At 34.5% G+C, this 72,089-nt stretch overlaps 1 protein-coding gene and 1 pseudogene across 2 annotated transcripts; both read right to left on the bottom strand.

Moving 5' to 3' along the window:
* Window positions 1-7,132: 7,132 nt before the first annotated feature.
* Window positions 7,133-10,251, bottom strand: LOC105178984 (uncharacterized). 2 transcript variants are annotated; one of them, XM_011102569.3, is made up of 3 exons: window positions 9,971-10,249; window positions 9,440-9,749; window positions 7,133-7,550 (listed from the first exon to the last, which is right to left on the bottom strand). In XM_011102569.3, the coding sequence occupies exon 2, from the start codon at window positions 9,692-9,694 to the stop codon at window positions 9,443-9,445; it is 252 nt and encodes an 83-aa protein (XP_011100871.2). In that variant the 5' UTR covers window positions 9,695-9,749; window positions 9,971-10,249; the 3' UTR covers window positions 7,133-7,550; window positions 9,440-9,442. The 2 variants fall into 2 exon arrangements, with proteins under 2 accessions (XP_011100871.2, XP_011100872.2); XM_011102570.3 differs by lacking the exon at window positions 7,133-7,550 and adding an exon at window positions 7,803-9,024 and having other exon boundaries at window positions 9,971-10,251.
* Window positions 10,252-13,875: 3,624 nt separating this feature from the next.
* On the bottom strand, window positions 13,876-66,865 carry LOC105178991 (ubiquitin C-terminal hydrolase 12-like; annotated as a pseudogene).
* Window positions 66,866-72,089: the final 5,224 nt, after the last annotated feature.

The following is a 72,089-nucleotide window of genomic DNA, read 5'->3' as shown; positions in this document are numbered from 1 at the left end:
TAGAAGAAGAGGGTACCCTTGCAGAAATAGCAGGTATCGCAGCATGACATATGGGTTTAGACCTTGCTAAGACGAGGCTTGCTGCTGATAGTGAGCATCCAGTCGAAAACGGCGTGAAGTTATAAAAATGTTCATTGAAACAAGCAAATTAGAAATCAGTGAACAGAACGAAATAAGGTGATCAACCTTAGAAAAAACAAAGAAGCATATACCAAGGTATGAGTCATCCAAGTCAAAGGAAGCTGGTGACAAGCCAACTATGGAAAAGATTTGTTCAGTCATAATAACCCTATAATCATACACATACTCCTTTACCCTCTCCCTTAGAAAGCTACCATCCTATTAGACAGGTCCCACGGGTTATAGAGAAGGATTAGACAAGCGCCATCTATTAAGACTAACCTATGGCTTATCCGATGGAGGGTGAACATAAAAGAAACGACTGATAACTACATAATTTGTCATGATTTTTTGGTAATTTTGCCTTCCTTTTTGAACCAAGTAGATTTATTGTATATTCAGCTCAAAAGGTTTGATATGGGTTAAAGATGGCAAAATCAAGCTAAAAACGAAAATTGAAGACACCAAAAAGAAAAAAAATGATTTCTGACAGTTTTGTTGAACCGAGTAAACGTGCCCATGCTTAGTGCTCCAGTCAACACTAAAGAAAGAAAAGGAAAGATGCAATTTGCATGAAAGAAAAAAGGAAAGATTTACTACGATTTTTGAAAAAGATCTCTTGAATATTTGACTGATGTAATAGATTGATCTGTTGACTTTTTAATGACCAATTATGTACTTAAACACCCTCATGTCTAGATTCTCAATTTGTGGACATATATTGAATTCTATTTACAACTTCACTTTCAAATTCTTCTTTAGTTTTAATTCATTGACTAGATTTAATGGAATTCCACTTACTAGTGTGTTCTTCCATTAACATGTCCGGCTAATTTCATCATTTTCTAGTTTAGGTTAAGGTGATTGCTTGATTCCTAAATTATTGTAAGATCTAATCCGTGCTTCCTACACTTGTTAAATAAGTATTTATGTTATTTTGTGTGCTCTTACTACAAACATCTAATTTATGAATAATCTGGCCAGTTGTTCATTATCAAGAAGGTTTTCTTTGCAAATTGGACTTTACAAATCCGTGTAATTATTTGTTTAGTTCAATGTACTCAGTAGCAACATAGCATGATCAATTATGTCAAAGTCATTAGTTATGTTATGTGGAATGCATGATCTAACTTAAATAAATTATCCTCATAGGAATTTGTTAGTTAGAATCAGGTCTTTTTAATTCTTAATGTTGTTAATGGATTAAATCCTGTGGACGTTCCTAGAGTTGTCCACTGATTAGGGATCTAGCCAACGGTCGTACTTTGACTGAGGAAAAAGTAATAAAAGGTAAGGTCATTAGGTCGTACCGATGACCATAACTAGTTTATTTATTTGAACAAGTGTTATATTTGCATGAATGATCAACCCATGAAATCAAGCATGAACACGACCTTAACCGGAAAAGTCTTCTTTCCAATATCTACTTCTCTTATTTCTAGTTTAATTTGATTTTTAATTATCCTCTTTTATAATCAAAACCCCCCAATCATTTTTCTACTTTTGAGAAATCAACTTAACACCAATTTTTGTGGAATCGACCCTAGGAATTATTTTTTGTAGTCTGGACACCCATCAAATTTTGGCGCCACCGCCGTCTCTATCAGTGCACGGTTCTCTTCTCCCTTTTCCCCCTCTCTTTCTTCTTCTATTTCTTTTTAGTTCTTCTTGCTTTATTTTATCTTGAGATATTCTGAGATGAGTAGCCACAAAAGGAATCGAGAGGAGGGATCTTCTTCCAGATCGGGGCCTCATTCCCATAGTACCCGTTGCCCGAGCATTCTTCCACCGTCCTCCAAAGCACTTGGCGGGAACCTTAAATTCACAACACGTGCTGTCAAAGATCGATATAACCTACTCTTCACACGTAATATTTTACCTTACAAAATACTGCACATTGACACTTTTAGAAGTTTGCATGCTTTTGAGAGTAGTAGTTTATTGATCGAAAATATTGGTTGGCGTTGTTTTTTCAATTGTACTGAGCACATTTACATTAAACTCACGCGATACAACCAATATTTTCGATCAATAAACTACTACTTTTGAAAGCATGCAAACTTCTTAAAGTGTCAATGTGCAGTGTTTTGTAAGGCAAAATATTACGTGTGGAAAGTAGGTTATACCGATCTTTGGCGGCACGTATTGTGAATTTAAGGTTCCCGCCAAGTGCTTCGGAGGACGGTAAAAGAATGCTCGGCCAACGGGTACTTTGGGAACGAGGACCCGATCTTAAATTAGATCCCTCTTCTCGATTCCTTTTGTGGCTACTTATCTTAGATTATCTCAAGATAAAATAAAGAAAGAAGAACTAAAAAGAAATAGAAGAAGAAAGAGAGAGGAAAAAAGGGAGAAGAGAACCGTGCACCGGTGGATACAGCGGCGATGCCAGGCTAGAGGTAGTGTGGAGCAGCGCCACGACGGCAGGGGTCGCAACGGTGGCTGAGCGAGGCGACGGCAACTTGCTGGCGGGGCATCGCGATGTAAACTGGTGGCTGAGTCGAGCGAGGTGAGGCGGCGACGTGGTGGTACGCTGGTGGCTGGAGTTGCGACAGCGCAACAGTAGCTTCGGGTGGGTGGGCGCGACTAGAGGCAGCTTCTAGACAGGAGTGTGGTGGAGTTGCTACGTTTCGCGTGAGGGAGTAGATTTGGGTGACGGCGGCAGCGTGACGACGGGGCTAGGCGATTTCTGGCGAATAGGCGGCGAAGCTTTGAGAGAGGGGCTAAGAGAGAGAGAGCTTTAGTAAAATATTTTGAAAAAGATGAAGTGGTCAAAGGTTTTGACCTACTTTCCTCCTTTTTATTTTGAATTTTTTGGTTTTTCATTTTTTATTTATTTAATTAATTAAAATAAAATAAAAAATAAATAAGACTGGGCGTTGTGCTTCTAACAGCCCATGAAGTTTTACTAAGTGTGGACATGTTTAAAGGGAACAACAATTATCTGTTTTGGCGAAGTGAGCTTAAACAGATTATGATGACCCTTTAGACGTGGGCACCTCAATCAAATTAGCAAATCTGTTCGGGTTGATGTTCCAAACAGATTTAGATGCTTCATTAAACGTGGGCACGCTATGTAGAACTCAATAAAAACACTAATACTAAAATCAAACGAATAAAAAAAAAAAGAAATGATAGAAAATTCATGGGTTGCCTCCCATGTAGTGCCTTTCTTTAACGTCTTTGGCTAGACTGAAAGTGATGTACTCAGGTGACAATGGGCTCCATGAGTTGAATTTTCTCAATGGTTGATGCTTGAAAATCTTCGTAGAAAGGCTTAAGCTAATGTCCGTTCACCTTGAACACCTTATGTGTCGTAGATCTCTTGATTTCAACTACACAATGAGGAAAAATATTTGTGACAATAAAAGGTCCAACCCATCGAGAAAGCAACTTACCTAGAAACAACTTCAGTTTAGAGTGGAAGAATAGAACTTTTTGCCCAACAATGAATTCTTTTTGAAAGATGGCGCGATCTGGAATGCTTTGGGCCTTTGCTTGTAAATTTCTGAGTTCTCATAGGTAGCATTCCGTATCTCCTGAAGTTCTTATATTACAACTTTTTTGTTCCTCCCACTCTATCCATTGCCAAGTTGAATTGTTTGATCGCCCAATATGCACTATGCTTAAGTTCGACAGAAAGGTGACAAGATTTACCATAAACCAAACTATATGGAGACATATCTATGGGGGTCTATACCCCGTACGATAAGCCCGAAGTGCGTCATCCAAGCGTGTACTCCAATCGTTTTGGTTAGGATTCACCGTTTTCTCGAGTATGAATTTTATCTCTCGATTGAAAACTTCCGCTTGGCCATTCGTTTGGGGATGCTAAGCCGTCGAAATTCGATGAGTGATATTGTATTTCTTGAAAAGTGCCTCGACCACCTTGTTGCAAAAATGGATTCCTCGGTCGCTTATTTTTGCTCTTGGCATACGAATTCCACAACAGTTTTAGCAGTGTCAGCTCGAGTAGCCTTTGCCCCTACCCATTTGGACACGTAAAATCCTCTTAAAAATGATGTAAGATTTGGTAAAAGATGGGAAGGGACCCATGAAGTTGATTCCCCACACATCAAATACCTCATACACAAGTATTGGGGTAAGGGGCACTTGGTTGCGAGGGCCAAGGTTTCCCACTTTTTGACAATTTTCATATGATTTGTAGAATAAATATGCATCTTTGAACATATTTGGCCAAAACAAACCACATTCTAGCACTTTTCGTGCCGTCCTTTTTGGTCTGAAATGAAATCCACATGCGTATGAATGACAAAACTCAAAAATGGAGGGGATTTCAATTTCAGGTGCGCACCTTCGTATGATTTGATCCGAGCAAAATTTACACTAGTAAGGCTCATCCCACACGTAGCATTTGGCATCGCTCTTAATTTTGCCTTTTCTTGCCTAGTCAAATCTCGTGGCAAAATGTCAGTAACTAATAAAATTGACTATGTCAGCGTACCAATGGATGACTCCTTGGACGGTGTGAAGGTATTCGTCCGGGAACTCGTCATTTAAAGGTGGTGGGTTTTCATCGATGAACAATCGACTAAGATGGTCAGCTACGAGGTTCTCCGCTCCGTCCTTGTCTTTGATGGTTAGATCAAATTCTTGCAGCAACAGTATCCATCTTATGAGTCGGGGCTTTACTTCTTTCTTTGACAACAAGTATTTAAACGTTGCATGGTCAGAATACACAATAACTTTAGTTCCAAGTCTGCAAAGCCTGCAAAGAAAAGAGTCGGACACTAGAAAGGGGGAAGATGTATACAATCATCGGGCAAAGGTTGAATAATCGAATACTAGCTGGAATATGGAACTTGGAGAGCAGAAGAGCGACGTCTGCATCATTAGAGAAGATGACAAGGAAAGAAGTGGATAATTAGAGCCCTCGGGCTAGCCGTGAAATGAATCCCCATTTTCATAGTTTACGGCGGGAAATACGTACATAGCATCCCTATGCGAATCAGGACCAAATAAACCTACGGAAGCATTATTGACCGTTCCTTCACTTGAAGAGCTAGATTCCGACATAGCAAATGGACAATCTAAGAACTCTAAAGAGGAAGGGTAAAGGGACGCTAACCTAATCAGAATAAAGAGAAAGTTGGCTTTAGAGATTGGCAAACCCGAGAATTTTTCACGAACAAGAGAATCTGAAGAGGGAATGTTCTTTAGGAAAGAAGAGTTATCATTTAAAGGAATGAAGAGGCACGAACTCCAAAAAACCCTCAAGGATTCCTATTGGGAGCAACCTTGCAAAAAAGCAGTCTGTCGCAACAACACGTGTTGATGCATGACTGGCCAACAAATACAGGTATGTAGTGGATGGAGAGGTTTGAAAGAAAATTTTTGAAATATCACCACCAAAAATCTCAAAACAGCAAGTTACATAGAAAGACACAACTGTAAGAACAACGGAGTTTGATGGTCACACGATTCCACTTACCCAACTGTAGTATGAACACACTTGGTATGTGGGGGGACTTCTGATGTGGGGATATTCCCTATATCACTCCTTGAGACCTTTACCACTCGAGGAGAGACTTCCCAAGGTCAGAATAAGCAGCAACACTAAAGGTGCATATAACACAAAGAGGGACCTCAAAAGGACCTATAGTGTGAAAATATCTGAAGGTCATCTAGGACCTTTAATGACCAAGGAGAGAGTGTCAGGAGAGCACTGCTAGAGCCACCTGCACTACCCTGTCCGCACAGTGCTTGTCCCATGGACCACTTCCTATCATTATCAGTTGTTCTGGTACGATCCATAGCTATCCACTGGATTAAAATATGATCCAACGGATCATAACACATGGTACAATATAAATATGGCTCCACCTCCATGACTAGGTTTGAACACTCTATCCAACTCTGATATTTACTTCACTTTCTTGGGGATTCTAACTGACTTGATCGTCGGAGAGCCATCACCAGAGTCCCATCCGACTTGGCTCTAACTATGTGTCTTGTAGATTCTCTGTAGACATGCCCCACATTGCTGAGATCTTGTCGTAGAGACCTTCAGAGTTCTCTCTCACCCGTGCATACCTTCATATTTCTAGGATATAACACGATCTAATATTCATCACTATTAAAGATATCACAGCTCTAATGGTCAAAGACAGTCTCCTCCATCTTGGACCTGGTGCATAGTATTGGTTAGTGCAATATTGGTACAGAGGCCAGTTCTGTCACTATTTCTAAATAAAAATTCAAGTTCATTACATGATAGTATAAATATCCATTTAAATTTTTTAACAATTTTTATACTCATTTAAGTTCATTTTATTATTTTATAAAGACCTATTTAAACTTTCATCATTTTTAAGTGGAAAAATAATAAGTGGTAACAGAAATTTAACAATACGCATTTAAGTTCATTTCCATTTTTTATAAAGACTCATTTAGAAACTTCATCATTTTTAAGTGGATTCTAGAAAAGGATGGGAAAAAAAAAACAATTAAAAGTAGAATATAGTAAGCGAAATTTAAATGGATTAGTAGAAATGATAAATTTTTAAATCGATCATTAAATATATGAAATGAATTTAAATAGATATTTAAAATTATCAAAAAAGTTTAAACTAATCTTTACTGATTCATGTAATGAACTTGAATTAGTAATTAAAAATAGTATAAAGTTCATTTTTGTACCACTAGTACTAAGCCTAGGATGGAGGAGACCATCAAGGAGTTGGTCGGATCACTTTAAACATACGGAAAAAAGACAAAGTAGGTGAGAATAAAACTTTCATTGAAAATGCTTTTCAATTAAACTTAAATATAAGGTTTCCGAATTCTAATCCTAGTGAAAAACAAGAAAAGAAAATCCTAAAAGTACGAAATGATACAAGAATTAGAGGAAGGGAAAACACGTCACATTGTATGTGCAAGATAACAAACAATGTTGAGAATGTTACTTTCACCGGAAACCCCAAGGCCAAAACTAAACGAGGTCTCGACATGTCCAAAAGAATTGCAAGCTTAAAAGAAATCGTCAAGCTCATTGAACTGAAAACTAATCAAATAAATAACTAATTATTCTACATATACAACTCAGCAGTAGAGACAGGAGAAGCTACTTTGTATGCTGATAGTCCGCTAGCCATTATATACATACAAAATCAAGGAAATTTTTAGGGCGTGGCCAAGTCCTTCAAGACATGCGTCAAACTAAGTGATAGCCACACGGAGTTGAAGGAAAAGTATTAGTTGCTATCAACACTAAAATAGAACGCATGTCAATAATAACGTCATGCACATTCCTAACCTTAGCACAAATCTTTTCAGTGGTGGCCAAATGGAGAAGGGATACACTCCACACTTTAGAGGAGAATTTGGAGGAGGATATACATCTGTTCATACCATGACGAAAAAAATCATTTCACCTTGTCGGACTTGAACAACCATCCCCATGTTCTCACCTGCTTGTTCGAAAAGGATCATTATTGAAAATGTTCATATCATCTTCATTAGCCAGATTGCATCGAAAAGTTGGTATCTCTAATCAGTTCAATTGACTCATTTTGAATACATGGGGTCCATGCATAGTAGCAATGAGATGCACAATCGCATAATTTTTTAATTTTAAAATTTCAATTTGGCTGATTTTAGCATCTCGGGACCTTAGCGAAACTTACATGTGAAGCATATGATGAACATGACTAAAAAAAATGTTTCTTAAATTGACATTATATTGACAAAGAACTGTGTACAACATATTACAACGAGAAAACAATTAGTCTGCAATAACCTATACTAACACGTTACCGGCAACAATTACTTTATCTACCATAGAAGCTGAGTATATATGCAATCAAGGAGATGGTAAGGGAAGCAATATAGCTTCAACTATGAACTTATCAAAAGCACAATCAAATACCTTGTGACAGCCGGAGTGCTATTCAGTATTTCAGTTGGCAAAGAATTAAAGCAAGTATCAAATACACGACTCCGACCGTCATAGTGCTATCTAGTTGGCAAAGTATTATGTTGGATATCATTTTTCTGCAAGTGATTGTAAGAAGGTAGACTAAAAATTAGTAGTTAATATTTTGATGCAAAAATTACAATTTCTTTCCTCTTTCCCCAACTTCATTTCTTTCTTCTTTCTCTTTCTGCCAATTGGAATAGCAAAAAAATTAAATTACAAATAAAAAGATCATCTCAACTAAGTGATTTAGTTGTTAGGCTTAATTTATCTAATAATTAGTGACTAATTATTTAAATTCTATTTTTCCTATTTGCAACTTAAAGCATTTGAAGGATGGAAAGATGCTAAATGTAATAGAAAGGACGGAAATCTCTGTTGGGAGAATTTTCTGTCACCAGTAACCATGCAAATGATGGGAGATACGAGAAATCAGTTTCTAGGTTTACTGTCAGGCATTGGTTTAGTAGATAAATCACAAGGTCCCAAGGCATATGTATAACCAATACAGTGATGGTTTGGAGATGGTATGTTCCATAGTGCTGGACTTTACCCAAATGTTGTGCAGTGCAAAAGACAAGGGAAGTGAACAGCATTCTACACTAAAGAAGTTGGGAAAGTTGACATTCATCCAGCTTCAGTCAATGCCGGCGTTCATATTTTCCCTGTTCCATACATGGTCTACAGTGAAAAGGTCAAAACCAGTAGCATATACATAAGAGATTCCACCAATATATCAGACTATATATGCTCTGGTGATGTTTGGTGGTAATCTTATTCCAAGCAAAGGCCGAGACCGCATTGAAATGCTTGGTGGATACCTTCACTTTTCTACATAAAAGACTGTATTGGACTCGATACAGAAATTGCGTGGAGAGCTGGATAAGCTTCTATCAGGGAAGATTGAGAAGCCAGGACTGGATATTATAGTGGAGGGAAAGGGTGTTGTTGCTGCTGCAGTCGAGTTGCTGCACGGTCAAGATGTGAATTAGACTTCACATCCTTACATGACTGCCGGTTAATGGGTATGACCATTACAACTTTTATACTATTATATTGGACACTGTGATGCAAATTTTGAGCTATATGTGTTTCTTCAAAAAATTACTCGGTGCACAACAGGAAACTAGAGGCCTTTAGCTACTCCAGGCATATTTGCGTAACAGGAAAATGGAAGTTCTATTTCCTCTTGCTTAAGAGTCGCAAGTACATTGGTGTATTCATTAACATTGTGATATTGATTAATTCCATCCAATGAAGAGAAGGATGCAAAAATGGGGAGAAAAAAGCAAAAAAAAAAAAAAGGAAATACAAGAAACAAAACAACTGCTACGAGACTCGTACTCCAATTGTGAGAATTTAGGGAAACAAGAGGGCGCTTACGTTTTAAACTGTCGAATCCCTCTCCTCTGAATCTTTTACATCGCCAGCATCGATAATCTTGGCATCGGCGGGCACAAGGAGAGGAATCCCATCGTCGATGGGATAAGAAACGCCGATGGAATCGCTGATGAGAGCATTGGTCTTCCGGCAGAGCCTTAAGGGCTGTTTGGAGAGTGGGCAGACAAGAATCTCAACAAGAGTGGTTCTTATTCCCACGCCGGCGCATCTCAGCAGCGATCCGCTCCCTCTCACCATCTTCTGTTCCTGGGTTTGAGTTTGGGTGCCGACTATAATTAGGGATCTGCACTACCTGGGTTTGAGTTTTAGTTCAATTTTAGTTCAATTTTCAACTTTTTAACTAGAAGCGAGTCGAGCTCGAGCTCGACACTGCATTCTCGAGCTCGAGCTCGAACTAAACAGCAACAGGAACAGAACTCATTTGACAGAATTCATTCCATTTATTTGACACAAAGCAAGGAAAATCTATGAATTAGCAAGCACCAATTCAAGAACATTACATGGAAGAATTACCTGGAAGCCGCACTCGTCGCTGTCCTCGTTGCCGACTTGCCCTTCTTGTTGCCGTGAATTTGGGGGCTAGGGTTCTAAGAGATGGGTTTGGGAAGAAATAAGAGGGGGGAAAGAATGGAGGTAGAAAGAGAAAGAGAGAGAGAAAGAAAAACGAAGAAGAAACGATGGGGAAGGAAGAGAAAGAAAGAAAAAGGAAGAAGAAACGATAGGGAAGAAATAAGAGGGGAAAGAATGGAGGTAGAAAGAGAGAGAGAGAGAGAGAGGAAGAAGAAACGATGAAAAGAAAGAGAAAGAGGGGTTTTTGATTTTTGGTATTATTATTATTATTATTATTATTATTATTATTTTAAATCATGATATCGAATTATAAAATTTTTACGTAGATATAGTTGAAATTAATATATGTTCACAATCTGCAAAATTTATATATTTATAAATGTTAGTATAACATTTATATAACTATCATCTTATATTATTGAATAACATGGGATAATCGGGCCATCAAAATTCAGAGCAGACCGTTAGATATGATAAAATTTATAAACAAATACATTTGATAAAGTTTTAGACTTATTGGATATACGGATGTCGAGATATCGTACTCGAATTACAAGAGTAATCATTCAAGACGGTGTATCGTTGAATGAGGCCATGTGATTTTAAATCATACCGTCTGATATGATCTAATGGATACAGTCTTGTACATATTTAAATTTCGTATGAATCAGGTGCCCGGATTTTAAGATATCTTAATTATTGATTAAACTTTTTAATCTCATTATATATATAATAAAATAATAATTAGAATTGTTCAACCATCATCATCATCATTATTATTATTATTTTAAATCATGAGATTGAATCATAAAATTTTTACATAGACATAGTTGAAATTAATATATGTTCACAACCTGCAAATTTTATATATTTATAAATGTTAGTATAACATTGATGTAACTATCATCTTACATTGTTGAACTATGGGGTAATCGGGCCATCAAAATTCAGATCAGACCGTTAGATATGATAAAACTTACAAAAAAATACATTTGATAAAGTTTTAGATTTATTGGTATACGGATGTCGAGATACCGTACTCAAAAGATAAAAGTAATCATTCAAAATGGTATATCGTTGAATAAGGCCATGTGACTTTAAATTATATCGTCTGATATGATCTAATAGACACAGTCTTGTATATATTTAAATTTCGTATGAATCAGGTGCCTGGATTTTAAAATATCGTAATTATTGATTAAACTTTTTCATCTCATTATATAACAATAAAATAATAATTAGAATTGTTCGACCATCATATTATTATTGTTGTTGTTGTTGTCGTTGTTATTATTATTATTGTTATTATAATTTTTAGATTAATTCATAGAAATTACTAAATTTTAAATTTATAAATAATTAAAATTTATAAATGCATTACTTGTCAATTTAAAAAATATTAACGCAATACAACTATATATTATAATATAACATAAAGTTCTATATATCATATTAAATAATAATTTTAATTATAAAAAATATTATAATTTATTAAGTTAATTAAATTTATTTTTGTATAAAGATTAAATGTATAAATAAAAGTACCATAATTTATTATTATCCAAAATAAAATATATGATATTGATTAATAATTATAATATATGGTCAATTTAGATTATAAAATTGATCAAATATTAAATATAAAAATAAATATATAAAGAATTCAAAATATATATATATATATATAAAAATTCACCAGCTCGCGAGCCTCCAGTGAGCTCGAGCTCGAGCTCGATAGGAGCTCGAGTTGCTCAAAGTCGAGCCGGCTCGCCGAGCTCGCGAGCCAGCTCGACTCATCTGCCACCCCAACTAGAACCCAAAATATCCACAAAAATTTCTATCTATTAAATTTTTTTTGAAGCAATATATTGCCTATTTCCAAATAGACTGATACTTAATGTTTGTGCGATGGTGTTTTCCATTTCAGGGTCTTTTTGTAAAATTAAATTTGGGTACTATTTATTACCATACTTTTTAATAAATTAAAAAATTTCTCAATTTTAATTCTATATGTCATTTAATTTAATAATTAATAGAAAAGTTAGGGACTGTTAGTCAACAAAAATATTTAAGCAAAAGATCTCTTGATTTCTCCATTAATTATTCTACGAAAAAATCACGTGAAAAACCAAAATGAAAAAGTTTCTAACATATAAGGTATAATATGAAAATATCAATATAAATAGAATTAAATTAAAAATGAATCTAATTTATTGGACTTAAAATAGGACTATTGAGTCAATGGACAACATCTAGTAGGGATATACTCTCATTAAAAATAACTAAACGTTGAAGGTTAGAAGGAAGTACACACGTGCATGCTCATCTGCACCTAGGTCCGGATGGAGGAACGTATAAAGTGAGTTTTGACATAAATGCGCATCCGCATCTACGTTGGGACAGAGGAAGACATGAAGTGAGCTTGACGTAAATGCTTATCCGCATGTAGGCCTGGAGGGAAGAAACTGAGCTTGTCGTAAATGCTCATCCGCATCTAGGTTTGGAGGGAGGAAGACATGGAGTAAGTGTGACGTGCGTGCTCATCCGCATCTAAGTTGAGGGGGCGGAAGGTGAGAAAAAAGTGAGCTTGTCTTGCATGAAAATCCGCATCTAGGTCTAGATGGTGTAAATCGAAAAACAAGTAAGTGTGACGTACATGCTCATTCGCGTCTAATTCCGGAGGGAGGAAACTGAAAAAGTAATGAGCATGATGTGCATGCTCTCCCATGTTTAGGTTTGGAGGGAGGAAGGTTGAGAAAGAAGTCAGCTTGACTTGCATGCTCATCCATGTCTAGGTACGGAGGGAGGAAAGTACGAGAGGTTTCATATTTCTCTAAATTCGAATAACCAAAAAATTGCAAGAAAGTTGAAATTTGTACATGGTTTTCAGTCTCATCAAATGAAACCTCCTTCAAAAGATTTTTGGTTTAAGGTTAGAGAATAACTAGGAAACACCCAACATATTAAAAGGATTAAAGGTAATTTTAGGCCTCTAACTTTAGGCAATTCTCATTTTAGTCCCCTAACTTACTAGGGTTCCATTTTAGTCCTCTATAACTTAAAAAAACTCAATTTTGGTTGAAAATTTGCCTAAGTCACTGAAAAAGGTCACATAGCCTTCACGTGACTTTTTAAATTGGGGTTTCATTTTTATTGGATTAAAAAGTCACATGGCCTAACGGATTAAAGGCAATTTTAGTCCCCTAACATAAGCCAATTCTCATTTTAGTCCCGTAACTCACTAGGGTTCCAATTTAGTCCTCTATAACCTAAAAAAGTTCAATTTTGGTACACGTTTTTATTTCCACATCATCGCCACATCGTCGCCACGTGAGCTTTTTAAGCCAATAAAAATAAAACTCCCAATTTAAAAATATCACGTGAAGGCCATGTGACATTTTCCGGTGACCGAAGCAAATTTTCAATCAAATGTGTACCAAAATTGAGCTTTTTTAAGTTATAGAGGACTAAAATGGAACCTAGTAAGTTACGGGACTAAAATGAGAATCGCCTGATGTTAGATGACTAAAATTGCCTTTAATCCTATTTAAAATATACCTACAAAACAAGCAACCAGGGGGAACAGAAGAAGAGGATTGGACATCTTCTGAGTGATATGCTTACATTAAAGAAAAGCTCAAATATGAAGAACTGCTAGTTGTGAAAGAGGTAATTTCGAAAAACATTAATGAGCTATCGAAATGAACTATATGCCGGAAAGGTCCAAGTTAGACCAATATGGATTATGTTTGATACTTTAGAAAAAGATATTCCCACAATCCAGCAACACCATCATCATAAGAATGAAATATGACATGTGAAACATATATCTTGTAACTACAATATTATTAATTAATATGAACACAATATTTATGAAAATGTACTTGAAGGATATGCTGGTATTTAAGGAAAGATGGAATATCCAGGCAATGAAATAGCTTCCTTGTTTGAGCAGGCAGTGACTTTTGATACCAGACAATGTCCCCATCCTCTAGCTGCAATAACAGAAATCGAAAAGTTATCAAAATACAATCTTTGTCCTGACAAGATACTTGTGCTTGTGATTTTCATATACCTGGTTAGAGGTAAATGGAAGTCCTGTGTCAATGTATGCACACATGACTCTGGGATCAAACTTTATCTCCTCATAAGCAAAAAACACAAGATATCTTCACCATTTAAAATGTATTTGGGCATTTTGTGAAAGATATCTTAATATTTAAACTGTATATGTTCATTTTATGAAAGATATCTTCACCATTTAAAATGAATAAGTGCATCATATTTCATATGCATAGCAATCTTTAAGTCCTTGTAAAGAAATTGCATGTAACATGAGTTATGTTCATCTCCATGACATTTGACAGATGCAATAATAGCTCCATTTAATGAAAACATTTGCATGTGGGTTTCATTTTAAGTGTCAGCTAACAACAATCTATTAGTATAAGCAAATACTATCTCTTCCATTCATATATTGGAACAAACCTCGAAAAGTTTTATCTCTTCATTAGGAGCAGAGCCTGCAAGTTGATTTAACTTCTCTAGAATATCTGATAGCTTGTCATAGCTCTTGACAAAAAATCTTTTAGCATATCTGGTATGAAATGAGAATAGATTAAAGGCCAATAACATTCTTTTATCTTTACTCTTCAGAGAATTACTTGTGTCTATCCTTTCTATAGATATTTACTCCACATAGAACCTGATGGGAAAAAGGGGAACAAGAAAAGTACCTTAATTCTCCTTTCTTAGGCTCATAAAGCTTAAAGAGTAGTAAACTGTCATCACTTTTTTTATCAGGGAGAGCGCCGTCGCGCAAATCCTTAATCACAGTACAGAAATTTAATAAGACCAATGATGTAAAGAAAGGCCTTCAAAGCTCATTTACTGCATTCATTTGGAATTATCACGAATTACCTGTGCACGCTCTACTTCTAAAAACTACTGCAGCTCATCATTGGGATTCTTACTTGATAACCTCTTTAAATGGCTGACCTACAATCATATAACAATCTGAAATGAGGGAGACCACCAACCTTACAATCATATAGCCGACATTCAAAATGTTAAGTGTCTTCAATTTAGTACCCATGTAAGTAACTCCAAAGTGGAAGCGGTGTCGATTAAGATCAAAAGCAGAGCCAATCAATAAACTCTAATCACGCCTTCCACATATGTTTCTATATATCTGCAAGTTTTCTCTTTTTTTAAAATTTATATATTTTTAGTTTTACATTCATTTTATATAAATGGGATGATTATACAACCCTTCATTGAAATTTGATGTAATTATACATAAATTGTCTGTAGTTTGAAAAATTACACTTAGTAACAATACCTTTTATTTTCATCCAATAATTTAATCCCTCTACTAGTCAAAATGCATAGAATTTTGTTATATATTAGTAAAAGATATTTGAATGGAAAACTATATTTATCTGCAAATGACTTACTACATATTGCAGGTCAAACAAATTTTTTCTAGCAAAACAACCTTAATAAGGGTGAAGATATGCCTCCTCACATGCATTAGCGTGCATGAAGATATATAAGAGCAGTTTTGATGAAACCCATGATCAAGCTGCTTCAGACATCCCACAGGAACAGACATCACAAGTAGACGAAGAAGAAGAACAGTAGTTTCAGGACATAGCTTTATTTCCCTCTGTTCACAAAGTCGTGTTTTATAAAGTAGCAACTTTATGTATTCGTTAAGTGAATTAACAACTCAGTGGTTGTTATTGTTAGTTAGGCTTCTCTTGTATACAAGGACCCTTCATCCGTCCTCATTGGAGAAGATACACATAAATTTTCCTTCTGTAAATTGCTGCACAACCACTTCCCTATTATTAGTTTTTCTTCAAACTAAGATAATTAAGCAAGATCATCAGCTGAAGCCGAGTACCAAAGTATGGCCACTACCACCTGCGATGTAACATGGCTGGTGTACCTTCTGAAGAATTTAGGCATTGAAGTTAAGACTCCTATTCCCTTCTACTGTGACAACAAAGTCGCATTTCACATAATTGCAAATCCAGTGTTCCATGAGAGGACGAAGCACCTGGAAATAGACTGCCATGTGGTGCCTAACAAATTCAAGGAAGGATTAATTCAACCAACTTATGTGGTGTCAAAACAACAAATTGCAGGCGCCTTCACAAAGTCATTGTCTTGCAACTCTTTCCTCCATTTAAGATCCAAGCTATCCTTGGTCACCCTCAACCCAAGTCTATCTTGCAGGGGGGGGGGTGATGAAACCCATGATTAAGCTGCTTCAGACATCCCACAAGAACATATGTCACAAGCAAAGGAAGAAGAAGAACAGTAGTTTCAGGACTTAGCTTTATTTCCCTCTGTTCACAAAGTCATGTTTTATAAAGTAGCAAATTTATGTATTCGTTAAGTGAATTAACAACTCAGTGGTCGTTATTGTTAGTTAGGCTTCTCTTGTATATAAGGACCCTTCATCTGTCCTCATTGGAGAAGATACACAGAAATTTTCCTTCTGTAAATAGCTGCACAACCACTTCTCTGTTACTAGTTTTTCTTCAAACTGAGATCAATTCTTGATTCTTATTCAACAAGTTTAAATAGAAAAAAAATTATGTGACCCACAATAAATCAGTAATAACTCAATCAAAGGTAAATATGAATTTTCATTCAATTTTGTTTTGCTAATATCAGCACGTTTGGTGAATTATGACTAACGGGGAGAACTGTTTGTTAGATCAAAATAAAATCAGAAGTAATAGATGTAATTTTTCAAATCATATAGTTTATGTATAATTATACCAAACTTAAAGAAAAGGCGGTCTAATTATCCCTAAATAAATACATATTTAATACTATAATGTAAAATATATTAGAATTATGTTCAATGAATATCTTATTTTTTGAATTCTATAAAATAATCTGATAATTTAACTTATACATTTACTAAAGTTATGATTAATAAATGGTTTAGTATTTTTTATGTTGTTGTATACATTGAGATATAATACTACTTGTTCTTCTATTTTATTTTTCATAATTAACAAAATAATAATTTAAATTGCTATAGCAGTATCTTAATTATTTCATAATCAGTTTGGTTTTATATTTAGAAAATTATCTTTTCAATTACATATATATATATATATATTATTAAACAATTTTGTTATATAATTAATTCAGAACAAAAAACATTTGTAAGATAATCTTCTCTATAGTATTTAAAAATTCCAAGAGAATACTGAATATTTTTATATGTTTTATGCTTTATTAATAAAATATGTAAATGAGCAAATTATGTATAAATATTTACATAATTTAATTTGTATCTTTACACATCTTTGCTAACTAAACTAATCTATTTTGTATAATTAGCATAAGTAAGAAATTTTTAAAATTTTATAATTTGTAATAATTGATTAGTAAAAATATTTAAATATTATTATACATTCAATTTCATATTAATTGCCATTATACTTTCATAATTTATTAACTAGTTTTGATTAAAAAAATGTATATTTAAAAATATTTTTACGATTAAACATAAGGTAAACCTTTCTTTTGTTTGTGTAATATGTTTAATAAATATTCTTAAATACATTAATATTTTAAAGTTATCTTCCCAATCAAATTTTAAATTTTCTTAATAAATAACCTTCAGTTCGAACTTAGTTTTTCCTTTTCAAGTTATGTCGAGCCCGAACTTGAGCTTGAATCTTAAAATTTTGTCGAACTCATACCCTTAGAATTACCCAAAAGAAAATAGAAAACAAGAAGCCAATGCTGTATATTACCCAACACGACTCGAACAACATTATTTTATTATAATTCTTGTTGCATCTTCTATTTTGTTTCACATATACATATCACGTGTATAAAGATTATGTTATTAATTTTATCTAAGGAAAAGATTTTATACATGTCAAAATATATATTTGAGACTAAATAGAAGATGCAACAGGAGTAGAAAATCCAATGTGAACACAACCAGGAAACACCGCATAATGATGTGGCAAAAGTGATAAAAAATATAATTAAGAAGCATAAGATGTTTACGGTGTAAGGACTCCTCTAGGAGTGTCAATGGCCGATTAGGACGATGATTTTTATTTTGGTGCTTTCCCCATAGCCAGAAAAGCTGGAAGTACACTGGTGCAAGAAATTCTATGGTGATCTCTTCCTGTCAATCATCTTCAATTTTAGCTAATACGAACACAGTACAAGTATGGGAAAATAAAATTTTTCTTCCCATAAAATAAAGCCGTCCACTTTTGGTCCCATTGGTCATAGGACTATCACTTTTGGTCGCTAGCTTTCAAAACTTCGCACTTTTAGTCTCATGACACCTTTTCATTAGATAATTACCGAAAAAAACTACGTGATAGTTAAGTGCATGGGAACAAAAGTGCTGTATTTTTAACTTCAGAGTAAAGTGAGAGTCATGTAACCAAGGGACCAAAAGTATAAAGGCCCAACGACCACGTGTTTTCATTAAAATATCTAACAGAAAGGTGTAATAAGACCAAAAGTATTATTTTCCTATGTTACAGGGACAAAGGTGAGAATTCCATAATCAATGTGACAAAAAGTAGAAAGACCCTAAATTACGAAACGAGAAATATTATTTTCCCAGCATAGTACAAGTGACAAAAGAGTCAAAAGAACTACAACTTTAATTACATTATGGATATTTAAGGAATAGTAGAATGCTAAATGATTAATATTACCAACTTACGGGACGAAACATGCTATTTTCCCGACATAGTACAAGTAACAACAAGAATAAATACAACAACAACTAAAACGTTAAATGGTTAAAATTACTAAAAAAGAACATGCTTCACAAGAAGAACAAAAGTGTACTCCCATAAGAGTAAATGATATTGGACACAGGCTAATCATGTGCAGAGGGAAAAAATTCAATTACATACATAAACAAACAGATTTTACAATAAAAAAAGTTCCAATTGATAGCTTAGTGAACTAATAAGGTTGATTTTTGTTATTGGTTCTTCTCTGCCATAGAGGGAGATTAAATTTCCTAGTGCAGTTGTTAGTTACAAATTCTATTAGATTCAAGTATACACGACATGTGTATAAAATCCTTCCTTAAATGAAATTAATCACGTAATCTTATATTAAGGTGTGTATGTATGTTATGGAATAAAAACTACAACCTGAATTGTAATAGAAAATTAAATCATTATAAAAGGACACAACAACTGTTAAGATTATGAGAACATAACTTCAATAAATTGAAAATACTTATACACCTTAAAAGTGTGAAATGGTTTAAGCTTCTGAACAAAAAAACTTCTAACTTTGGCATGATCCACTAAATCAAAACATATATCCTTTCCAATCTGCCTTGCAAACTCTTCATCAATCACAACCTAAAGACATCACCATCGTTATCTAATTAAAAATCTGTTTAAAATGGAGATAATGAAATAGTAAAACTGTTAGTATGTAGAATAACTATCAATATAATTTACCTTGACAATCATGTACATATTAGCTTCTGCTCTTTTTTTCTTCTTTAGTTCTTTCTCTTTTTGCTCCCTCTTCAACCTCTCCTACACGAACAAATAATTTTACTAATGTGAAACATATAGAAAAAAGACTAACAGGGTGTTTGGTTAAGCTTATAAGCATATGATCGATAAGCTCTTGAGAACCATTTAGTAATTTTTTTTTTGAAGAGCTCATGAGATCCTACGTAAAATGTTTTGGATCTTATAAGCTCTTTAACAAAAGGTTAACTTCACCTATCTTGTTTTTAAAATATCTTATAAGTTCTTCAAATAATGTCCAAAAAATAAAAACACACTCATAATTTTGTTAGTATTTCAGTTTTAACCTTCATATAATTTACATCCCCCCAAAACAAAATTATCTATTTGTATAATTTTAAATTCTAAGAGTTTGATGAATTTTTTGGTTATTATTACAGTATAAAAAGCTTAGGGTAAATTATATTTTGTTAAACGAACTACGCCCATTTTTACACTAAACTATAGAAATTTTTTTTTGTGTCAACTTACCATATCAACTTTGCGAAATTAGTACTTTGCCATATATGATCGTTCTTTTATTGATTTTATGCCGGAAGAACATTGCATGTTGTGCATATGTGAAAAATATCACATCACATAACCCCTTAAACATCACATACACACTGCATGTGAAGTTTTTTCGATAAAAAACTTGGTTGGGAAATAGTTATAAATGGCAAACTGTAAAATTGTATAAAGTTAAGATGGTAAGTTGATACAAAAAAGTTTGGATGCCAATGTGTAAAAACAGTCATATTACGGATGATAAATTGTAATTAATCCAAAAGCTTATTATGTCTCACACTCTAATGTCATACAATCTCAAGCATCATATTTATCCAAATAATTTAAGAACTTATTTTTAAAATAAGAATAAATATCTATAAAATCTTAAAATATCTTATAAGATCTAGAAGTATAAGATGTTTGAACTAAACATAGCCAAACACCGTCTAAGTTTCTTTTATTAAAGCAAAAATGACTTCAGCTGATTTTTGATCAAACCTTAAGACGCTGAGAAATATCTCTGTCATCAATGTTGCACAACATTTTATCCTTGTCACTTTCACGTATGTACACCAGCAAATAGGCATTAGACTGCCTCGTAAACTTGAGGGGGCCATTATCTGGATTTGTCATCATTACATGCTGTCAAGACATAAATGAAAAGTTAATAAAGTATCAACAAGTTTTAACAAAAGCAGAAAAAATGAAAGGAAAACTTACTTCTTCTACACCTCCATAAATCTCATCTAAAGCCTTTATTATATCTTCTTTTGTCACTCGTTTATCATCGAATTTATATCTGAAACCATTCAGAATGATATTCTTTATGTAGTTTGCAATGAGAGATCTACATGTAATCTATTGCTAAAAGCAGAAAATTTGCATTTTTACGTCTCAAGAAAATAGCATTTTTGGTCCCATATGTTTGGGCTTTTTCCAAATAGTCCCATTCATTGTGATTCTCTCACATTGCATCCCATAAGTTCAAGATTTTCTCATTTTTAGTCCTCATCATACTTTTTCGTCCAATAATTAATGGAGCTGTTAGAAGGTTTTCAAGGGGGTTTATGAGGGTTCCATTAATTATTGGACAAAAATGTACTTAAGGATTAAAATTGAGAAAATTTTCAACTTATAGGATACAATGTGAGAAAATCGTAATCAATGGGACTAAGTGAAAAAGGACCTAATATATTGCATGACAAGCCTTATTTCTATTAAATTTATTTCATAAAAAAATTTTAATAGTGTACCAAAATCGCAAAGAGGCTAACTTGTAGGACCTGAAATCAATTTTTTCCTAAAAAGCATTAGTTATTGGCCTAATAAAAACATAGTGTGTCAAATGAAACTAGTTAAGTTTAAGCTTCTCAGACAATACAAAGCTAAAGAACATTTACAAATATAGATATGCAATTTTTTATGGATTAAATTCCATAACTAACTCAATACCACTGGTTGGATAGAGTTGGCCATATGAAAGCATAACAGTGTCCGTCGTGCACACCACCACTATGGACGAAAACACTACAAAGAATGAAAATAGTCAGAATGAAAATGTAACCTAAAGTTTTGCAAGTGTGAAGAATAAGAGAATCTAGAGATGTTGCAATTTGAATAAGAAAATAATCCCAATGGTCATTTTTTGCTGGAACAAAATTTTTGTCCTATATTTTTTGAATTTTTGCATTTTAGTTCTTTATCTTACTAGACTTGCAAATAGGTCCTATCGCTTTCAATTTTTTTACAATTTTGGTCCATACCAATGGGAGTCAAAGTCCAAATTAAAGAAGAAGCATGCATGAGGAATATGTTTTTCTCCGGCAACATTTACAAACTCCGGTGATTGCAGAACCATAATTAAAAAAATTTATAAGTTTACATGACATATTTGCTACACTGGAAGACTAAATGACTAAACCGTTATAATGCAAAAGATACAGGATGAAAAAGGCTTTTAAGCTGAATAAAGTATAAAGAAAGGATTTTCCATACAAATATTGCAGGTGTTAAAACTTCTACTTGCCCGAACAAATTAAAATGGGGTGGTAGAAACATCTATTTACTAACCTGTGAAGTGTATAGAGGTTGCGCACTCTTCTATTAGCCTCAGGTGACAAGTATCTTCCATTATCTCTATCCAGATCAAGTTCAAGAGGAAACTCATAGCAGTCATTTATGTACATGTCATCAACATCAAATAAAAAATCATTCATATTACAAGAAACCCAACTTGGATATGACTATTAATGCACCAATTAGTCAAAGCTTCAATAGGTAGCCAGAACTCCTTTTGTGGCACATAATTTATTTTATTTTATTTTATTTATTTTGTTTAGTCAGACATTTGAAAATCCAAAAAGACATCCCCTTAGCATATTCCGACCAAATTTGGGGACTCTGATTGCTAGAGCCCTGAAATTGCACAAATAATAATAGTTAATTTCACTAAATTACCACCTCCATATATGGGTGTCGTAAAAGTGCCATCCTCTAACATGAAGACCAAAATTTCAATTTAGGCTATTGGATGTTTGTCATTAGTCTTGATAGGACATACCCAAGCGATAAATTTGACTATCATAAGAAGGCTACTTTTTATTGTATTTGCTTCTAGTAAGAGAAAACTTGTCTAACGTGCACTCTTGATAGTAATATATGTTATAGAACAAGAACAAAGCTATTATCTAACCAATCTTCTTAAGCTGCACACTGAAAGAGGTAAGACTTAGCCAATTTGTACACTTTTTGCTCTAATCTTTACATTGTATTCACCAGTACAGTATGATAACAAAAACTTGCCAATCATGCATCTCATAAGTTGGAAGAGAAGATTAACTTCTAACCTTTACCATACCATCCCGAACAAACTCGTATTCAAATCGTTTTATGTGAAGCTGCAGCATTGGTGGGAAGTCAGTAAACAAGACCCCTTGCTTAGCATCCTGAAATAAGAAAATCATCAATCTTAAGGTGGTCCTTTGACAAGACACAAATAATATGCTAAGGAATAAAATTTTAAAGAAAAACAAGCATGTCCTCCTGACAAAAGAATCATGCAACTGACACTCAAACATCAATACGCTAGTGAGGAAAAAGGTTAAAATGATCATTATATTTATGAAAAATTGCAATGATAAATACCATTGTTGTTTAAAAACTTACTAGTAATCCCTGATATTTGATGAATTTATGTAATCCTTGGATGGAGACGGAAAAAATATCTACTTTTTTCTGGATTTTTTTTCTTTTTGAGAAATAATAAAATAAGTTGACAAGGTTAAATGTTCTTCTTGCCCTTCAAGCTTATTAAATATGTTTCAATATTTTTAAAAATAAATAAAAGATTTCATAGACCATAAGGTATTTTGATCTAAGCACCATCAAAAGATTGATTGAAATCTAATGAGGTCTAATGAAATATGTTAATTATTTGTTGGATGTTAAAATCAGGTAGTATTCATAAATTTTCAAATAACAAGGGGTTAATTTTAATTTTGTAAAACTTCAGGAGAGCTCTTTATAATACCTTTATATATTTAACTAAACTAACAAGTAAATTAAGTTAGCCTACTCACCTGCAAACCATATTGCCCACCATGATATCTGTTATCACCATCGAGATGTTCAACTACAACATACTTATCACATGAAGCATAGACATCATGACATCCCTTGACATCAAGCTGAAGATCTACCGCATAGAGGACACAAAAATTTATAAAATGAATTTAAAGCCTAAGGGCTAAATAGATTAACTACAAGTACCACAGAATGACTCCTTCCATAACAGTTCTCTAATAATGGTAAGAGGATAACAATTAGTTAAGAAGAATTCAAAAGTTTTTAATCAAATTGACAGTAGTAGTATTCTATTTCTAGTGGACCTTCATTTTTTCTTCAAGCTTCTCACATAGGACTATATTTAGTTCGTGTACATCATGTTGCAGGAAAGCATCATGTGTATCCCACCCAAAGGATCTTGTCAAATCTTTTATTGCAACACTGCTTTCACTGTGTTGAAACTTGTAAAATAAGCTTTGAAGGGCCATAGGTATACTTGTCAATGACTCATCATTAACACTAGTTGTGATGTGCTATACAACCTGAATAAGAATCAAAGATATCATCAACTCCCTAAGAAACTTCCATACATGATGATCGAGTTGGAAATTTTGTAGGAGGATCAGCGATCACGATCCCACCACGTCGTCCTTGATCTCGCTCAATTCCTGTGGATCAAATAACACGTCAAGCTAGTCGGGAAGGTCCCCGACAAAGATGCTCCGACGCTCAAGGTTGAATATAGATCGAAAGATATAATCAAGGATATTTAGGTTGCATAAATGTATCAACATTACCTTCTTGTGGTCTGAATTCTATATATTTATACAGCTAGAACCTACTATAATGAGCTGCCATGTGTCATGATTATGGGTATTGAGTCTTTAATCAGACGACCCATCGCTAGTTAAGAGCTAGGATCGCGCTCGGAGCCAAAATCCATGATCTTGGCCGTGAATCATGCTCACGAATTTCTCTCTTCTTGCCATAACTAAAGATAAGTTGACTTAGTGGTGCGAAATCCTGTTTTTACCCTTAATGAAGGTTATATTGGTCATTCAGTATTTTCCCCATCATCACATGAAAACAAATCATGATATACAACCAGATAGTCCTTCGAATGAGATCCTTAACCTTTCTGAAATAGGCAATATGGAACAATATCTGGAGAAGTGAGTTCATATAACAGGTGGCTCCTTGGTTCCTAAGTCCAACATAACTAGTATCCCTTTTTGAATTATATAAATATTGGTCCGTAGCTTTGTAGACAGCAATCTTAGCATCAATCACACAGATGTCATTGACTATAAAACCTCGACTTGTATCATAAAGGTCGTTAAGTGGCATAAAGGATGTGAAAACCCAATCACTTTCCCTAGTATTAAGTTGGTGTTTTGTTTCTACATGGTATAAAAGTAAGTGCAGATGAGCAGATAAAACGAACTGAGCATCCAAAGAAAAAACATGAAGAAAGAAGAACAAATGCATGTTAGAGAATTATACATATACTATGAGATCCATAAAAATGAAACAAAATCTTAGTATGTATAAAGGGTACTTGCTCAACATATAAGCTTAATTTCATCTATATATATAAAAGGAAAATTCTCATGATTAGACATTCAGCATTGCATCAATAAGGGTAAAGATGAGATTAAAGCCCATATAATGAATAGCAAAATCACTATGTTGTAGAGGATGATAATTACTTCTCGTCTGACCAAATTAATGGAAGCATTTAGATATTACAATTCTACTTGAGTACCTTTTCTAGGGTAAATTATATTTTCGGTCCTATAAATGGACATGTTTTTAATTTTAGTCCCACACTCAGTTCAATTCGCACATTTAGTCCCATATGTGTATTTTGTTTTCAATTTCTGGACCAAAGGGGGGATTTCGTTACAAAATCGGGGTTGGCGCTAAGTTTTTAATGGAATCCCCCCTTTGGTCCTGAAATCGAAAAAAAATCCACCTATGGGACTAAATGTGCGAATTAACTTGAGTATGGGACTAAAATTGAAAATAGGTCCACTTATGGGACCAAAAATATAATTTACCCCCTTTTCTAATTCAATTGCTGCTATGAAATTTATTAACAACAGTCAAACTGAAGTGTGCATATCTGCTCCAACCATATGGTAAATTAGCTGAGTCAATAAATCCCATATACATGGATAGACCCTGTCCGTCGTGCTTCCAAACCAATAAAGAAATCACACTTGTTTTCTAATGGAGAAGGAGGTCTATATGCACCTCGTTGTGGCTCGGTGAAGAAGGCGTCAGAGGCATTGAGAAGAATGCAGGTGTAGTTCTGTATGGAATTAACTAAAATGAAGTGAATTTAATGGAGCTTGTTGCCAGTGCGCAGGAAAAATAGAGAGAGAATTTGGATAGAGAATGATGGTGCATACGCTGGGGAGTTTGGCCAACTTGGATTTTCAAGGTTTTTTGAAAATTTCATGTGAAACGGAAAGGAGGCATCAAAAGACAAAATCTTAACTCGGATTAGGAGGAATTTATCACAGTAAAAATATTGTACAAATTCACCAAACTTTCACATGGCACCCCATATCATTCTACCCAAATTATTATGCCTCCCCTAGGTTTTGTATTGTTTATAAAATTAGTTATTTTATTTTTAAAATGAGAAAAAGAAAATTCTTGAATCTTGATGGGTGAAAATATTTTTTGTATGTTTAATTGACGTGCATTAAATAATTGATTATTGTTTTATAGATATAGTGATTTTGTTTTTATTTGTTTAAAATCAATTACATAGGCTCTTTTTTCTCAAGCGGCAAAATGATTTCATTAAATACTTATTTTTGTAATATAATTAATTATTCATTAAATACTTCTTTCTAAATATAATTAGAATTTTACATTTGTAATATTGTGAGAATGCCACAGTCTCGACTTTAGCAGAATTCGTCAACGCCACCCAACTTATAAAGTCCTAACTATAGCCATAAAAAGATGCATAAAAAAGTAGGTGGAGAAAGATATATCTAAGGCAATATACTCTCCAACTTTACTGTTACATTCTTAGTTATTGTGTGTGTTCTTAGTTATGAACAATGAATGTTTCTTTTTATTCATGAACATGATTCACAAAAATAATCAAAGTAAGTTAGATCATTTCAATTAAAAATCTTATCACTCTCGAGAAGATAGATATGAATAATAATAACAACCAATTATAGGTATTTGAAGATGTTCTTTTTCTTTTTGTGGATAGAACAAAATTGTGTGTTTTAATAATCTAAAAGAAGGAAAAACTATAGTCATTAACTTAGTCAATTCAAAATGATTATATTTAATTTTATTTTATTATTGCCATTCTTCTTTCAATTTTCCATTTTCGATATTTGCATACAAAATTAGAAATGGAAAGTCATTAATTAGAATTATCAAACGCAATCTTATTATGAATTTATATTGGCAATTCAAGAAATGTAAATACTTAATACATCTGTATTTTTGGCCAATTTTTTTTAATCATTATCACTGAATTTTAGTAGGCACATTGGATAGGAACAATCAAAAGATTCTCATACACCGATAACACTTAATTAAATGATTCTTTCTGCCCATCTACCCTTTTTCATTGAAAACAACAATTCAACATAAACCTATAAATCAACTGGGAAGAAGAAAGGAAGAAAGAAATTAACACCCACCAGATAATGAAATTACAGCATAATCCCTAGTAATAAATGTGAAGATTTTTTAACGAACATGCTACGTACATTAAGCTTCGTTCACATTCTAGTTAATGGTTATTTCGATTTTCCTATTTTCTTGGTAGGCTTGCATGTCTTCAAACATTTTAGGGTAATAATGTATCATCCATTTGTTCACCCTCTCCATTTTCTAAAATTTATCCCCCGTACCCACAAGAAAGGGAAAATAGTTGTCATCATTATAAAATAAAATTAATACGATCCTACCTTAATAACAAATATAATCAAATCTGTACTCTTGTCGCTGAGTTTATATTGGTCATCGGCGTTCATCCTGTCAAAGAAAGTTACAAACGAAATTGAGAAGAGACTGCGAACTTTCTTGTGGAAGGGGACATCAAATAGTGGTTATGCGAAGGTAGCATGGAAAGATCTTTGCCGATCGAAAGATGAGGGAGGACTAGGATTCAAAGATATTGCTATCTTGAATCGCGCATTAATGACAAAAAAACTATGTGATATCATCAGGTGCGACAGGACCTCAATTTGGGTTGAATGGCTTTACCAAGGTCGATTACGAGACACCTCCATTTGGACGATTAGGGAAAATAGAGGCTCATGGGGTTGGCGGAAAATTCTACGTCTATGGGGTTTCCTCCGTCCTATGGTGGACTATCAGATTGGCGATGGACGAACTTTTTACCTTTGGCAGGACCCATGGCATTATATTGGACCGCTTAGTGCCACATTTCCACGGGGACCCAGGCTACTCAGAATAGAGGAATCAGCCAGACTGAGCACGGTGATTAGTGAAGAAGAGTGGCAGTGGCCTCCTATCACAGATTTTGAGTGCCTGGAAATCACATATGGTTTACCCACAATCCATGGAGGGGAGGACCGAATTATTTGGAGATTTGATCAGGGAAAACCCACAACTCAGGCTCTATATAGGCTTTTTGATCCCCCAGGATCGAAAGTAGGCTGGTCTTCACTACTTTCGGGGTCACTGAAGATTCCACATCATTTGTTCATCCTGTGGCTTGCTATTCTAGGCAAATTGGCTACGACGGATAAACCATGGTTAGCACACCTTGGCCCATGTATTCTATGTAATGAGGAAGCGACAAAGACACATGGCCACTTATTCTTTCAGTGCAGATTTAGTCGACAATGTCTTACAGCAATCCGGAGAACGGTACGATATTTTTGGCCCAATAGAGACTGGATAACGGATATTAAATGGGTTTCCCAAAGATGGAGAGGTAAACACATTATTAACATATCCTATTGAGCACTATTAGCATCATGTGTTTACCACATTTGGAGAGAGAGAAACTTGAGACGATTCGAGCACACCGAGAGGACACCTAGCACCATGGCTTTATTGATTGTTGAGGATGTTAGGCAGCGGATACTTAGTATCTCTTTACCTAGATCAGTCAGTACACGAGCTTTATATAGACTGTGGCGTATCCCTTGGCCTGTCGAGGGGGAAACCAGCTGATAACCACACTGTTGTACTGTACTACTACTTTGTTTTACTTAATGAAACTTACATTTACCAAAAAAAAAATATAAATAGTTTTTTGAATAAGATGCCACACTGTCATTACTCACCTCCTACTTTAATTGCTCTTTCCCCAAGAAAAGAAAAGAAATAAACTGCCACCAATTATAAAATAAAATTAATACAATCTCTTTTAATAAAATGTAGTATTGTGACAATATGCCACCCCATCATCACTCACCTCCTACTTAAATTGTTATTTCACATAGCGCACTTTTTGTTTTATGAAAAATAAGCATCCACTCGAATATTTATGACAATAATGTATAATATATTTTTTTCCCCATCTTTTTCTAAGATACTTGAGAAAACCTCTCTCCTAAAAAAATAAAAAAGAATTGTTCATAATAAATGTGAGGACTTTTCAAGCAAGACAACACATCAATCATGACTCACCTCCTATTTAAATTGCTCTTCACATTTTTCTATTCTATTGACAAGTATGCGTCAACTTAACAAATATTTTAAGGAAATAGATACATTTTTTCTCTCCTTTTCTAAACTTCCTTCTCAGCCTCCCCCCCCCCAACACCACGATCACACACAAAAGAAAAAAAAAATAATTGTCACCAACTAGAGAATGAAATTATAATATTATCCATCATCATAGATGTGAAAATTTTCCAAACAAGATACAATGTTAATCAGAACTGGCATTGTCACTCCCCGGATCAAGGGTCATGACATGGCCATGCCATTAGCCCATAGCCTTTGTACCATGAAGCGCCCACTACAAACCATAGATCCAAACTCAACAGTAATAACACCTAAACAATAAAATCTCAATGCACATTTGCAGTGGAAAAACACAAATATGAAAATCTAAAATCTAGCACTAAGTCCTAACAACTAAACAGAAGTAGAAGTAATTTCAATGAATAAAATTGTCTACATAACTTATTAATAGATGCCACTTGCATCCCTTGATTAGCTACCAACCCAAGTATAGCTCCTCCTCTCAAGCCTCATACACCTCATCTGCAAGATATGGTAAGTGGAATGAGCACTAATCATCCAGTAGCGATCTCTATCTCTTACCAGATGGAAGCATAGCATGTTGATAATGGATAACTATCATTTGCCAAAATGTTCAAAACCAAATGAAATAACTGAGGAAAATGTAACGCTTCAAAATATTTGACAACAGAATAAGAATTTTAAACTTTCCAATCTAAAATAAAGGTGTACAAAACAGCCTTGTGTGACAATCAAAATCTTGTTTGATTTGCGCAAGTGTTCCCACAAATCAACCATTTCAGCTATATTTATGCAAATAGAGCATTCATATTCTAATCATTCTTATGCTTGACTATCGCTCTACCTTACACTTATCTTAGTCAATTTTAATTTTCTATAGCTGCTTATTAAGTTGGGTATCAGTGTGTTAATGCATTTTTTTGCAGGCCCGCATCTTAAGACTTGTGAAAAATCAAAGCCAAATAGCTCAAATTGAACATATATACCCAAACGAGCAATTTTTGCTCGCATCAATCTAGATAAATATATGTATTTAAAATTTATTTTCCAAAAAATAATGGTCAAATTCAAAATGATATTGATATGTGCCAAATAAAATGTAAGAGTCAGATCTTCGATGGACTTGAGCTCCTTAGTCGGCTGAATTTTCTGCAAGCTTAAGGATTAGGATTTGCAAAAACAAGAAGTGAAAAGAGATAATATGAGCAAGAAATTATGAATTATGATGAGAAGTCATGAATAAGAATGAAATTGTATGATAAAAATCACTTCTGAATACATGGAAAGCCATCTCTTGCATGAGTGCGTTGAACCTAATTTTATAGGCAAAGTGCCCAGTTGGCGAGGGAGTCTGGTCTCTGAGAGGTCGAGGACGCAGTTGCCAATGGATAAGCATCCTTGGTATCCTTATCTTGTTGGTAGGAGAAATCTACCGGAGTGTATCCTAGTCAAGAATTTTCAACTGGAAGATAGTCCTAGTTCTTCAGAGGTCTGTCCTCCTGAGCCTTCTTGTTATATCCCTTTGCCGATGGCGTTCAACCTGGACAATGTGATGTCCATAATATTTTATACATAATTGAGTAACTAATTGTATTATGAAGAAAATTTTAATTTAATTACAAGTAAATTATAGGTTGAAATTGAAATATATTGGGGGCAAATTGTTATAACAAAGAAAATTAAGTAGGATACAATGAAAAATTTTGAAAACGTTTGAATAAAAAAAAAATTAAAAAAGAATGAGAATTGCAGGGTGGGCCATCACCTGCCGCCTCATCCGATTTATAAAACATGCACACACAAGTCACAAACACCATTTTGTGTTATTGTAACTACTAGAGTGTCATCTTCAATTAATTTAGAAAATGCTTTAAAATTTATTTCTATTTCATTTGAATTGATTTTGAAAGGCTGTTGAGTGGGAAAAATATTATTCTCCTAGCTTTTTTATTTCTGCATCTATTTGCAAGATGGTCTGTTTCTCCACAAATATAGCATCTCCTTATTTTCTTTGTGATATTATTTTTAGCTTTCCATTCAGTTTTTTAGCTAAGTCTTTCTCTTTATTTTTTTTTCATAATTTTTTCTTTTTATACCTCTTTTCTTTATTTTCTAATGTTCTATTCTTAGGAATTTTGGTCTATTGGATGGTTTCATTTCCATCCCAAACTAAACATAAAATTGTCCTAATTAGTAAAATCGACAATAATGGTAAAGCCTCAACATTTGAGTCCAGCCCAGCTTATGATAAAACTATTAATCAACCTTTTGAACCATATACAAATACTGAAGTCAAGAAGTTGCTCAATGAAAAGCATACTATCAAAAATTAATCCCTCTACTCTAAAAGATCTAAAGATAGTAGTGGAAAAATTAAAAGAATAAATAAAAAATATTAAATAATATAATTAGTCTCTTACTACTAGAGTTGAAATGTTATAAATTAGCAAGAATACTAAATTAGGTAAAGAAAAATATGAGGATGGCAATCTATCCATTTGGAAACAGTTGCCAGTAAAAAATGAAATGTCAAAATCGATTTATTAGTAAATAACAATTTTCGAAAAAATATTTACTGCTCTTATAGACAGTGGAGTAGATATTAATGTATTAAAGAAGGTCTTCTACTGCCCAGATATTTTGAAAAGACGACCCACTCTTTATCCTCTGCTAATAGACAAAAATTGAATATAAGCTTTAAAATTCCAAAAGTTTACATATGTAATAATAAAAAATGTATTCCAACAAGCTTTCTATTAATAAAAAATTTAACTAATGAAATTATTCTTGGAACACCTTTCTTAAGAAAATCTTTCCAATAAGAAATATTACTAAGGAAGGTACAATAAGAACCTTTGAAGATGAAATAATAAAATTTGAATTCATCACCCAATCAATAGACAAAGTTATTAATAAAATAACGAATTTAATAGTATCTAAGACTAACCAAATCTTCTTTATAAAGGAAGAAATTAATTCATTACGAATAAATGAACTACATGAGATCCTAAATTACACGAAAAAATTAAAATGGTTCAGAATAAATTTGAACTTGAAATATGTGATGAACATCCCAATGCATTTTTGGCATAGAAAAAAATATGTTGCGAACCTTCCTTACGAAAGTGAATTTTTAGAAGCAAATATCCACACTGAGGCAAGACCTTGCCAAATGAATACTTTGTATTTTGTATTTTCTGCTTCTTACGAGATAAGTTTCAGTCCAATAGTCATGTATAAGTACATTGACAAGAGATTTATGTTAAGATCTAATCTGGTATATGAAAATCACAAGCTGAAGTATCTTGTGAGGACAAAGTTGTATTTTGATGAGTTTCCTTTTCTTTCTATTAGAGCTAGAGGATGGGGACATTGTTTGCTATCAAAAGTCCCTCCCTTCTCAAACTTGGCATCAACTTCGTTGCCCTGATGTTCCATCATTTCTAGAATACCAGCATAGCCTCCAAGTACTTTTCTTTAAATATTAGGCGCATATTACTTAGTAATGTTTATTTATATGCATCTTAGTTCACATGTCAAATTTCATTCATATTTTGATTGTGTTGCATTGTGTGAATATCTTTTCCTAAAGTATAAAACATGATACACGATGAGACTGAAAATCATCTATAAATTTAAGCATGTTTTCAAGTTACACCAATATGCATCACGTTCGATACTTTAGCAAAAGGTATTCACAGAATTCAACAACACGATCAACATAAGAATGAAACTTGACCTGTGGCTACAGAAACTTATATCTTGTAATTAAAAGATAACGAAACCACATAAGATGCATATAGATAAAGATTATCGAGTAATATGAACCAAATATTTAAAGAAATTACTTAGATGCTATGCTCGTATTCTAGAAACGATGAAACATCAGGGCAACAAAGTTGCTGCCTAGTTTGAGCAAAGAGGGACTTTTGATAGCAACAATGCTCGCATCCTCTAGCTGCAATACAAGGAAAATGAAAGTCATCAAAGTACAATATTTATCCTCACAAGATATTTGTGTGTGTGATTTCTATATATCTGGTTAGATCTAAATGTAAGTCTCTTGTCAATGTACCCATACATGACCATTGGCTCAAACTTTAGAAACACAATATATCTTCACCATTTAAAATGTATATGTGCATTTTATTTCATAATCAAAGCATTATATTCCATATGCCGAACCATTTTTAAGTACCATTATAAAGAAATTGCATGTAACATGAGTTCTGTTTATCTCTATGGCATTTGACAGATGCTAAAATAGCTCCATCTAATGAAACAAGTTCTATATGAGTTTTTAATTTTAAGTTGTAGCTAACATCAATCTATTAGGATTGTTACCAAGTGTAAGGAAACAACAAGGAAATCTATATCTTCCGCTCATATATAGAAACAAACTCGAAGACCAATTCTATCTCTTCATCAGGAGCACAGCCTGCATGTTCATTTAGTTTCTCCAGAAGATCAGCTGGCTTGCCATAGCCCTTGATGAAATTTTTTTCAGCATATGTGGTATGAAATGTAAATAGATTAGAGGTCAATGCCATTCTTTTATCTTAACTTTTTGGGGAATCACTTGTCTATCCTTTCTGAAGAAATACTCCACATAAAACCTCAAGCGAAGAAAAATAAAGAATAAGAAAAACACTTTAACTCCCCTTCCCCAGGCTCATAAAGGTTGAAGAACAATAAATCATAGCAAAGAAATTTAATATAACCAATGATCTAATGAAAAGTCTGAGAAACTTCTTTACTGCTTATATTTGAAATTATCCAATTACCTGTCAACACTCAACTTCTAGAAACAGCTGCAGCTCATCATTGGGAATCTTACTTGCTAACCTCCCTTCAAATGGCCGACCTACAATTATATAACGATCTAAAATGAGGGTGGTGACCAATCATATAATCATACCACTAACATTGAAAATGCTAAGTTTCTTCAATTTGGTACGTATAAAAGTAACTCCACAATGGGAATGACATCAATCAAGATCAAGAGCAAGAGAAGTGCTGATCAACAAACCCTAATTAAGTCTTTCCACAAATATTTTTGTCTGCAAAGTTTTCTCTATTTTTTTAATATTTACATAGTTTAGTTTTGTAGGCATTTAATATACTTAAATATACATATTTAATACTGTAGTATAATATAAGGAAAAATATTAATTTTAGTATGTACAGAGTGCAATTTTAGTGCTAATGAAATCATTTGTAATTTGGTTCTATCATTAAAAAAAAGTGCAATTTTAAGAAACTCATGTCAATTTCACCGAAAAACCACATGTGGTCAGCACGTGGCCCAAATTCCGGCGAAATTGTCATGAAGAACTATTCTAAATTTGCAAAACATTTTCAATTAAAGAACCAATTATAAAATATTATTTCAACATGACCGAAATTGCCACCCTATAACAGGATTGCAATTTGCATTTTTTTCTATAAAATATATTTTGAACTGTATTAAATGAATATCTCATTTTTTAATTTTATATGATGATACGATAATTTGACTTATATATTTACCAAAAGTACGATTAGTAAATGATTTAGTAAATTTTTTATGTTCTTTTGTACACTAAGATCAAATACTACTTGTTCTTCTATTGTATCTTATATAATTGATGAAATAATAATTGCTCTAATTATATCTTAATTATTTGACAACCAGTCTTGTTTTATTGAAACTAATTTTTATTATCATTTAATTCAGAATTAAAAAAAACTTGTTTAGATAATCTTCTTTATAATAACAACAAACTCCAAAAATTACTAAATTTGTTTTATATGTGTTTACACTCTATTAATTAAATATGAACATTACCAAGTTATGTATAAATGTTTACATAATTTAATGTGTGTCTCACACATCTTTGCTAATTAAGTTATAAGTAATTTATCATATATATATATATTACTAGCATAACTCAGAAGTTTTAACACTTTACCTTTTGTAAATCAGTTAGCAAAAATACTTAAATTATTATTATCCATTTAATTTGTATTAATTTTCATTATACTTTTCGAATTTATCTTACTAGTTTTGATGTAAAAAAAAGTTACATATAAATATTTTATAATTAAATATAAAGTAAATTATCCATTTGTTTATCAATATGTTCAACAAATATAATCAAAGATAGCATGTTTTTTCATTATTTCATGCTACCAATAAAAAATTTAGATTTTCTTATCAATAAGTTGAACTCGAACTTAGTTTTTTCTTTTTAAGTTATGCCAAGCCGAGCTTCAGTACGGGCCTAAAATTATGCTAAACTCATACCCCTACAATTACCTAACTCGAATTAGATTTTCTCTTGCAATTCTTTGGGATGGCAATGAATATGGATTGGACCTGGATCTACAACCTCCTAGTTGGGGCGGGTTTTGAAACGTCAAATGGGATTCGGAGCCGGTTTGCGTCTTAGTGTTTGGACCTGGACCCACCTCAATCTCGTTTTAATTTTTCTTTATTTATATTTTATGTATTCTTATATAAAATATATTTGTACATATACAAAATATATGCATAACTTCATTTATTCTTACATGTACGACATATATGTAATATTTTTATAAATTAAAATAATAATATCAATAGTTTATAAGTATTTAGATTTAATGTTTATACAAGTACCACATATCTAAAATTTTTAATATTTTAATGCCTATGACATGCACATACAAACTAACAAAAAAGTATACACCTTTTAATAATATTATAGTCACATATTTATAATGTTATGATTGCATTATTGTTCAAAAAGGTATCCATTTTAATATTTTAAAAATATTAACCAGGTCCAGGGGAACAACATGGCGGGTTCGAGTCTGGACGGATTCAGGTTCAAGTCCGCGTCCAAGATTTTCTTATAGGAGCGAGTCCTGAGTTTTATCATTCCCGCCCCAGACACACCCCATTGTAATCCCTAGCAATTCTTTTTGCATCTACTATTTTGTTTTTCAAATACACTCCGCGTGGAATGTATTTCTAAAATGGAATAGAAGATGAACGAATAGAAAATTCGACCAATTACTTGCAGTGTATGACTTCTCTAAGAGTGTCAACGGCCAGTTGGATGATGATTTTGGTTTTGGCGCTTTACCCCTATCAAAAAATGCTGGAAGTACTCTAGTGCATTAAATTCTCTTGCTCTCTTTTCCTATCAATTATCTTTAATTTTGGGAGATAAGAACATAGTACAAGTAAGGGGAATTAGTATTTTTCGTTCAATATCATAGGCCCTTTCACTTTTGGTCTATTTTTTAAAAAGTAGCATTTTTGGTGAAATGACACATTTGCAATAGATAATTAATGAAAAACCATGTGGCCATTAAGTGCATGGGATCAAGAGTGCTACTTTTTTAAAGTTATGGAACCAAAGTAAAAATCACCTAACCAAGGGACTAAAAGTGTAAGGTACTAATGGCCATGTGTTTCTGTCAAAATATCTTGGAGAATGAGGCATAAAACAAAAATTGCTTTAATTTATTTTATTTTTTTAAGAAGTTAGGAGACAAAAAATGAGAATCTCATAACAAAGATTATCGATCCAAGCGGTAGTATCATGTCCTTTAGCTATTGTTCTTGAGAAATAATCCGCTTTGGCCCATTGCTCGAAAGAAGTTCTTACGGGATCCTAATTCACAAAAATTTTTACTTCTGGTTTCGGCGGACGAATAATTATTGAGTCCTCCTCTTTTCGGACAACACATACAAAGAGACCGGCCAACAATCAAATAATTAGTAAACCTTTGAAAGATATTTCTATAATTAATTTCTTTCTCTTCTATTTTTCTATCTCCCATTTATCTATTTTCTTTAGTTCTTTACTACAACAATTATGATTTGGAAGTCGATTCGGGGCAAGTGTTGGGATCTATTATGACATAGTAATGAGGCGCTCAACGGACCTTTTGAATCTCATAAAACCTTTTTGAAGCTTTGAACTGATGCAAAAACGATCTTTTTGTACAACCAGATGATATTAATTACTCTATTCCAAATCACGTGAGCAACTATTCCTAAGAAAGTAATTCATTATGGGATATTCAAAGAATAGTAGAAGGCTAAATGGTTAAAATTACTAAGAAGAACTACGCTTCACAAGAAGAATAAAAAGCTACTACAAGAGTGAATGATATCGGAGCTATGTATTTACACAAAATAAATGATACACCTAGAAACCCTACATTCTTGAACTTTCTTGCTCTAATTGAAAGATGATTAATAGCCAAAATCAAGAAACAAATAAAAAATCAAATGGGTGCGGACACACACACAAATGTATATGCATACACAAAATATATGAAATACTCTTTAGTAGTCTCTTATTAAGTTACCTTCCATGGATATAGGTGGTTCCAATTTCATAGCTTTCGAAAAAAAAAAATATCACTTTCTCTTGCTACCATCATAAAAACAAAATAACTTCACAAATCAAAACCTTTTCACATGAAATCAATTGAACACTTGATTGTGGAACTAACCAATGAGAAAGGAAAAAGAAAACTAGAAACTAGCCAACAAAAATAAGATTTTACAATTCTTGATTAGTGAAACATGAAATAAGAAAACATGGGACGACCACTGTGTCTTGCTTGCAAACCAAGAAATAACTCAATTGCATGGCAAGGGGGGAGGGGGTCAATATGCACCTTGTTGTGGTTCAGTGAAGAAGGCGTCAAAGGCATTGAGCAAAACGCAGGTAAAATTTTGTATCGAATTTCACTGAACTAAAATAAATTTGATGGAGCTTGCTATCTGTGTGCAGAAAAAATAGAGAGAGGATTTGGGGGGAGAATGATGGTATGTATGTTGGAGAGTTTGGCCAACATGGTCTTTTTAGGTTTTTCAAAATTTTCGTATGAAATGGAAAAGAGACAAGAAAAGATAAAATCTTGATTAGGATTATGAGGAATTTATTACAATAAAAATCTTGCATAAAATTCACCAATATTCACACAGTACCCCATCATTCTACCAAAACTATTACAACCTCCCCTATGTTTTGTACAGTTTATAAAATCAGATATTTTATTATTCTCTAATTAGAAAAAAAAATCTTGAATTTTGATGTGTGAAATTTTTTTTTATATGTTTAATTGAAGCGTGATTTGTAATTAATTTTATAGATATATTTATTTTATTTTTATTTCTTTACATCAAATACAAATGCTCTTTTTCTGAAGCGGCAAAATAATTTTATTAAATATTTACATTTAAATAAAATTGAGATATCACATTCTTTAGATTATGATAACGCCATTATCTCGACTTTCTCACCGTACTTCAATAGCACCAAACTCATAAAATCCTAATTATTGCCATGAAAAGATGCATCAAAGAAATAGGTGGAAAAAGACACATCTGATGCAATATATTCTCCATCTTTACTATCACATCTGTATTATTATAAATGCCAAACCACAACTGAACTCTCTAAATATTGTATGTGGTTTTGGTTACGACTGATGAACGAATATCTTTATCTATAAACGTGGTTCACAAAAATAATTAAAGTGAATTGGACCATTGCAAGTAAAAATAGTATCACTCTCGAGGAGATAGGTATGAATAATAATCACAATTCATTAACGAGTATCTAAATTTTCTTTTCCTTTTTTTTTTGGATAGAAAAAAATTGTGTGTTTTAATAATCTCAAAAAAACAAGAAACTATAGTCATTAGTTCATTCAATTTGAAATCAACATATATAATTTGATTTTCTAATTGTCATTCTACTTTAAATTTTCCTTTTCCATATTTGCATACCAAATCAGAAATGGAAATGCATTAATTAGAATTATCAAATGCAATCTTGTGATGAATTTATATGCCATTACAAGAAATGCAAGCACTTAATACAAATTCTCTATTTTTGGCCAATTTTTTGAATCATTGTTACTGAGTTCTAGTAAGTACATTGGATAGGCAACAATGAAAATATTGTAACACATCGAACAACAGTTAATGAAATGGTTCACATGTGCCCGTCCCATCTTTTTTTACCGAAAACAACAAATTCTACACCAAACCTACAAAGCAACTGGAAAAAAGAAAAAAACAAACAAATTGGCACCACCAAATAAGAAAATTACAATATAATCTCGAATAATAAATGTGAAGATTTTTTAAACAAGATGCTACATCAAGCATGCTCACATCCTACTTAACGGTTGTTGACGTTTCCCTATTTTCTTGATAGGTATGCATCTGTTTAAATATTTAGGGTAATAGTGTCTCATATATTTTTCTCGCTTTTTTTCTCAGGCGGCAAAATAATTTGATTAAATATTTCTTTTTCAATAAAATTGGGATTTTACATACTTGAGATTGTGATAACGCCACAGTTTCGACTTTCACACCATTCTGCAATATCACCAAACTCATAAAGTCCTAACTGTTGCTATGAAAAGATGCATAAAAGAATTAGCTGGAAATAGACATATTTGATGCAATGGATTATCCAACTTTACTGTATAAACATGGTTCATGAAATAAATCAAAGTAAATTGGGTCATTTCAAATAAAAATATGGGTTAAAGGCAAAATTAGTCCTCTAAATTTGGCTATTTTCCATTTTAGTCCTTTAACTTTTGAGATTTCATTTTAGTCCTTTATCTCTCCAGAAATGCTCGATTTTGGTCCTTTGACAGAATCTGAACGGATCTGGACCAAATTCCGGACCATTTTACCCCTGAACTAGTTTCAAATACGAATTTTAGTCCATTTTCACTATTCTTGCACTTCTATGCATATTTTCACCCATGCTCGCCTAGAATGGTATCAGAGTCTAGGTTTATTGAAGAAATATATGATTATATTACATCTTGATATTATTTATCCACTAATGGAGGAGACTCTTTGAGAAAAATGGAACCGAATGAAAGTTCGAGTTACTGTGAAAACAGGAAATATTTCTAGATTCTGGAAATACAAAGAAGAGAATTTCTCATGGAAATTCTTGACAAATGTGACAACGGTCCCAAGAGGATTGATCCAAAATTTCTCACGCCAGAAGAAAAACAAGAGTGGCTGAGAAATTCTGAAGTTCGACAAGTACTACCAGGAAATGCAGTAAGACGTCTGCACTCCAATGAAGTCCATGGTAGAATCCCCGCCAGGAGAAACGGAACGAGTAAATTCCTACATAATTTCAGTTCAAAAAATCATGACTGATTGGAAAGAACTCGAGCCAGATACATCAAAGATCTCCCAAGATTTGAGAGAGATACAAAAGACGGTCCAAGACTATGGACATAGGTTAATACATATACCTATGAAAATAGAATCCTTGAGCCAAAAGATGGATGAGGTCCTTAAGATCCTTCCCGATCTACACAAGGGTCTTATAGATCTGAAGGCAGAAATTACAGATCTGAAGAGAAATCAATGAGAGAGTACTGAGACATTAGATCCAGACAAGAGCGAATCAGGGACGCCCTCGGAACAGTACATCTTCTACGCTAAAAGGGGAAGGCCACAGAGATTCTAAAATCGAAGTCAAGAGAAGATCTGATTATTGCTTCCATTAGATCTATAAAATAATGGAAGTCACAAGAGCGGATCTATCAGATCTACAAGAATTGGCGGAATCCTTTTCCCAACTCGGGATCGTGGATTTAGTCAATATCCAAACAAATGAAATCACTCCAGCACTACCACCGTCGGAGGGAAGTACATGCTTTAATGATCCTCCACAGGATCAACCGATGAGAGAAAGTATGGATTTCCACACTAATGCCACTCCAACGTTTGTGGGAATCAGGCTAAAGGAAAATCCAGAAAGAAATCCAAAAAGGGTGCCGGAGAATACACCTTGGACAAGGACCATGCTCCAGCCCTTACATCCATATGGCACTATACTAAACCTGGAATTATCGATTTTCGAAATTCGAGAAATTGATAGACGAATGGGTTGCAGCAATCAAGATAGCAGCAACTACCCTAGAGCTCGACAAAGATAATTTTATAAAGCTTGTGGAGTTGAGCTTAGAGGGATCTGTAACGATCGGATGGGATAATACCCCAGAAGATATCAAGGCCAGCATCCTTGCCGGAGATTCAAAAGGTGCGATTGCAGACCGGCTAGGAAGGCTTATCAAGATACACATTATCGGAGATGGATACTTCGAAGGAAGTAGGGTAGAAAAAGCTAGAGAATATGCACAAGCTCTTTTCAGCCTTGAATTAAGAAGTATTTGCGCAGTAGATGAATATATCTATTGGTTCCGCAAGTATTTCTTCCAAAGTGGAGTAGGAACAGAAGTAGCAGCTCCAATGTTCTTCGCAAAAATATGTAGTCCATGGAGGGAAATGTTGATCGAATCATACAAAGTACCTGAAGGACAACTAGGTTCAGTGGCGCAAAGAATGTCTTTCCTTAAAGACAAGCTGAAGGATTGGTGTTATCAAGCATCCATCCAGAAGAATATGAAAAGACTGAGAGGTAAAATCAAACGAACCCCTCTATGTTGTGATAACAATGATTTTCCAACTATTATAGGAGAATCAAGTGAGCCAAGGAAAAGAAAGAAGCAGAATAGTGACTCCTACCCTAGGAGTTCCAGAAGAACCTTTTCTCGCGGAGATCATGGTGGTCCAAGTCCAAGCCAGAATATACAAATCTGGACAAAGAATAGGACCAACAAGGGTTTCATCCCAAGGATCTAGACGAACAGAGGCAAGATCCACCGGAAGAACCCCTACAAGAAGAACTTTCAGACGGGCCCATACCCGAGCCAATGAAAGTTTTAAAGACTGCAATTGCTGGACTTGCGGAGCAAAAGGACATATATCTCCCGATTGCCCGCAGAAACGTGGTGAATTAAGAAAATTTGAAGCCACGAATGATATACTAAATGCAGTTTACTATGGCGATTTGGTACCTATCTACCAATTCGAAGATCTTCCATCAGACGAAAGCATCTATGAAGAAGAAATAGAGACTGATTCGGATGGATCTTCAACCGAGTCAGAATAACTACAACGAAAGAGATAGGCTTCAAACCTCCGAAAGCCTATCAGGATTTTTTTCCAGAATGACGGTGTCAAACAAAACCATGGAAAGAATCATGCGACAAGATTCCAACCTCAGCCCATACGATGGTTTTAGGATTGGAGGGATTGGAAAAGTCCTGAACCAAATAGGACCGAACCAAAGGAATCATCACATAATCTACAAAGTAAGTTCAGGTGAGTTTGCTATACCCATGGAACTTACTGGTAATGTGATGGAAATGCAGTTAATTCTTAAAGAAGAAATTCTTGAAGAATTGAGTAAGCTTAGAGAAGAAGTAGTCATTACTATGAAATGGATCCACATAGGAACTATTGAAGTAGTAATAAAAGCAACTTTTAAGGAAGGAATTGATTCAGAAATACATTTATCAATAATGGATAGAAGAATCCATAACTTAAGAGATGGTTGGCTTGGAACAATGATAGGTAACTTGTATGCAGGAAAACTGATGTTTGATATTCAAGGATTGCATACAACCTAGCCGACCAAGATTTTAGCATACAACCTAACCCTTCATCAAGATTTTAAAAGAAAAGATCTAACGAGAGGAGGAAATAGACCGTATTCTATAGAATTGCTATGCCCTTTCCAATATGCATCATTCAGATTTGTTTCTTAGGAAAGAGTATATTGAGATTCCTAGAATTTTCAAGGAGTTCGCCAAGGTCATGACACCAGATCCTATTAGGATACCTAGAATAGGTGGTGTTGATACCATCATAAAAGATAACCTAGTTTTAGATAAAACACTTAGCTCTAGAACTGATTTCAGTAGCCAAATGTCCTTTTCGGAAGATAGGATTACAGGCTATAAAGGAAAGGAGAAAGAATTATTAAAAGCTTTAACTACTCACGAGATTAGGGTAGATAACCTAAAACTTAGATGCCCTGAAGGATGGAAAGAAATACAAGTTATATTCGACATCACTAAAAAAGAAAATTATTTTCCTTGTGATGACTTATATCATTTGCGGCAACCTGTTGTTGGAAAATATGAGGACATGCTAGAAATAGCAGGCCATGAAATTATAGTTGCAGGCGTGGCAGGACGAGAAAATGGGAGTATGACTTTGGGGTTAAATTTCCTCGAAGATCATAAACCATGGGGAAGAAAAGGTAATGGAATGGAATTTTGTCTTGATGGTGTTACCATAAGGATTGAATGACGAGTCCCTTTTCGATATACATATCTGTTGGTATATTATATGATCAATATAAGACAGAGTATTTTGCAGCTTATATTGATTCAGGTTCAGGAATTTGCACGGCAAAACCTGGAGTTTTCCCTAAGGAAGCAAGGGAAACCTTACCCGTTATTGCAGGAAGGGATTTCTAGCAAAAAATCCTAATACTCAAAAAGAAAATACGAGAAGCCAAAATCATGATTGGAAGAGCATTTGGATCACCCTGGTTTAGGGTAAAAACACCTCCTATTTACTTTCATGATACAGGTGCCGATATCTTGCTAGGAAACAATTTCATTCAAACATTTGCAAGATATATGCAGGATAATCAGAGGAACCTGTTAATCTTTACTACTAACTGTGGTAGTGAGATACAGGTACTGCGAAGAGAAAAGGCATTCAACAGGATAATGCCAATAAATTTTCGCAGCAAACGTGATGATTTTGATGCCAAATTAACTCATCCAAAAATGCAGGATAAGAGGAAATTTGGTAAGGTCCTTTTGTCTTTCAGGCAACAGGGACTCATAGACAGTGATAGCTTCTATAAGGAATCCAAGGAGGAAATTCTGAACCTTAAAGAAACACTACTGGGAATGAAAGCACTCGACATCAGCGGAGAAAGCAGGCTTTCTCTTGAGAATGTCAAGAGGCTTATCCAGAGGAACTTCAGTGAAAATCCTCCGGCTTGGTGGGATAGGAACAAGATCGAAGCTACTCTGAAGGTCAAAGAAGAATGCAAATACAAGTATGTTCGATACAAATCTATCTAGATGAACATGGAAGATAAGAAGGATATGGAGATGATAATCAAAGAGCATATCAGTCTTGGATTCATTGAAGCCGGAGTCTCTACCTACAGTAGCCCTGGATTTCTGGTAAGAAACCATGGTGAAATAAAGAGAGGTAAACCCATGTTAGTTATTAACTATCAAGGTATTAATAAGATATTAGAATTTGATGGTTATTACATTCCTAGTAGAGAACACTTAATTGATTGCATTAAAGGAGCATAGGTGTTTTCTAAATTCGATTGCAAATATGGATTTTATCATATTAAGATGGAGAATGAATCAAAAAAATTTACTGCATTCTCCACACCACAGGGACAATATATCTGGAATGTGCTTCTAATAGGTTTAGCCAATGCACCCCAGATATTTCAAAGAAAAATGGATAATCTTTTCAAAGATTACTTTGAGTTCATGTTTGTCTATATTGACGACATACTAATTGCATCCAAAAATATGAAAGAACATATTAAACATCTTGAAATATTTTGCGATGCATGCTATAGAGAAGGATTAGTACTTTCTGAAAAGAAAGCCACTATTGCAGTCAATAAGATTGAATTTTTAGGAATCCTTATTGATGAAACAGGGATTGAGTTGCAGGATCATATTGTGGAAAAAATCCGCAATTTTCCAGATATACTCAAAGACAAGAAGCAATTGCAAAGCTTCTTGGGAGTTGTTAATTTTGCAGGAATCTTCATTAAGGATCTTGCAAGATACAGAAAGGATTTCCGACCACTTTTGAAAGAAACGGAGAGTTCAAAGTGGAAATGGGAAAAAATCCACACCAAAAGGGTTCGTGACCTAAAACAAGTTTGCAGTAACCTTCCAAAGCTTGCTATACCGCAAGATGGGGATGAATTGGTGGTCTACACAGAAGCCAATGACTATAGATGGGCGGCGGTGCTCATGAAGAAGACAACTACAGGGGAAGAACCCTGTAGATATACCGGAGGGTTGTTCTCAGAACAACAAGCCAAAGTTTGGCACATAAACGAGAAAGAATCTTTGCAGTTTGAAAGGCTTTCAAAAAATGACCTTTATTTTTACTTGCTAAAGAATTTACTTTAAAAGTTGATAATACTAATGTCAAGGCTTTCTTAAAAAATAAATTAGAATAAAAAATAGAGAAAGCTCGTATTATCATATGGTAAGCAGAATGCCAATATTATTGTTATAATGTTGTCGTATAAAATCTCATGAGAATGTTCTTGCAGATTTCCTGACAAGAGATGGAGGCATCTAAAGTAAACTCCATCATGTTGAGACTCAGGCACCTCTGGGAAAACCTCGAGGAGCTTGACAGAAAGTTCGGACAGCTAGCAGTTAATGCTCAAGTTGCCGGATAAATCTAAAGAGCTGATCTAGACACGGTCTAGGTCGCAATATTTTCTTCTTGTTCTCTGTTCTATCTAGTAATAGAAAAAGAATTATATCTCTTCCTTATTGTGGTGTGGACAAATTAAATGGATTCTAATTTGGATCCTAAAGTGAACGAGAGAAACGAAAAGAGAAACAACGCACGTTGCTGCTCATCTATAGAAACAAAAGATAAAGTTACATGTTGTATTTGTATGCTTTTGTTTAATCCTTTCGCCACATGTCTACCGTGCTTATTTCATTTACTATTATACTTTTGATGAACACCGAATGCCCGAGAATTTCAAAGGAAACACCGATTTGATTCGTTATAAATAACTTTTTATTTCACCCTTCCGCCGCATTCCCGGGCCATACCGATTCTTTCATTTGTTAGCCAATAATTTTCTTTTCCAAGAACTTCTACCAACTTAATTAATTGGCTTGGGTAGATTAAATTAATTAAAATGAAAGACCCAATTAACTAAATCTAATTTAATTAAAATCCACTTAATTAAGTTCATTATTTATTTAATCTAATTAAATATGTGAGCCCAATAAGCCTTTATTAAATAATAAGTCCAATATATTAAATAATAAGGGTAAGCCTAATATAAACTAATCCAATTAATTTATCCTTGGGCTTATCCATCCAATAGATCCCTCACATATAAGTAATCCAAGTACTTATGGAATTCATCCTTCTCCCTTCTCGGTGATTTGTGTGTGGCTCTTTAGGTTCACCTTTCAGCTAGACTTGAGCCAGTGTCCAACACCATTATTAATTAAATCCAATTTAATTAATAATTTTTGATCAACATTTGATCAAGAATGCCCGTCACTATGAGTGGACATCTAGCATCGGTGCATGGCACTAGAGACTAGGTGAAAATCCATGTGAACTTTTAGGTTCCCGAGTCCATACGGGTACGGTCCTTCAATCTACTATGTCTTGGCCTTAGTCTAGGACATGGAATTGAGCATCGGTTCCCAACCTGAACGAGGCGTCTATGCTTAATACTTGATATCGTATTTTGCCAAATTGCTCGAATAGGAACCTCTTATTCCTACTCGACCAATGACTATGGCCACAGATTTATAGAGTGTAGACGCATTCCCAAGAGCATAGGAGGTACCTCTATCATATTTTGACAGAGAATAGATCCTCTTTTTGGAACTCAACGTCCTCGCTACATACTTTAACTGCACTAGACAAGGCTTATGATAAAAATGTCTGAGTCATGATCACCTCTCGCACAAATCTAAGATACAATCATCGCATGCACGTGACTACCGTGATTCCTCAAGTATGAGGACTACTCCTGTACTATTGGAGCTGGGAACACAAGTCATACAGACCTAACCTCCAAGGCTTTCATATGATGATCCCCACGAGTCAGTTCAGTCGATTCGACACCTAGCCAATCGATTCATTAAGATCGCATCGACATCCCACGATTGTTGTCGGTCAAACACGACACTCATTAAATGAATGAAACTCTTAATTCAACTCTCAGTAGGATTCTCGATGCCCAATCTCCAGATCCTCGACTTGGAACAACAGACCCTACCCTAAATCGTTGGTTTCATGACCATCATCCAATGCGCACTCCAACTGTTGCACGGTTGTTAAAGTGGTCTATAAGCCATCTGTTGTGACGTCCAACCAGTGGTTGATGTAATTTGATAAGAACAACAGCTGTGCCGATGATGAATTCTTACCACATTCATCAGGACAACATTGCTTAAATAAAAATTTCTTGAATGGTTCTCAAAACCGTCAATTCAATTGGCTCTTTGTCACACATTCCAACAGTGGTAGCATTGGAAAGGTTCCAAATGATATACCACAAGGAATCTTATCATAGACAATTGAATGTATTGAAATTTAAAGTTATATTAGAAAATTGTTAGGACCGAAAAACAACACCCAATTGTTGGGTGGGCTACCTAGCATAGCCCCTCCAGTAGTCACCTTGGAGGATGACAATTGGGCTATGGCTCAAGGTAAAAGGCCCGAGATCTCATCACAGGTCCAAGAAATAATCTTAGACACCATCATCTGCTTGGAGTGATGATAGAAAGATGTACCATATGGTTGGACTACAGAAAAGTAGACCCATAACACCTAGCCGGTATTCGTAGATTACTCATAATCAAATTAATCTAAAGGCATGACTAATTAGCTTTAAGGTCAAGTGGGAGATTGTTGGAATAGGTGATCAAAATTCAATTAGATTGGCGGTTTTCAGAACCATTCCAGCAAACTTTATTTAATCAATGTTGTCCTGATGAATATGGTAAGTATTAATCTTCCAGCACATGTATCTGTTGTGATTACCAAATTACATCAAGCACTGCTTTGACGTCACAACAGATACCGACAAACCACTTTAACAACCGTGCAATAGTTGGATTGCGCAATGGATGGCGATCATGAAAGCAACTGCCAAGGGTTAGGTTTGAAAATATTCCAAGTCGAGGATCTCGAGACTAGGCATCGAGAGTCCTATTGAGGCTTGCACTAAGAGTATATTCATTGGATGAGTTCAGTGTTTCATCGGCAACAGACGTTGGTCTTCTATGCAATGTTAGTGAGTGGTTGACAACGTTGTCCAGCCAACTGAACTAACTAGCGGGAAGTCGTCATATGGAAGCCTTAGAGGCTTGGTCGGTATGACTAGATCTTCCTGACTCTGATAGTATAGGATTAGTCCTTGGTTCCACATGCATATGATGGTCATATCTTGGAGTTGATGACAAATGAACGTATCTTGGATATGGTAATTACAAGTCTTGTTCTGCAATTAGAATATATAGTGAGGGCGATGGGTTCCAAGATAGAATCCGTCACCTGTCTGTATATAACAGTTGCGTCTCCTATGCGCTCTAAGATGGTTCATGCTCTTAAAGTCTGTGGCCACAACGGTTGGTTGAGTACCAAGCACGAAGCGTTGTTAAGCAAGAGCTCATGGCTATCGCCTGGATCCGGGTTGATACTCTTAACTCGAGATAATTTAAATAGGTAGTATCGACAGGCTCTATTTACCTGTTTGTCGGTCTACGTTTTAACCATGACATTAATTTCTCAATTAGTTTCATAACCTTAGCCAATTTCCTTCGTCAATCATTAGAGCAAATGCATCTCGAGTTATCGAGCATATTATCTAGTCCTGGATGGAAACTGACGAGCAATTCCATGCCCTAGACTTAGATTGGAAGACGAATGATGGAAGGATCGTATCGTATGGTACCCAGGAGCCTAAATGTTCACGCCAATATTCACCTAGTCTCTAGTTTCATGGACTGTTGCTAGACGGCCACCCATGGTGATGGAAATTTTTGATTAATGGTTAATCAAAAATAAAGTAATTAAATGTAGTTTAATTAATCATTATGTTGGACACAAACCCAAGACTAGCTGAGAGAATAAATGAATTAATTTAATTAGATTAAATTAATCCAAGGAGAATATATAAATGATTGGATCATTTATTTAATAATTCATTTGATGGATATATCAAGATTTAATTAATTAGATCAATTTATTAGTATTTGGGCTTAGATTTATTTAATTAAATTAAATGAATCCTTGGACTTAGTTGGACTAAAATTAATTTAATTAATTATTGCGAATGGACTTTGATTGGGCTTGATTTAATTTGATTAAATCGAGCTCGGTGCATATTTGAACACCAAGCCCATTTGAAGGTGGTTGGAGCAAGCTAAGAAGGAGTTGAAAGTCCTCACCATGATGAACATGATGGAGGACTTATTTCATCATGGTTGGAGGTTATATGCATGTGGTTGTACAGGTTGTCTTGGAGGCAAACTTAGTAGTTATTGCATTTTGAATTTAATTGTATGTGATATACAAAAGTACACAGATATCCAGCATAACCTCCTCCTAAGCCACGAATTTGCTCTCAATTTTCTCTTCAAAAATATTCTCCTTTTCTTCTATATTGAATTAGATTCAAGTTAGAAAATAAAACAATCCAAAAGTACTAAACAATAGTGTTTTGTTGGAGTTGTTTTTCTTCTTGTTCTTTGCTCTATCTAGCAATAGAAAAAGAACTATATCTTTTCTATTTTGTGGCATGGAAAACTTGGAGACTTCTAGTTTGAATTGTCAAGTGAACAAAACGGGAGAACATAAAGGGAACAACGCATGTTGTTGCTTTTCTAAATAAACAAAAAGGTAAAGTCTCATGTTATATATCTATGTTTTTTGTTTCATCCTCTAGCCACTTGTCTAGCTTTATTACTATGCTTTTGACTAGCACCGAACGCCTGGAAATTTCAAAGGAAACTCCCCTTTGAACCAGTTTTAAATGTTTTTTATTTCACGCTTCCATCACATTCCCAGGCCATACTTTTAGTGGTATCAGAGCCCGGTTCGGTATTGTGGCTTTAGGATTAACATATTATTATGTGTTGAGCATGAACAATATGTCTAATTTGCTTCTGGAAAGCTTGTTTTATGGTATTGAAGCATAATTATATTATGCTTGATCAATAAAAGGTTCATTCGATGAGTTATTAAATAGTCATACTACCTAATTAGATTATGCATGCTCGAAACAAATGAGTAAAAATGGATGGTCAAGAACATAACTTACAGAGAATGGTATGCATGAGCTAGAGCCATATCCCTCTAGTGAGGGTGAGTAGGTTGGTAGATTCAAAGAATCTAGCAATAGATGATTTGAGTTTACAAACTTGTGAATCCTTTCTTAGAAGGAAGAAAGCTAGGAAAGCACTTTGTGGGACAAAGAATACTTGTCAAAAACGATCTATTCGATGGGACAAATGATTGGACCAAAATCGAGTAGTAGAGGGTTCACAAGTCTAGGGACTTCTAGAAAGTTCTGATAAATTAGACTTGAGGTGGAGAACTAAACTGGTTATCGAGGTGGTGCGTATTTAGTGAGAGTTCTTGAAATGTCCAAAAATGAGAATGAAATTCTCGTTCAGTGAAATTCATTCCGAAGAAACGATGTTGAACTGTCTCTGAGGTGGACATGGTTCGATCAATAGTTCTCTAAATTAGTTTGGTCGTTTAGATATGGACTTTCGAAACATCATCCCATTGTAAAATATGGTGTTTTCTTAAATCGCAATCCAGACACCATATTTGATATGGAATGGCAAACCTATGCCCTACAAAATTCTTAAATATGAGGAATGGTACTGCATACGTTAAAGGACTAGTGGGAGGAAAATTAGACTCAGAGTCTAATTTATATAGGTTTATTAAGGAATAATGCATACAACTCTTGTAATGGAAACTTTAACTGACCATGTCTAAGTTCTCCGAATGACGATCAGAAAACTCTGATTACCCAATGGGTACGAGTTTCTAAAATTGGACAAGGAGAAGCAATGTAGGACATCGATCTAGATAAATTGCTTGGAGCCATAAAATCCGCTATGGAGTTCAAATTGGGTTTAAATGTTCTACATACTTGTTTCGACAAGATCATGAGGTACATGATTTGGTCAAGAACAAGATAGAAAGTTAGTGGGAGCACAACTGTGTTCCAAGTGTTTTAGATATTAAAACGTCTTTGTTTATTTCGAATGATATAAAGATGCTGTAGAGTCTAAAACATGAATGTTGTTCATAAAATTCTCCATAATATGAATTGGATATCTATCTAGGGATAAGTTGTCCAAGATTCAGTCATGGTAGACTGATGAGGAGCTTAGATGTTTCACATCTCCTACGTCTTTGCTTTACCATGGAATGTTGTTCGGTGCACTAAAGCCGATGTTTCATATGATTTTTGAGCATAACAATGGATAAGGATTGAAGAACAGGTTATCTTTAATACCTGAATAAGGATTGAAGAAGAGCCCTTGACACACATTAATGGAGAGTTGGTTCTGGATGGCTATAGCGATAGTAGCTTATAGGATAAAATGAATAATATTTAATCTGAAAAAAACGTAATTCGAGATTTATGATAATATGGTGACATTGGAAAGGTTCCAAATGGAATACCCTAAGAATCTTATCTTAGAAAATTGAATGTATGAAAATTTTAAAGTTGTATTGGAAAATGATTAAGACCACAAAACAACACCCAGTTGTTGGATGGGCTACCTAGCATAGCCGTGCCGACAGTCACCTTGGAGGATGACAATTGTGCTATGGCACGAGGTAAAAGGCCCTAAATATCATCACAGTTCCAAGAAAAAATCTTAGACACCATCATCTGCTTGGAGTGATGATAGAAAGATGTAGCATGCGGTTGGACTGCAGGACATCTGCAGAAAAAAAAATAGACCCATTAGACCTAGCCGGTATCGGAGGCTGCTCATAATCAGATTAAAATGAGAACATGTGAGATTGGCTTTAAGGTCAAGTGGGAGATTGTTGGAATAGGTTACCAAAAGCCAATTAGATTAGCAGTTTTGAGAATTATTCAAGCAATTTTTATTTAAACAATATTGTTCCGACGAATATGATAAGTATTCATCTCCGTCACACGTATCTGTTGTGCATACCAAATTACGTTAAGCACTGCTTTGACATCACAACAGATGCCCACAAACTACTTTAACAATTGTGCAATAGTTGGACTGCGCATTGGATGACGGTCATGCAACCAACTGCCAAGGGTTGGGTTTAAAATCTTCCAAGTCAAGGACCTCGAGACTGGGCACCAAGAGTCATACTAGGAGTTTCATTAAAAGTCACATTCATTTGATGAGTCCCGTGTTTCACCGGTGACAGACGTCGGACGTCCATACTATCTTAGTGGGTCGGCTGGTATGTGTCGAATCGACTGAGCTAACTCGCGAAGATCGTCAAATGGAAGCCATGGAGGCTGGGTCGGTATGACCTCAGTCTTTGGCTCTGATAGTATGGGAATAGTTCTCAGACTTGAGGAATCACGGCAGCCACCTACATACAATGACTGTATCTTGAATCTGTGCGAGAGCTGACTATGTCACAGACATGTTCATCATAAGGCTTATCTAGTGCAGTCGGAGTATGTAGCGAAGACGGTTAGTTCCATGAAGAGGATCCATCTTGTCAAAACGTGACAAAGGTATCTCCTATGCACTTGGAGATGTGTTAACGCTCTATAAAATTATGGCCACAGTTATTGGTCGAATAGGAAAAGAAAGTTCCTATACCGAGCAATTTGGCATAACGCGATCTCATGTATTAAGCATAGACGCCTAGTTTAGGATGAGAACCGACACCTAGTTCCATACCCTAGACTAAGGTCGGGAGATGGTAGATGGTAGATGGAAGGACTGTACCCATATGGACTCGAGAGCCTAAAATTTTACATGGATATTAGCCTAGTCTCTAGTGCTATGAACAGTTGCTAGACGGCCACCCATGGTGACAGGCTTTCTTGATCAAGAGTTGATCAAGAATTATTAATTAAAATTAAATTTAATTAATAATAACATTTGAACACTAATCCAAGTCTTGCTGAATGGTGAACCTAAAAAGTCACACACAAATCACCAAGAAGGGACGAGAAATTAATTGGTGAATGAATTTCATAAGTAATTGGATTACTTATAAATGAGAGGGATCCATTGGATTTATAGGTCCAAGGATAAATTAATAGGATTAAGTTATATTGTGCTGGCCCTTATTATTTAATAAGTCTAATAATAAGTTGGACGTATTAGTTAATAAAGGCTTATTGGGGTCATATATTTAATTCAATTAAATATATGATCCTCTTAATTAAGTGGCTTTAATTAAATTTTATTTAATTAATATTAATTGGGTCTTGTATTTTAATTAATTAAAATTGATTCAAGCTCCATGGCAATGATTAGAAAAGAAAATTATTAACTAACAAATTCACCTTTGGAAAGTACCATGTTAGTCATCCTTTATTTGGAATAAAGAATTTTACTACATTACCGATGGTGAAAAGAACCTATACATATTTTAATGTATCCATACAAGGTATACATATGTATTTTAGTTAACCAATAAACACATAACAAAGCAAGAAAATAATTTCCTACACCCTAATTCCACCTCTTGGCCACCTCACTTAAAAGAACACTTGGTGTGTATTTTTCTGTCTAATTTGTTTCTAGCAAAGAAAATTGAGGTATCCTAATTTCGGCGTGATGTGGATGCAACTTTAGAGAGTTTTCATATTGAAGCCTTCGATGAATGGATCAAACCAAGGAGGTTCGACATAAATAATATCAAAAGGTAATCCTTGATTTATGATTTATGTACCTATCGTATTTCATTCAACCATTAGTCCTAAATAATTTTATTGTCGTTTATTTTTTATTAACTACATTGAACGCCCGGGAACTTCAAGCATACATTCATTGGAATTATGGTTTTATTGTATTATCATTATAATTACATATTTTATTATTACCGCTTCCGCTTGTGCATTTTCGGGCCGATGCACATACATTTTCCGATGCTTTCACCCCTCACTCTAATAAGTGGAGATTTTGACACTTATTAGAGTAGAAATATTTAGAGATGGGGTCCGAAGAATGAACTTTTCTTTTTTCTCCTTTTTTTGTTGAACTCCTCCAAAGAATATTATTAGAATAAGTATGTTTAGAATAAGAAGAATTTATTTCGTGCCTGTATGGAATAGGATTTTTTAGGAGGGTACCTCCATGGAGGAGGGCTTAACGGGTGCTTTTTGTGCCTACTTAAATGTTGCTTTATATTTCTACAAGAGAATGTTACATAACAACGAGGTGTATATATTATGAAGAAATCTTGCACGGAGCGAAGTTATTGTGCCTCCTCGGAGTAGGGTTTTTTAGGGGGCCCTCCTTCTTAAAGCAAGAATAAGGTGTCCACCTGAAGGAGCACTTAGTGCTTTCGTGGAGGAGGGCTTAGGTGCCTACATGGGATGGAGCTTACAGGTCCCCCAAAGCCATCTAAGTGCCTTCTTGAAGGAAGACTGGGTGCCTGTGTGGATTACAGGTCCCCCAAAGCCACCTAAGTGCCTGCCTGAAGGAGGGTTGGGTGCCTGTGTGGAAGCTCTGTCCCATGCAATAACCTAAGCCCTTCTTGTGTGCCTGTGTGGAAGACAGGGCTTTCAATGAGAGGGATGCCTTCCTCGTAAAATCCTTACAAGCAAACATATATTAACACATTGAAGGGTAAAATAAATCTCCAAAATAATTAAAATAAAAGATACTCCTTGACAGTTGCTAGTATGTAAAGATTTATTCAATGAGGGGGATGCTTGCTTAGGGGCAAGGCTTATTCTGTGAAGGAGGATGCCACCTTAGTGCGTTTTTTTATTTTTTCTTTTAAGGGGGATGCCTGCCTCGAGGCAAGGCTTACTCATAGAAGGCCTGTAGGTGGAGTAGATCCTCGTCCTCTTGTTCCTTGTATTTTTCACCAAGGACAACATTCTTGTACTCCCTAGTTGATGTATTGTTCAGCTAGTGCTATGAGATTAAAAGAATTGAGAGGGGGTTTCTTAGTTAAAGACTTGAAGAAATCCCCATCTTGTAATCCATGTATAAAAGCACAAATAAGTGTATTAGATATTGCAGTAGAGACCTCTAGGGCCGCTAAATTAAAGCGTTGAAGATACTCCCTCAGTGAATCCCCTTCTATATGTTGTAAAGAGAAAAGGCTCATGATTGTCTTTTGACATCGTTTACTACTGGCAAATTGATGGAGAACTAGAGAGGGAAATTCTCTGAATTATTGGATGGATCCTTAGGGTATTTGGTTGAACCATTGTCGGGCCGACCGTGTGAAGGTGGTTATTGAAAGGCACCGCGAGGTGCGAGTGGATCGGCCCGGGATCGCGCAAGCGGAAGTGATTAACATAAATTGCGTAAAATAAAATGAAATCACAATGAAACCATAATTCCGACGGGTGTACCCTTGGAGCTCCCAGGTACTCAATGTAGTTAATAAAATTAATGGGCTATTAGTATAATGAAATACGAGAGAAACAAAAATCGTAAATCAAGAATTACATTTTCTTGCTTTATTTCGAACCTACTTCATAGATTCATTCACCCAAAGCCTCAACATAGAGACCCTCTAAAGTCACGTCCACACCATACCGGAACATGGGATTCCTCAAGTCAATTTGGTAGAAAAGAATTCAAGTGTAGAACACTCCAAGTTTGCACAAGAGGGGGGTTCGGCCTAATGGACTGATTGGGAGGGACGAAATTACTTTTGTGTATTCATTCACTAGTTATTCCAAATAACTAATACATATATATATACATTGAATGGATGCATTAAAATATGTCTAGGTTCATTTAATCATCCATAATGTAATAATTCTTTATTCCAAATAAAGGATGACTAACATGGCATTTTACAGTCAATAATTTCTTTTTTCAATCATTTCCAAAACTTAATTAATGGGCTTGGGCTGAGTTTAGTTAATTAAAATAACATGCCTAATTAATTATATCCAATTTAATTAAAGCCCACATATATTTAATCCAATTAAATATACGAACCCAATAAGCCTTTATTAAATAATAAGTCCAACTTATTAAATAATAATGGTAAGCTTAATATAAATTAATCCAATTAATTTATTATTGGGCTTATCCATCCAATGGATCCATCTCATACATAAGTAATCTAATTACTTACGTAACTAATTCCCAATTAATTCCTCATCCCTTCTCGGTGATTCGTGTTTAACTCTTTAACTTCATCTTTTAGCTAGACTTGAGCTAGTATCCAACACTATTATTAATTAAATCTATTTAATTAATAATTCTTGATCAACCCTTTGATCAAGAAAGCCCGTCACCATGTGTGGCCGTCTAGCCACTGTCCATGGCACTAGAGACTAGGCAAAAATTCATTTGAACTTTTAGGCTCCCGAGTCCATATGGGTACGGTCCTTCCGTCTACCGTCTGCCGGCCTTAGTCTAGGACATGGGATTGGGCTTTGGTTCCGTCCTGGACTAGGCGTGTATGCTTAATACTTGAGATCGCGTTACGTCAAATTGCTCGACATAGTAACCTCCTCTCCCTATTCGACCAATGACTGTGGCCATAGCTTTATAGAGTATAGATACCTCTTCGACATTTTGACAAGGGATAGATCCTCTTCTTGGAACTCACCATCCTCGCTGGACAAAAAGGCATTAGCCTTCCGACGCCCAAGTTAGTATCAGATTTAGGAGAAAAATAATCATAACAAATAAAATAAAATGAGAGATTGTGATAGAGTATGTAATTTTGTGAAAGAAATCGTGCTGAGTGCAGCTCAAATACTAAAGTAAGAATAAAGAGTAGTTTCCCAAATTCTGGAGGGAGTCCCCGTAGAGGGATTGAAGGTGTCCCTGTTGGTTAAATACGGCAAAAGCACGAGTTAAAGTTGCAGCGAAATAGCAAGATAGTTTCCATCTTCTTGAAGGTCTGTCTGTTGTTGGGAGGCTGCAGGTATCCATGTTGAGCGTTGTTGCCTTTATTTACAGAGAAGGAGTCCCTCTTTGTAGGAACTTTGGGTGACCTACATTTCCAAGAAAGAAGACGAAAAATCCGAGGATAAAGCACGATCTTTTCCCTCCTTGACTTGAGCAGCACGTCTTTGGTTGGAGGAGGACTCCCTCTATATGAGGACTCTTGCTCTGTAAAGAGTCCTTCTAGGTCAAGGAGTCCAACTCTTAACCACCTCCTTTTCCCCGGGGCTAGGCTTAGAAGGCAAGCCTCCTTTCTTGGGCAGATCTTAGTGTACTAGGCTTTCCTTTTGGGCTAAGCCCGATAATATTTCAGCGGGCCGTCCTCATCCTGAATTGGTGGACCTGGCTTGGGTTTCAGATCTCTTCATGGGCTAAATGAGAGGGGGATGCCTTGAACCTCCTTTCTTTGCCAATCTATTTTCTAGGGGACACCCGCTAAGGACGCTTGCCTGTCTATTTTTTGGGGGGCACCCGCTAAGGATGTTTGCCAGATGTTCTTGGGCCTTTTAAAATGTTACGAGCCTCTCATTTCTTTCTTCCTTTTGGATCGTTTGAGCCTCTTTAGGCCAACCTATTTTTATGCACATCAGTGATTAAGACAAATCATAGGATAAAGTACATTGATATCCCCTAAGATTAGGTCAAATGCACAAACACCTTCTGTCTTTGCAGAACTATAAATACACCCCTTATTCGGTAAAAAAACTTTACACAAACATCCTCAAACGTGCATTATACTAACTCTCCCTTGGAGGCTTTACGTGTAATTTTACAAATTATGTGAGATATTTGTATAATCAAACTTAATTCTCATGTATTTCTATAATCATTTACCCTTAGATAAATCATAACCTATCATCATCTACAATAGATTAATTCATTTGATTGTTTGAATTTTTTTTATTTTTCTTTTAATTAATTAATCATGACAAAATATCATATTTTGTATAGCTATCCTACTCTCGCCTGATCAGGTTAGATCAACAAAAGAGATGCATGCGTTAGCATCAATTAGGGGTGGCCCCATTCCCTGCCTACCTCACTTTTGCTTAGCGCGAAAGACGTGAAAACTTAGAAGATAACAAAAGATGGACAAAACCAACCACACAATCACAAGAAGACGTCCCAAGATGAAATCGCCCAAAATCACAAAAGCTAATAAGATAGTCGAATCACCAGTTGCTAACTTTCCCAGATGCATCGTCAGATGCACCCCAAATGTTACTACTTATGATCATCTGCATGCATCTCTTCTCAAACATGATGCAGCTGGTGGGGTCTTTGTTGCATGCATTTGTCCTCTCAATTAACTTGCTTAATTAGACTAAACCGTAATTCCTTTTCCATCAACCAAAAAGAGCCTTTGACAAATATTATATTGATACTTTTTTATATTAAGTTCAACTAATTAGGAACATATATACCTCATCACTATGTTTGGTTTCAATTTTGACTTGTTTTGGTGTGTTTTGTGGAGATAAAAAGAGAATAATAAAGACAAATAAGTATTTATTAGAAATAGTGTATATGTTTGGACTTGCTTTCGAAAATAATATAAAATAAGTATGGTATGTTTGATGTTATTTAGTTAGAGACAAAAATTACTGTTCATTGTCAAATCATGTCTCTTCTATATATATTTATATATATGTATGAGTATGTCTATAATTTTTTAGTTGTATGGCCTACAATTAGTGTAGACTTATTTTGACAAAATCAGGCATTGTTTCAAAACATCTCAAAACACCACTAAAACTTTCAAAATAAATCAAGGCAAATATTGTCCATGTTTTGGGCTTTGAAGATGGACCAAAAATAAAACCAAACACTATACATGTTTTTTACAAAATTATAGACTTAAATGTATTTCTAGTTCTGTAATTATACCCCATTCACATTTTAGTTTTCTAACTTGTTTGTATTGTAAAGTAGTTTTTGTCTTTTTTAATTTTGTGATTTCAAGACAAATTTGATTGGAGTTTTCAAAAGTTGAGCAGAAAGTGGCCTTTGACAGTTAATTAAAATTGAAAAAGTACATTTTATTAGTTGATTAACAATGGCGTGGCAAGTGGTGGTTGATGAATAGAAAAACAACAGAAAAAGACCACGTGAAATAAGTTATCATGTTAGCAAAACTCAACATGTAAGATGTGTTTTACCAATTTTTAACCAACATATGACTCGCACATGCCAATTTCCGAACCTTGTTCTCAAATTGTGAAATTTAAAAAGGTGAAAGACCATTTATAATCTAAAAAAGTTATAGCACAAAAGTGTCAAATGACCGTAATTATAAAACTAAAATTTAGATAATTTACTTATAATTTTACAAATAATACGAGGTAATTAGCCAATGAACCCTCCTGTCAAACTTTTGTTTTACTACTTAATTCCAAAAACAACCTCAGTACCATTACATTTGTTATTACTTTAACACTGACTTAACTGTAATTTTTGTCCTGTATGATAGAGATTCGACAATTTCTATCGGGTGAAAGTGTATCTGGCAATTAGTTCACTAAGTTATCAAATATGTTTTTAAATTGAATAATTGTGTTTAACTTTCCACACCATCATAATTTTTTAACTGAAATAAATTGATTAATTACAATTATTTTTGTCGAATAAAAATATCTAACAAATCATTATAACAACCGTATTATGATAATGCTGGAATTTGCAAAATCCATGGGAATTTTTGACGTCCATGCCATGTTAGTGCATAAATGCAGTTTTTGAAAATTCTAATAGAAAAAGTCCGAAAATTAGTAAATTTATGAAGTAATTATTAAATCAATTTTTCATGGGACCAAAACTGCAAGTCCCATATGGACATGATGAGAATTACAATTAAGACTTTAACACTCTCATTAGCATTAGAATGTTATATTTATGCATACACACATATGCAAGTGTTCGAAATTAAAGGCCATGAAACATCATGTGCTCCCAATGTATGTATCATTACATAATCCACAATAGTTTTCCTCCAAATAGAAAATACTCTCTCTATTCAATGTACAAGCATATATATACACAAAAAAGCCATTTGTCCCCGGGAACTATTATGGAAATATTAAAGTATATGAAAAAAGTGAATGTACCCCATATAGCTCCGTCAATCACTTGTCCAAGGAACCAAAAACGCTCGCAAAAAAATAAATAAAATATTCCCTATATCATAAATTATTATAATTTAAAAAATATGACTAATCAATATTATTTGTTAGAATCAAACAAAATAATACAAAATTTTAAGTTTTGACAACGATTAATCAATATTTACTATTGTTTTACTTATGCCCTTTTCTGCCATAGTATCTAACTCTAAATAATATTTTAGGTTCGATTGCAGAAATAATAATTGATAAATAATCGTTATACAATCGTAACTAATTAAATAATTTTTATTTTTTACTTTTTAACTATCACAATTAACCATATAAAAAGGTCCGATGTTAGCTTCTTTCCACATCAGGTTGTTTTTCACTAACAACTACTTTGATGAAAAGGCACTTTAAATGAACCTAAACTCAGCTACATAGTTAATTATATTCAGAGAATAATTACTTGAATATGAGTGCATTCCCAGCCTTCTTCTCACGACTTAATTTTTCCATACTATACACATAAGAGACTCTCTCTAGCTCTCTCTCTCTCACACTGCAAAGACGAACAGTGGTGCAGGCACGCATTTTACATTGGCCACAGACGAGAAGTTTGAATGACTTATGTGCTTTGAAGTATGATTACGTCGCACGTTGCAAGAAGAAGAATTTGGACTTTGATGGCATCATACGAAGATGTGAAAGAGGAAAGCTATAGAAGATTGGGAAGAAGGGCGAAGATTTGGATTGGTTGGTTGGGATCAATCACGTTGAGCTTGGTAGGTGGGTTGATCTTGGCTTGGTGGGAGTTGAACTATCATCCCACCAACCATCAGCAGTGGATGGTGCCTTTGGGTCTCATTCTCTTCGTCACACCACTCATAGTCTGTTTGGCTGTGCTTACTTCAGATTTCTGCAACCCTAACGACCCGTACATGTCAACCCAGAACCTACCCGACACCTCACCCAAAAACCCATTTCATGACCCGGAGATATGAACTTTTCAATTTCCTGTAACCACTCCAATCTAATTATTACACGCTATATATGTCTTGCGATGACAACTTATGTTGGAAATTTCTAATTGATCGAGACTCTTTACTTTACAATCGCTTTTGTGCGGTATGGGTTGCAGTTTTATTGAATTTGCTTGTTAGTAGGATCACGATTTGACTTTGATTATCATGGATTAATACCAAAATCGAGTCCAGACTAGAAAAGTCGGTTTGATTTTAACAGCTGGAGCAATAACAATTAAAACGGCCCCCTTTGTGCACTTTGATGTGGAAATCGATATTTGATTTGGGAATTTTTCATTTTCTTCTCAAAAATGGATTAATTCTATGCTTTGCTTACTTGGATTTTTGACATAGGTATATGAGTGCTTCACCTAGAATGTTCAGAATTTCACGTCAGCGTCTTTGGTCCGAAAATTCAAAATCCCCGAATCATAAATCAGTTTCCTTACAAATTGTATAATGTCCAGCGAAATTTGTCTTAAATGTGCAAAATTTCTAAATTAATGTCTTTAATTGCAAGTTTCTACATTTACATGACCAAAAGTGTTATTCTTCTATTTTGACAGGACCAAATGTCAACAACCATTTTTCAAGTAATAATGCAGGAGTAGTGGGCTACAATCTTAGTAGATAAATTATCCTATATTACTAATTATATACATATATATTAGCGTATAAAGTTTTCCGTTTAATATAGAAAATGTAATTAGTTACTGAAGCAATTTGAATTTTAAAACCAAAGACTCAGTAACCAATTAATGAGCATAACAAATGCACAGAAATATTTAGGATAAATTGTAATCTTTAATTTTTTACTTTAAAATTAAGTTATTGACCATTTAATCTAAGTAAATAGTGTTTTTTTTAGATAAATTAAAATGATGAGACTATTTTTAGATCAAACTAAAATATTTAGAATAGCTATACGTACTTATTTTTCTGAAATGTGTCAAATACTTTAGTTAGATATGTCTATGTTGAATTCTTCTAAAAATACCTTTTAAGTTAATTCAAATATAATTATCATTTTACTTAAAATGTTAATTATACTCATTTTGTTAGATATTAAATTCTTTTTATTTTGAACAGTCACATTATTTTTTTTATGTTTAGTATTTGTTGTGTATCTATTAATTGAAGTATTGATGAGTTATTAACTGACTACTTTTCCATATTATAATTAAATTATTTTATTATTAGTTAATAAATAATTCGACAATGATTTAAGCTGAAAATATAAAAAAATATTAAAATTATACAGATATAAATAGCAGAGGGTATTTTGTCCGAACAATTAATTTAGGAGGTAAATATTATACTTCATTAGTTTGGGGATTGAAGGCGGCATGACATAGCTTGTTTGGTTTCGTTATAGTTATAGAGACTTAATGACTCAATTGATAAGGATGGCCAATGACCACTTCTCGTTATAGTGTTCTGGTTTGATTTACTCTGTGAAAAAATTATATTAATGGATGATCTGTAAATATTCTTAAAAATAATCTATGATGACAGAAAACGAAATTCCTCTAAATTTTAGAGGTAAAAAATTAAAAAGAAAACAGAAAAAGAAAGGTCTAGTTATGTAAAAGGGTCGAGGGTAATGATATTAGGGAATTAAATAAGAGAAAAGGCCAGAAAGTTGCCTTCCTCGGTACAAATTTTTGTGTCTTGCAGGTGTAGTCTGATCAACTAGGGGCGACCTTTACAGTTAAGATTGAAAATTAATGTGTGATAAACTAAATAAAAACTATCGTCCGTTTGAATTTGTTTACATTTTTCTTTTCTTTATTTTTCAGTTTTCAATATCTTCAATTGGGTGAAAATGCTTTATTTGATTTTTGTGGGAAAAATTCAATTTCCACCACTCCCTCATTTCCACATATCACCATTCTTGTAAGCAACTAGTAACGTAAAATAATATATCATTATACTCTCATTTTCAGACACCCACAACACATCAAACAACAAATATAATATTTCAATGTATTTGCTCATTCCACGTACACAATATCGACAATCAAATCAAATCATTCATCACTTATATACTTTCAGACAAATCAATGGCAACATTAACCACAAATTCATATAACAGTAAAACCACAAATACAGAAAGCATATATAGATAATACTAATTATTTACTTACCTCGACATTACAACGTTTCTTTCTACTCTGTCACTAATTGTCAGTCCTTTTACTTCACCCCCGTATCCTATAATGAATTATACCACATACAATTAATATATCGAGAATATCGTAATTTCTTTTAAATATAATATTAAATATTATTCGTACAATTTCTAATAATTCTTCAATATTCCATTTCTATCGAAGTACAAATCTTCGTTTTTCCTCTTTATTAACATACCATTTATTAAATATAATTTTCAGAATATTTCTATGAATTTCCTATCAATTTCTCGCTATTATACACTTTAATTGAACAATAATACATAGGATTACATATTTGGTTAATCATTCCGCTGGAATTGTGTAAATTAGCTATAGCGATAATTAAATCTAACAAATCTAATATTTTAATTACCCAACTATATCATTTTTATAGCAATTGTGATATTTAATTTGACACTAATTTAAATAGCCAAAATTATAAAATACTCCGATTTAATAGTTCACCGCTCAATATAAATTATATTTAATAAAAGAACTAATTAAATAATATAATTATATAAATTAATATAAATTAAAATAATAAAAACCGTACCTCTGTCTTCGACGATGTGTGTGTGCGTTAGTGTGTGTGTGAATTGTGTATTATGTGTATGTGTGTGTGAATTTGTATATTAAAATGAAATTGGGTGCAGAGGCCCCACCGCCTCCATTTCAACTCTCTCTCTCTTCACTTTATATATATATATATATATATATATATATTATATTATTATATATAATATATATTTTTTTTATTAAACTTTTCTTGAAATACCCATTACGTCTTTTCTAATTTTTTTAATTAATATAATTTGCTCTCAAATATTATAACAAACTCCAATTTAACCCGTTCAAGCTTTATTATATTCCAATTGTAGAACATAATTTATTTACTAATTAACCAAGTTTCATAAAAATTTACCAATTAATCCCCCAATTATATATTATAATTTTTGGGCCGTTACAAAAAATATTTTCAAATGTAAATTTATATATATGAGTGGGAAGAATTTTCTTGAATTTGATTACTTATATAGGTATTTTGTAGATATGGTATCCTAAATTTAGGTCCCATTCACTTTGGCGTGTTAGGTTGAATAAAAATATGTATCCAGACAAGTGGGTTGTTTATATTGCAAGATGGGGACTCCAATTTTGAAGGTTGCCTGCTATTAATTACTGTATTAATGGAATAACTCAACTCCCGTTTGAACTTTGAAGTAGATTGAGTTATTAAACTCAAATATTAAAATTTCATAGGCAATAAATTACCAAACAACCCTTCATCTTCACTCTTCAATCTTGTCACCCCTCCCTCTCCCCCTTCCCATCTTACCAAACAATCCTTCATCTTCACTCTTCAATCTTGTCACCCTTCCCTCTCCCCCTTTCCGTCTTCACTACAAAAAAAAGATTGGGATTTGGCACGATCAAGCAACCGTTCTAAAACCCATTCCATCTTGGAACGATTTTTGGCATAAGGAACAAATTTTGAAAGATGACGTTATGATCTACATTATTTTTTTGTTATAATTTTGAAAAGGCCAAACCATTTAAACTCATGTTCAAAACAAATATTTATAAAATTCGATCCAAATACCATTCCAAAATAGTAATGGTAAATGATTGGAACTCTATTTGAAACACAATATTAGAATTAGGGATAATCTTAATTTGACCGTTCCTATATGTGTGACAAATGATGTCCAAAAGATGACAATTAGAAAATTTATTTCAAAATGAGGTACAATTTTGGAAAGGTTTTGAACACCCTTGATCAATTATACGAAAAAAAGTTCCAAATTATTAGTTTTATTTAAGAAGTAAAGTGTTTCATACACCGTTTAAAAACCCAATACAAATTGAAATGGTGTTTTTGTATTATTTCTTTAGTATTACTGAGACCATTTAAATCAAAATGTAACGGCTATATTTCAAAGGTAAAAAGAAAACGTTCCTAAAGTCCCAAGGATGTTTCAAAATCTAAATTAACCACTAAATATGTGTTTCTGTATCTATTGCAAAGGCCATTGCAAATTTTCTTACATAAATGTCTTCCTCTCTTTCCATTTAATTTCACTATCTTCTTCTATTCTTCTTATTTTTTCTCTATTTCCTCAATCTCTCTCGAATTTTTTTTATCTCTCACTATCCCACTAATATTTTTCTACTCTTATTCATCAATCTGTCTAGAACTTTTGTTAATATTTCCAGTTATTTGGATCAAATAACAACTTTAACCCTTTATTTGTCAACTAATTATATTTGTTGTAATTTTGTCAATTGAATTTAATGTTAATAAAATATATATGTGTGCGTAGGACTCATCATCATGTTAACACAGTTGCGGGGATGGATGTATAAGAAGAACCTTCAGAATAGGGTAGGTGTTACACCAGAATTTGAGGATATGTTGCTAGATTTATAGTATCAGTCAAGTCTCAATATACATATATGGATGGTGAGAAAATTAAGTGTTCGTTTTGGAAGTGCTAAAATGATGTTTTCAAAGCTACGAACCAGATAAATTCCGACTTCTATATGAAATATTTTACGCCGGAGTATTATATTGGACTTCTTGTTGCAAGGAGTATAAGAGTATTTTGAGGACGTCACCTTGGCCCCGTAGCAGGAGGAGCAAACTCACATTTCTCATGTTATGGAGGGTACCAGCACACCTTAGGGTGATATATCGCAGATGGATTGGGTTTAGAGGATGGTTTTTATATTGCCGGACCGGCTGTCTAGTCTTCTAATTATAACTAGGATGGTATGCCTGACGATATTACTAAGTCGTGTCCTACTGATGCAGGACTTAGTTCATATTATGATGGGGGTCCCTATGATTATGTGTTTAGACTGGCAAACCGATTTCACGATGTAGTACATGCTGTCGAGCAGCCAATGTGGAACGGTTGCACCCAATGTCAATTGGGGGCTATTCCTGAGTTGGTGAATATCAAGGCCGGGCTATATTTCTCATCATATATATGATCGAATATCCTGTCAAGTTGATCATATATTGACCTGAGACCACACCCTGCCCCAGGATACTATAATACAAAGAAAATGATAATAAACTTGGGTTTGCCTGTTGAGAAGATTGATGCGTATAAGAATGGTTGCATGTTGTATTGGAAGGACGAGATTGATTTGGACTACTGCAAGTTTTATGGAGAAGCTAGGTACAAGCCGACTAGGGAGTGAAATCCTAATCATAAGAAGACGCCATAAGCAACTCTTAGGTACATGCCGATTACGCCTTGCCTGCAGATGTTGTATTCTTCAAAAGCGACTGCCGAGCAAATGACGTGGCATGCCAACCATCAAATGGAGGAGAGATCCATGTGTCATCCAGTTGGTGCAGAGGCATGAAGGCATATTGATCGGGCATATCCCGATTTTGCAGCAGAGCCCCATAATCTTTAACTAGTTTGTGCACGGATGGGTTCGCACCGCACGGGCAGTACGATCTTACATACTCATGTTGGCTTGTTATACTTACACCGTACAATCTTTCACTGGGAATGTGCATGATTTTTTAGTCTATGTTCCAACGATGGTGATCCCCGGTCCTTCCAATCCGAAACATCTCATCGATGTTTACCTGGAGAGCTGATCAAGGAGTTGTAGAATCTGTGTACTGAACTGCGACAGTGCGAAGAACGAGACATTCCCAATGCATGCCACATTGATATAGATTGTGAACGACCTACCTGCTTATAGAATGGCATTTGGATGGAGTTTCACTGTTGTTTGGGGTGTCCAGTTTGTATGAAAGACACAGGTGCATTCTACCTGCAAAACAGTTTGAATGCATGCTACTTTGACCGTCATAGACAATTCCTCCCCCCAGACCGCCCATACCATAGGAACAAGAAAACATTCAGTAAGAACCGAGTAGAAAGGAAGATTGCATAGCCAAGATTAACGGGAGAATATATCCACGAATGGGTTGAAGATTTTATTCTTGCAGTTTAAGTGTCGTTGTCACTCCTGGACGGGTACAGTAGCAAGCATAAGTGGACAAAGAAAAGCATCTTTTGGGAGCTCGAGTACTGATCGACACTTCTTATACGACACAATCTTAATGTCGTGCACATTGAGAAAAATGTGTTTGACAAGATATTCAATACAATGATGGATATAAAGAAAAAATCGAAACATACTCTAAATGCACTTAGGGACCTAAAAATCATATGTATCGCTCGGAACTTGAGGTGGAAGAAAGGAGGCTGAATGTGATGCCCAAAGAAGTATATACCCTAACGAAGGAGAAGAAGAGGCTGATATGTGAATGGATTAGTCATCTTAACTTTCCTGATGGTTACACATCTAATTTGGTCCGTTGTGTTCACATGAAGGAGCTGAGGTTGCAACGGCATGAAAAGTTATGATTGTCACGTATTCATATAGAAGTTTTGATTGCCTTCCGTAAAATGCTTCCTGTGCCTGTGTGGAGTGCGTTGACAAATGTCAGCATTCTATTTCAGATTCTACATTCGACAACGCTCGATGTAAATAATATACAAGAACTGGAGGCTAGTGTCACCACTATCTTGCTCAACCTCAAGAAAATATTTCCGCAACTTTCTTCGACTCAATGGAGCACCTAATTGTTCACCTGCCATCTGAATCACGTGTGGGAGAGCCCGTGCTATACAGGTGGATATATCTAGTTTTTTAAAATATGTCCATAGATTGCTCGTTTACTTCCCCATTACGATATCTCAACATTCAAGATCCTAATTAATTTCAAACATAAATGCATAACAATACATTCTATATTTGAATATATCTAGCAGTCTGATCTAAAATCAAATGGTCTACTCAACAGTTGCATCGTTCCTAACCTCATCGATTGTGCATCAGATACGATGTTTGTTGAAATAGGTGACCAAAACTCAATTAGATCGGCGATTTTGAGATGCATTCAAGCACTCTTTATTTAAGTGTCCCAATGGATATGGTAAGTATTCGTCTTTGGCACATGTATTTTTTGTGCTTACCAAATTACATGAAACAATGCTTTGACGTCACAACAGATGCCCACAGACCACTTAATAATCCATGTAGTTGGGTTGCGCATTGGAAGGCAGCTATGAAACCAACTTCTGAGTGTTGGTGTGAAATGTTCCAAGTTGAGAACCTTGATACTAGGCATCGGAGTCCTACTGAGACTTGCATTGAGTATTGCATTCATTGGATGAGTGCCGTGTTTCATCGGAGACAGACGTTGGACGTCTATGCAATTTTAGTGGGTTGGTTGATAAGGTGGTAAACTGACTCGTGGGGGTCATCATATGGAAGCCTTGGAAGCTTAGTCGGTATGACTTGAGTCCCCAGCTCTGGTAGTATGAGAGTAGTCCTAAGATTTGAGGAATCACAGTAGTGGCGTGCATACGATGATTGTATCTTGAATCTGTGCGAGAGGTAATTATGTCACAGACATGATCATCATATGGCTTGTGTAGTGCAGTCGGAGTATAGAACAAGGATAGTGAGTTCCAAAAAGAGGATTTGTCTCCTATCAGTATGTAACAGAGGTATCTCCTATGCATTTGGAGATATGTTCACGCTATAAGAATCTGTGGCCACAGGCGCTGATTGAATAGGAAAAGGAGGTTCCTATGTCGAGAAATTTGGCGTAACACGAACTTAAGTATTAAGCATAGATGCCCAGTTCAGGATGAAAATTGACACCTAATTCCATGCCCTAGACTATGACCGGGAGACGGTAGATGGAAGGACCATACTCGCATGGACTCGGAAGCCTAAATGTTCACACAAAAATTCACATAGTCTCTAGTGTCATGGACCGTTGCTAGATGGTCTCCCATGGCGACCAGCTTTCTTGATTAAGGTTAATCAAAAAATATTAATTAAATTAAATTAAATTTAATTAATAATAGTATTGGACACTAGCCCGAGTCTAGCTAAAAGGTGAACCTAAAGAGTAACGCACAAATTATCGAGAAAGAATAAGGAATTAATTTAGAATTAATTCCATAAGATGTAAGTAATTGGATTACTCACATATGTGGGTCCATTGGATGAATTAATTTAAATTAGGTTTGTCTTTATTTAATCAATGAATTGAATTCCATTAATTAATAAGAGATAATTTGCACTTGAGTATTTAATTGGATTAAATACATAGTGAGCTCAATTAAATGATTTATTAAATTAGATTTAATTAAAACTAATTGGTCCTTGAATTTATTTTACATAAAATCAGCCCAATGATTAAGGCCACTAGCAATATTCATGGAGGGAAAGTTGATCAAAGAATTGCATTTTTTAAAAGTGCTAGCTTGGTCATATTTAGACTCTTGTCTATTTAGAATGAATTGAAAATTTTCCTTATAGATAATAGAATGTATCTAGATTCATTTTTGTTTATCCATTCAAGGTATAAAAATATTTTGGGTATGATTATTAGGGTAATAATTCATTAGACAATACAACACAAAGAAAACAATCCCTCTCATTCTCCATCATAATTCGACCGCCCCTTCATCTCACCTAGTGTGAGTTTTTCGATCTTGATTCCTAAGTAAAGGAATCAAGGTTTCATTTTTTGGTGTGGTGTTGATCATCTTTGGAGGATTCCTACGTTGTAATCTCCGGAACATTCAACAAAATTAACCGGTTGGAAGCTCGAAATTTAAGAGGTAAATTTTGACTTTAGTTTTCGCTTCAACTTTTATCTTCAAAACCATAGCGTCATATGATTATAGCTCGTTGTTGCGTATTTTTCATACTACATCAAACGCCCGGGAAGTCCAACTGTACACCCCTTGGATTCGTCTGATTTTTATGCTTCAAATTTTATTATTATACATTATTATTTATTTCTTCCGCTAGCGCGTTCCTGGCCCGCAACTTCCACCACCACCGTCGGATGCTTTCCAGGTTGGGGAAGCAGTCCTTCGACCACCCAAACCACCTGAAACGACTGCACTATCCCCTGCCCCATAGACTCCAGATGATGCTGGAACAGCTGGACCTGCACAGGCAGTTGATGAGATGATACAACAGTCTGCCACACTGGCGGCTGCTCCACCACCACCACCGTCAGTCCCCCCACCATCAGTGTGCCAGTACATCAGTCTTGATGACGCGTGGTAAAGTTGTTTACCTAATTTTTTTAGTATTATTTTACCTTGAAAATGTACTAATATAGCATGTTCTTTCAAGTCTACCAGCCGCTTCCACGAGCGCATCAATGCGATCGTGAGGGGACATTTTCCCCACCCATGGCCCTATCTGAGCCAGGTGCCGTACCAATATTTCTGGTTCAAGAGCATGAAGGTAATTAATTTTAAATTAATCTAATTTTATCTAATAATGATTTCTATCTCGTAATTGAATTATGAGTGCTCAAAACAAATGGTAAAAATGGATAATCAAGATAAACTCACACATTTAGCATGCGAAGCTATGTCACATTCCTCTAGTTAGGATAAGGAAGTTGGTGAATTCAACAAGTCTAGAAATAGACAAGTTTAGTTTACAAGTATGCAAGTCCTTCCTGAGCAAGATGAGGATAAAGAAACACTTTGTAGGATAAAATGTGCTTGCCAATGGTATATTAGATTGGATTCGATAAGACATCTATGAGTCATTGAATACACAGTGCCAGAAGGGGGTTAACAAGTCTAAGGACCTTTGAAGAAGCAAACTAGTTGCAAAATTAAATTCTTCAATTAGATCGAGGTAGTGTGTATTTAGTGGGGATTCTTAAAGTATTTGACTAGAATGGAATTCTCACTTAATGGAGTTGTTCTTCGAAGTGCCACAACTGAACGGTGTCTCTGATAGAGGGATCGAACCTTGTTGGACTTAGATCAATTGTTCTTTCACTAAACTACCTTGACCCATGTGGCAAGAAAAGCTTATTTCCACAATGCACTTTAGTATATGGGATGGTCCTCCATACATTAAGATACTAGTGGGAGGCAAACTAGGTTTGCATAGGTTCATTTGTTTACCTAAGGGAAATTGGATTTCATTGGATAACTAACGTAAGGAGTAGCTACTTGAGGAATCAAGTGGAGAGACACCTCAGTCAAATGTAGCAAACATCATTTGTAATCAAATTCTTCCACAAACTTAGTATATTCCAGCCTCTCGAGGAATGGCTAGAACACCTAAGTTACCTAATAGGTATAGGTTTTTGAAACTGGTCAGTCAATTGAATTATGATCTAAAGACATAAAGAGAAACGATATAGGATATTGGGTTGGATGAATGGCATGGAACCTCCGACATGGAGTGTAAACTAGGTTGAAACTTTCTGTTTCAAAAATATTCATTTAGACAAGATCATGAAGGGTATGAATCAGGTCGAATATGAGTTGGAAGTGTTAGAATAGGTGACCAAAAAGCCAATTGGATTGGCCTTTATGTAATCTATTCCGACAATTTTGGTGTAATTATAACATTGTTTATGAATAAAGTGAATATTCATTATCTGGCAATTGTATTTGTTGTGCTAACTGATTATGTTTATAGGCTTAACAACACAAAAAAACCCACAAACCAAATTGTACAACCTATGTAGTTGGGCTGCGCATTGGATGGTGGCCATGAAACCAACTTCTGAAGGTTAGGTT

This window comes from Sesamum indicum, linkage group LG10 (genome assembly GCF_026168435.1).
Source record: "Sesamum indicum cultivar Baizhima isolate 11 linkage group LG10, ASM2616843v1, whole genome shotgun sequence".
Taxonomy (NCBI): Eukaryota; Viridiplantae; Streptophyta; class Magnoliopsida; order Lamiales; family Pedaliaceae; genus Sesamum; species Sesamum indicum.
Note: the sequence above shows the minus strand (reverse complement) of the source record. Positions and strands in the feature narration are given on the sequence as shown.

Excerpts from the sequence above, each read along its gene's own strand:
- LOC105178984 (XM_011102570.3), bottom strand. The coding sequence starts at position 9,694 with ATGGTGAGAGGGAGCGGATCGCTGCTGAGATGCGCCGGCGTGGGAATA.